The sequence below is a fragment of the Macaca mulatta genome, chromosome 5 (genome assembly GCF_049350105.2).
Source record: "Macaca mulatta isolate MMU2019108-1 chromosome 5, T2T-MMU8v2.0, whole genome shotgun sequence".
Taxonomy (NCBI): Eukaryota; Metazoa; Chordata; class Mammalia; order Primates; family Cercopithecidae; genus Macaca; species Macaca mulatta.
The window spans coordinates 194432036-194504124 of NC_133410.1; the positions used below are offsets into that span (position 1 = coordinate 194432036).

General features: G+C 43.6%; 1 protein-coding gene and 1 pseudogene across 2 annotated transcripts in view; one reads left to right on the forward strand and one right to left on the reverse strand.

Annotated features, from left to right (window-relative positions):
- Positions 1–25901: 25901 nt before the first annotated feature.
- LOC114678634 (U4 spliceosomal RNA) lies at positions 25902–26032 on the reverse strand (annotated as a pseudogene).
- Positions 26033–59462: 33430 nt separating this feature from the next.
- The window catches only part of TLR3 (toll like receptor 3), a 25277-nt gene continuing 12650 nt past the window's right edge, over positions 59463–72089 (forward strand). Inside the window, exons 1-2 of one of the 2 annotated variants that reach the window (XM_028847940.2) lie at positions 59499–59597; positions 66413–66635. The gene's annotated coding sequence lies outside the window, so the exon portion shown is untranslated. Of the gene's footprint in view, positions 59598–66412; positions 66636–72089 lie in introns of both variants that reach the window. The other variant, XM_015139554.3, reaches the window with a different exon arrangement.

The following is a 72089-nucleotide window of genomic DNA, read 5'->3' on the forward strand; positions in this document are numbered from 1 at the left end:
CAGTCTCTGGGCCTGCCCAGGAGAGCTAGAAGCGACCAGGGTGCTTTTGGGAACTGTACTGCCTTTGAGAGAGAGCACCGCTGTAAACAACACTGCTGTCTCATTAGCACAAATGCGAATCTGGCTTTGTGCGAGATTTTCCACTCAGTCCTTGGTTATTGTCCTTTGGTGGAGAGATCTGGCAAATGAGATTTCAATGACCTCATTCCTCTAAAACACCGGCTTAGGCCAGAAATTGAATTCTGCAAAATGGAAATGGCTTGAGGGCAAAGCAAAGTATGGAGCCTGGACCAGTCAGGGAGGCTGCTAGAGGGAACAGATACAATGTGGCTCTCAGGATTGGATTCAGGTTCCTTTTTTGAAGATCAATTAACAGGCGGTGTCACTGCGGGTAGAGGGGTTAGAAAAATAATTTACCAAATACAGCAGTATTAGATTTGGTGGGCTGTGAACCAAATTAACTTAACTCTTATGAAAATCAAATTTCCTATGAAGTGGTCGTTTATATGTGGCACAGATTACATACAAAATACAAAAGACTTGATTCATATTCTAATTGAATTTTCCATAATACCTGAAGGTAAAACAAACTTCAAAAACATCACTAATATACTGACTTAATTAAAAAGCAAGATTGTATCCTGAAAATATCCTAAAATAACAGTGCCTCAATTGTAATTGGATTCACCCTGTCATATCTCCTCTATAATGAGATCAGAATTGTCAAACATAAAAGGTCAATTTGAATACTTTACTGCTGTTAAAGACAGACACAGACACACACACACTCATGTGAAAAGATAGCAAATGAGTTTAAAGCATGTATAGATCTATGGAAAAAGTAACAATATCTGTGGTAAATTTATATGTAACATATATCATCATACAGAAAGATGAATTTCCTTCTCGCAAAAAATAAACAAAATTGTGGTGCTTGATTCTCTTTGGTGTGACTAAAGGGACATAGACTAAGGAGCCAGCTACACTTAGGTTCGTATCTCAGGCCTGTAAATGTCAATATGGCCTTAGGCAAATTTCTTAATCTTCTTGAGTCTCAATTTACTCATCTGTGCAATGGGCTTGGTGATAACTGACATAAGAAGTACTTGACATTCAGCAGGTATTCCCTAACAGTCATTCCTGACCTTTCTAACCTTAATATGATTGTTGCAGGTGGTGGAGTACATTTTGGCATCTACTACCTGTTTTGCTAGCAGGGTAGAACTTGGTAAGTCAATATTTATTAGTATCCTATAATATTTCTAATAATCATATTTTTTTGCAATTTCAAGTTTTACGGAATATACATTTACATTTTAATTTTGTCACTTTCTACTGCATGTTCACAGATTGAGTCATTGTGAACTACTGAATTTTCCATAGTTTTGCAAATGATTTTAAAAAATACTATTCACAAACATTTTTTGCCTGTCTACTAAATTTTCAACACTTTCAACTAGTTTTATTCAGTGTTCAAGTCATAAACTTCTTAGTTGTTCGGCAAAGATAGATAGGTGAGATACATGAACATGGTATTGTAACCAAGCAGAATGATACACTCTTTGTAAAAATACTTTTTATTTTTTAAATTGACACACAATAATTATGTATATGTATGGGTACATAGTGATGTTTCAGTACATACAATCTACAACGATCAGATCGGGGTAATTAACATATTCATCACTTCATTATTTCTTTGTGTTGGGAACATTCAATAACCCCCTCCTACCTATCTGAAAATACACAATAAATTTTTGCTAACTATAGTCAACCCACAGTGATACAGAAAACTAAAACTAATTTCCTCCTATGTAGCTGTAACTTTGTAACTTTTAACCAATCTCTCCCTATCAATAACTACTATTCTGTTTTCTACTTCATGAGATCAACTTTTCTAGCTTCCACACATGACAACATGTAGTGTTTATCTTTCTGTTTCTGGCTTGTTTCATTCAGCATAATGATCTCCAGTTCCATCCGTGTTTCTGTGAATGACAGAATTTCATTCTATTGATGCCTGAACAGTATTTCATTGTGTGTGTGGCTGTGTGTGTGCGTGTGTGTGTGTATACACGCACACCATATTTTCTCTGTCCATTCATCTGTTGATGAACACCCAGGTTGATTCTATATCTGGACCATTGTGAACAGTGCTGCGATAAACACAGGGATGCAGGAATCTCTTAGTATACTGATTGCTGCCAGATGCGGTGGCTCATACCTGGAATCCCAGCACTTTGGGAGGCTAAGGTGGGTGGATCACTTGAGGTCAGGCATTTGAGACTAACCTGACCAACATGGTGAAACCCCGTCTCTACCAAAATTACAAAAATTAGCCCGGCATGGTGGTGCATGCCTGTAATCCCAGCTATGCAGGAAGCTGTGATAGGAAAATCCTTTGAACCTAGGAGGCAGAGGTTGCAGTGAGTCGAGATCACATTGCTGCACTCACACTCCAGCCTGGGCAGCAAGAGTGAAACTCCGTCTCAAAAAAAAAAAAATGTGTATATATGTATACATATATATACACACACACACACTGATTTCCTTTCCTCTGGATATATTTTCAGCAATGGGATTGCTAGATCATTGGTAGGTCAATCTGTAGTTGTTTGGGGAAACTTTAAATAGATCTTCATAGTGGCTGTACTAGTTTACATTCCCACCAACAGTATGTAAGAGTCCCCTTTAACCCTCGGCAGCCTTTGTTGTTTTTTGTCTTTTTGAAAATTGCCATTCTAAGTGGAGTGAGATGATATCTCACTGTGGTTTTGATTTGCGTTTCCCTGATGATGAATGATGTTGTGGATTTTTTCATGTACTTATTGGCCATTGTATGTCTTCTTTAAATAAATGTCACAAGCCCAGGAAGTGAAGATTGCAGTGAGCCAAAATCATGCCACTGCATTGCAACCTGGACAACAGAGACAGACCCTGTGTCAAAAAAGGAAAAGAGAGAGAAATGCCTATTCATATCCTTGTCCACTTTTTAATGAGATTATTTGTGTTTTTTTTTTAAACTGTGGAGTTGTTTGAGCTCCTTGTATAGTTGGAATATTAGTCCCTTATCAGATGAATAGTTTGCAAATATTTTCTTCCATCAAGCAGGTTGTCTCTTCACTCTGTTGATTGTTTTCTTTGATATGCAGAAGCTTTTGAGTTTAATATAGTCCTGTTTGTCTATTTTCATTTTTGTTGCCTGTGCTTTGGAGGTCTTAGCCATAAAATTTTTGTCTAAACCAATGTCGTGCAATGTTTCCTCTATACTTTCTTCTAGTAGTTTTACAGTTTCGGGTCAACCATTTTAGCTTTTAATTCATTTTGAGTTGATATTTTGTATATAATGAGATATATGGGTCTAGCTTCTTTCTTCCATGTGTGGATATCCAGTTTTCCCAACATTATTTATTAAGGAGACTGTCCTTTCCCAAATGTATGTTCTTGACACTTTTGTCAAACATCAGTTGGCTGTAAATACCTGAACTTATTGCTGGATCCTCTGTTTTATTCTGCTGATCTATGTGTCTGTTTTTATACCAGCACCGTGCTGTTTTAGTTACTACAGCTTTGTAGTATATTTTGAAATCTGGTAGTGTGATGCCTCTAGCTGTGTTCTTTTTGCTTAGAATTGCATTGGCTCTTAGGGATCCTTTGTGGTTCTATATGAATATTAGGATTGTTTTTTCTCTTTTTGTGAAGAATATTATTGGTAGGGATTTCATTCAATCTGTAGATTGCTTTGGGTATAGTCATTTTAATAATATTCATTCTTTCAGTTCATGAACATGGGCTGTCTTTCCATTTTTTATGTCCTCTTCAATTTCTTTCATTAGTATTTTATAGTTTTCCTTACAGAGATCTTTCACTTCCTTGGTTGAATTTATTCCCAAGTATTTTATTATGTAGGTAGCTATTGTAAATGGGATTACTTTCTTGATTTCCTTTTCAGCTAATTCGTCATTGGTGTACAGAAACACTGCCCATTTTTGATGTGTTGATTTTGTGTCCTGCAACTTTACTGAATTTGTTTATGAGTTCTAAGAGTTTTATGGTGGAGTTTAGGTTTTTCCAAATGTAAAATCATGTTGTCTGCAGAAAGGGACAATTTGACTTCCTCCATTCTAATTTAGATGATGTTATTTCTTTTACTTGCCTAATAGCTCTGACTGGGACTTCCAGTATTATGTTGAATAAGTATGGTGAGAGTGGGCATTCTTGTCTTATTCCAGTTTAGTATGTTGTTAACTGAGGTTTTGTCATATACAGTCTTTATTGTGTTGGGATATGTTTCTTCTATACCTAATTTTTGAAGAATTTTTATCCTGAAAGGTCGTTGAATTTTATCAAATCCTTATTCTGTGTCTATTGAGATGATCGTGTGGTACTGTCCTTCACTCTGTTGATGTCATGTATCGTAACACACTCGTATTTAGTAAGAATGAGATCATGACTCTACCTGATTTTAGGAGCCACATTCTCTGAACTGACAGCATAACTGTTTAGAAGATGAAAAATAAGAATTCAGACAAACTGATCACTCATAAACATGAGATTTTATGTTCCAAATTTTTTTCTGTTTTGTTAATATTGGAGGAGTTTTCAGGTTTCAGAATCTTGGCCATTCACATTTCATGTTATCAGAATAAACAAACTCCACAGAAACTTTAGGGCTGAATCATATTTCACATAATGTCAGCAACCCAATCAACATCTGAATGCATGTTTTAATGTCTAAGTTCTCTTGCAATGGCTTCTATTTAAAATTTACAAAGCTGTTTTATTTCTACTGACGTATAAAACTCTAGGCTCTGTTTCTTCCTTCATGCCCACAAAAATCTTAGATTTCTTTTTCTTTATTCTCTAGGTTCTAGGTCAGTTAATGCTTTCAGACATCCAATTCAATATCCTGACTTTTTTGCGTAATCATTCATATCATGATAATATTGGCTTTGCCCTATAAAATCTGCCTTATATATAACTCTGTATAAAACAAAATCATATACAAAGATTTATGAAACATTTTAGATTTTTCATTAAGTTTAAAGTAGCAAACTAGTATGATTAACTGTGGATAAAGCCAGACTAAATCCAATCACCCTAAACAGACTAACTTCTCAATGATTGAAAAAAAAAGATTCAGTTTGTATTGAGAAGGTCTGTTTCTTTTGTTGCCCCTATTCCATCACTTCCTTTGATAACAGCGTCTTGATTTTCTTCAGCAAGCCATAGCATTCCTCTTCACTTCCAGACCATGCAGTTTTGGGGGTGCTGATGCCAGCTCAGGCTCTGGTTAATCCTGGTCTGGACCATTGGCATATCCCAGACCTCTGGCTTCGGTGATTAGTTTAAGGATGGTCACATGACCCAAGGTGTTCAGAGGAGAGTTTACCACAGGATGTTAGTTGAACCTTTGAGAAAACAATGAGCTTCCTTTCCGACAGGGCTGCTAAACTGCTATAAGGTGAGCTTGGGGAAGTGAAAAACTTCTTGCCACCATGTCAGGAACGTGTCCTAGAGTGCAGTTCACATCTTGAAAACCAGAGCTGAGGCATGAAGACGAGGTCCGCACAACAGCATTTGATTTGGGTATCTGGGACTTCTCAAATAATGTGAGGCAACATGCTCCTTTTTTAGTTGACTGGTTTGTTATAGCAAGTTTTAATGGGATTTCTGTCCCTTGCAACCAGAATAACCGTGATCAACATCACAGTCTGTTAAGAGATCTGAAGGAAACTACATCCCTCAGAGTCCTTAAGCATAGATCAAATAACAACATAAAGAAAATTAGAGTAATTTAAATTGCTGCTTTGTGCTTTGATCTATCTGAAATGTCCTTGACCCAGCCTGCTAAGATAATGTTGTCAGTTATCCTGACATTCATCTTTGATGAAATAAAGATGCCTTTCTTCAGAACCTCACTTTAGCCCAGAAGTAAGATGACCAGCTTCAAGGACACTTAAATTGGCATTACATTTAAGGTGCTTGTAACTCACGTGACTGTATCCCAGGGCTTGGAGTCTGACATGCGTGAGTTTCCTCCTCCAGCCATACCGGGCTACACCCCTTTGCCTGCATGTGGTGAACCCTTCCCACTTACTGACCTTCACACACATGGTTCCGTCCACCAAGAATGCTCTTTGCTCTTCTTTGGATCTTACTAACTTCTACTTATTCTTCACATTTCAGTTCCAAAAAACGTTGCTGACCTCTGGATTTGATTAGGTCCTCTGTTACCAATCGAATGCCTAGTATGTCTTCTTAGTACTGTGCCTATTCATAATTAATTTGTAATTATTCATTTACTGTTTGTCTTCTCTAAGGAAGCTGCATTCCTCAGAGTCCATGAGGAGTTTGCTTACCACTGCCTTCCAGCACCGAGTCCTATTCCTGAATACAGAAAATACTCAGTAATAACTTCCCTGTAACATACACAGCCTAGGGTCACCGTCTTTATTGCAAAGACTTATTCCACTCTGAAGCCCTGACTTAGCCCAGCCTATTGCTGCTCCAGTACACGTGTTGGACAGGGAGCTGGACACCTTCTTTTCACTCCTTTCCAATTGATCTTTCCTTGCTTCTGGGATCTCTCCAAAGTCTCTTTTCCCAAGACATTCACTGTTCACTTAATGCACTGTAAATGATAGCTATATATTTGAAGGTGTATACCTATATAACACATTACTGAGTAGATATAGTGCTTTATTGTAATGAAATATATATTTTCTATTTATTTATTTGTTTATTTTTTGAGACAGAATTTCACTCTTGTCACCCAGGCTGGAGTGCAGTGGCAAGATCTCGGCTCACTGCAACCTCCACCTCCTCTGGGGTTCCAGTGATTTTCCTGCCTCAACCTCCTGAGTAGATGAGACTATAAGCACCTACCACCATGCCTGGCTAATTTTTGTATTTTTAATAGAGATAGGGTTTCACTGTGTTGGCCAGGTGGTCTCGAACTCTTGACTTCAGGCAATCCACTTGCCTCAGCCTCCCAAAGTGCTGGGATTATAGGCATGAGCCACTGCACCTGGCCGAATTTCATATTTTCTTATGCATAACAATGATCTCTATTAGAATCCTGGTTTGGGGGCATCAAATGATGTTTAGGTGCCCTTAGTACTTTAGTAGATTGTAGAGTGCCCTGACCTAGGAACAGCACTTTCTTCCTTCCAAGGGTAGTGCAGCCATGGCATCAGGGTGAGAGAGGCTAGACCTGCCTGGCCCCAGAGGACCAGACCAGCTGCTCATGGAATCCAGGGTGGACAGTGTGGTCTGATCCATCCAGGCTCGTAGAATCCAGGGTGGACAGTGTGGTCTGATCCATCCAGGCTCGTAGAATCCAGGGTGGACAGTGTGGTCTGATCCATCCGGGCTCGTAGAATCCAGGGTGGACAGTGTGGTCTGATCCATCCGGGCTCGTAGAATCCAGGGTGGACAGTGTGGTCTGATCCATCCGGGCTCGTAGAATCCAGGGTGGACAGTGTGGTCTGATCCATCCGGGCTCGTAGAATCCAGGGTGGACAGTGTGGTCTGATCCATCCGGGCTCGTAGAATCCAGGGTGGACAGTGTGGTCTGATCCATCCGGGCTCGTAGAATCCAGGGTGGACAGTGTGGTCTGATCCATCCGGGCTCGTAGAATCCAGGGTGGACAGTGTGGTCTGATCCATCCGGGCTCGTAGAATCCAGGGTGGACAGTGTGGTCTGATCCATCCGGGCTCGTAGAATCCAGGGTGGACAGTGTGGTCTGATCCATCCGGGCTCGTAGAATCCAGGGTGGACAGTGTGGTCTGATCCATCCAGGCTCCATGAAGGTCATCAAGGGAGAAGGTTCCCCACTGCACCTTCCACCACGAACCTGAGAACGGCCTCTCCACTGATATTTCAACTTCAAAACATAAAAAATGGATATATTTTATACTCTACAGTCTATGAATAAGGTAAAATTTCTCCTGATCCTTCCCCAAATATTTAGCCATTGCTTTTGAAATGCTAAAATGATGCCATAATAAAGAAATATAAGAATAGACCGGGCACAGTGGCTCATGCCTGTAATCCCAGCACTTTGGGAGGCCGAGGTGGGCAGATCACCTGAGGTCGGGGGTTCGAGACCAGCCTGGCCAATGTGGTGAAACCCCCGTCTCTACTAAAATGCAAAAATTAGCTGGGCGTGGTGGCGGGTTCCTGTAATCCCAGCTACTCGAGAGACTGAGGTAGGAGGATTGCTTGAAACCAGGAGGCAGGAGTTGCAGTGAGCCGAGATCACACCACTGCACTCCAGTCTGGAGGACAAAGCAAGACTCTATCTCAAAAAAAAAAAAAAAAGATATGTGTATATATATATATATATATATATATATATGAATAAAACTTAGAAAACTTTGAACCATCCAGATTGCAATCTCATTTTACCCATATAACTTTTGTAATCCCTGCTGTCTCTTCAATTTTCCAGTCTTTCAATTGTGGAAACCCATATTGAGTTTTTATGTATAATAGCTAATTGCAAGTCTAAGTGTCTATACTAAATAATAAAGATAAAGGGTGGTTTTCCTACCTCCTCCATAGGCGAGCCCACAGACTATCCTGACAATGTATTATGTCTAAATCATGCCAGTGCTTATCCATATACTTTGTCTATTCCCTCCCCTCCCTTCCCCGATCCATTACGATGCAGTCTGTCGCCTGCGGGACACTGATGACATAAGAACCTCCTTCTGAGCTTCTCTTGCAGAGTGCTCATCATAAATGGCCATCGCTTTGGGGATGACTTTCCCATTTAACTCTTCTCAAAATACTCTGAGTTTCTTCTAATGATTTTACAGCATCAATATTTAGAAATAAAAAATTTCAAGAATGACTTCTGGAATTTTCTTCCTTTTGTAAGAGCAATTTAAAAAGATGCCATTTCAAGTCCATATTAGACATTCTCCGGCTTCCAATACGACACCTGAGTTTGTGTGTGTGATCTAGAATGACAGCTGACATGTCACTGCACTGATTTTTGACGTTTGTGAATGCAGAAATCCTCACAGACTCAGACAGTGTATCTTGGGTGGTAGCGGTATGATCTGTAACATTCACCTACGCATGTTTTTAGCACTTTTTAAAAAATATAAATAAAGTGAATAACAAGGGAGGTACATTATGATTTTTAAAAATCTAGTGGGAGCATAATCAGAGTGAAATTAATCAGAGTGAAATTAATCAGAGTGAAACTTCAGGAAGAGAGGCTAATTTCATAGCTTCTCCCACTCTGTCTGCCAGAATTGCACCAATGGTCACCAGGGGCCTATCTAGTCCTGACAAATCATGTTAGCAACACTTGGAGGGACTTTAACTCATTGCCTTGTGGAGCCAATAGAGATATTTGTGAAAATGGTCAAACTACACTTTGGAATAGGGGCTATCTCCAATTTATTGTACAATTTACCTCAATATGCCATAAACAGCAAGCAAGGCTAACACTGTGAAATTTTTATTTAAATTTTCAATTTCTCCATATTGAGGAACAATCTTTAGTCAAGCATAATTAATTATTTTTTGAGACAGACTCACCTAGGCTGGAGTGCAGTGGCGCAGTCTCTGCTCACTGCAGCCTCCACCTCCCAGGTTCAAGTGATCCTCCTGCCTCAGCCTCCCAAGTAGCTGGGGCTACAGGCATTTTTGTGTGTGTGTGTTTTTGTTTTTTTTTTTTTTTTCGAGATGGAGTCTCACTCTGTCACCAGGTTGGAGTGCAATGGTGTGATCTTGGCTCACTGCAACCTCTGCCTCCCAGGTTCAAGCCATTCTCCTGCCTCAGCCTCCTGAGTAGCTAGGACTACAGGCATGTGCCATCACGCCCAGCTAATTTTTGTATTTTTAATAGAGATGGGGTTTCACCATGTTGGCCAGGCTGGTCTACAACTCCAGGGCTTACGTGATCCTCCCACCTCAGCCTCCACGGGTGTGAGCCACTGCACCCACTATGTCGAGTTTAGTTAAAGGATTAATCTCCATTCTGGTTTGGTCAGGATTCCTCATTGTTTTCTTTCACCCAAATTCTGCTTCTCATCTAGTTTGTATTCTAAGTTTTGTGCCATATCAGTGTACCATGGAACATATCTTTATTGATGTCATTTACAGAGAATTCCTTTTCTCTACATCAGCAATACCTTAAACCGACTTTAAGTACCAGGGCTGCCGGGGACAGCATCTCCCTGTGTCTTCAGCCTCGCAGCTCACTCTGTGTCCTCAGCATCCCTCTCGTTGTTCTCCTTGCACTTGCTTGGCATTGCCTACCTCTGCAATAACTGTGCTCCACTCAGAACAGATATCACAAGCTTCCATCTGTGTTTCGATTACCATGTTATTCTCATCTTCCAATAAGAACACTCTGAACTTTATTTTTTTTCTTTACTGTTTTCACCACTACCTACTAGGTTTAAAAGTATTCTCCACTCTATGTGGAAGATAATGTTTATACCCACGACCTTGAAAGAACTTCTCCCCAATCAGCTGACTAATTATAATTTACCTAATGCATTAATGTGGCACGTGTAACCTGTGACACACAAGTAGAATCAAGGCAGTAGAACTTTAAGAAGTTAAGAGATCTGCAAACTTGCTCCCAGGCTTTTGCAATCAGAAACGCAGGGTTTGCTGGAGCTCCACAAAGGATTTTGACAGAGCCTGAGGTGAGAACCATGAAAATAAGTTCTGTTATGGAGGAATGTGGTAAATGTCCCACAAGGCTTAGCTTCATCGTGCGCCCCAGAGCTGGCCTGAGCTGTCGGGTGGGTACCTAGTTCAACAGCAGCCCAGGCCTGCGGTCGCAGCCCTGCATGCACCCTGCATTACCTGAGCGCTTTCAAACAGTGCTGGGCACAGCCCTACCCTAAACCAAGTGTACACACTACGGTTCTTGGCCTTCACCATGCATCAGAATGGTCTGCGGAGGGTTTAAAAACAACAGGTGTGTGCGACCCACTGCTTGGAAACTCTGTTTCACATGGGTCACGGGCGAGGTCCAGGTGTTCATATGTTTTGGAAACTGGGTGGGTGATTTCAATGAGCAGCCATCATTAAGTAACACCGGTGTGTGTCCATGTGCGCACACACACGCACAGGCAGTATAAACACGTATGTTAACATGGGCTCCCGGCTGAGCGTTAAACATGGACCTGTGTGAATGGCTTACTGTTGAGGCCCCCGGAGATCTGTTCATGTAAAGGAGCCCAGTGTGAGGGAAGAAGGACTCAGGCAGCTGAAGCCGCTGTGAACAAAGCCTTCGTCATAGGGGTGGGAGGCGTCGTGCACCTGAGTACAGCAAGGCGCCCGCCTTTCAGCTCTGTCCCCACCCCACATCCACAGACTTGGTCCTGGGAGACGGACAGCTTTAAAGAAAAAAGAAAAAAAAAAACCAGCGACTTGAGATTGCACTAGCCGACAGAAAGGAACACAGAACGACAAAAGCGACATGCTCCTCACTTCTCCACAGAATGACCTTTTATCTGCTTTTGCAGGATGAGGCCGTCAGTGCCTTGCAGCGAGTCTGGGGTGGGAAGAAAGGGTCACGGCTGCTGGCACGTGGTAGAATTAGCGAAAGGTGCCAGGTGGAGGTCTGCAGGTATCTGACTGGACAATGAGACCCACTGCTCCCCTCATCCCTTTCTCTGTCACACACACACACCTAGTGACCTTCAAAAGTGTCTTGGGGCGTTGGGGGCGCTCGTAGTGTGGTGGTTGTACGGCTTACAGCCAGGCTTCATATGCTATCGTCCTGCCCGTTAGAGCAGCCAGCAGGTATAGAATGGATTTTGGAGGAGGGAGTCACCACTGGGCCTCCAAGGAAGCCACGTGCAGACATCTACAACCTTCGATCTCCTGACGAGTTTATTGTTGGCCAAAACCAGGCTTTGACTGAACCAGGATGAATGCGGGTGTTGGGAATAGAATATATATATACATATAAAACCGGTTGGGAGCCACGTGCACCAGTGTGTTGATCTTGGCTTGATTCAGTCAGAAACTGGCGAAGGAATATGAGAGGAGTCCTCTGGAAAGAAAAGAACAGACCCTGTGCTTTCATGAAAGTGAAGATCTGGCTGAACCAGTTCCACAAGGTTATTGTATACATAGCCTGGGTTTAAAAGGCTGTGCCCACTTTGAAGAATGTCATTGTTAGACTTTGCTGAAATTTCTAACTGCCTACCTGGATAAAGAAAATCAAATCTTTTAAATCAAAAAAAAAAAAAAAAAGTGTCTTGGGAGAATTTGGTAGGGTGCTCCTGTCCTGCGCCGGTGACAGCACTGTTATCACTGTTAGTGTGACTGTTTCCCAGGCTTGTAAGGTGACCAGGAGGAACACACACACACACACACACACACACACACACACACGGCCACCGTCCCATGGGAAAGTGAGGACAGGTTCACACTCTGGGGACATGGGAAGCAAAATATCAAAGTGGAAGCTGTCCCCCAAGCCGAAGACGCTGGACACCCAGTTCACCCGTCCCTTCTGCAACCACAAGAAGTCTAATGATGGGAAAATGGAACCAGCCCACACACCAACACTGGAGGCACATCTTGCACTGTGTGTACACACACACAACCAAGCTACAAGTTACATGAATTTGTTTCTGGTGTTGACCAAAATCCCCCGTCTCTAGGAACTGGCGAACACAGTATCCAGGATGATATTTCTGACCTATATATTTTTTCTTCATGTTTCTCTTTTTAAAAATTCTTTGTCTCTTCCAATGAGTCTATAATGGGCTAGCCACTTTCTTGATAAAGGGCATTTATTACAGCTATAGAAAAATCTGGTTTCTCTGTCTACAGATAGAAAGTCACATCTCAAGCAGTGAATGTCTCCTTATAAATTTCCCTCTAGCCGGTTTTGTGTGATGCTGAAACTGAAGATCTATCACCTTCCAGAACATCTACAGGATGAATGCCTCCCCTGGTGGCTAGTCAGCCAGAATTGTCTCCTCCCCAGGTGAACTGTGGCCAGGCACAGAAATTTGTCAATGGCCCTAAGCTGTGGTGAGAAGAAAGTCACTGTTGAACGCTTTCTGAGAATTTCCCTCTCGCTTTGCCGAAGATGATGACTTGTGACTTCCTACGTTTCGCAGTTGGGAACCCTGGTTTTCCTGTTCAGGTTTTGCTGTTGAACTCTCCAGGCTATAAATGCAGAGGAAGCAGTCAGAGTTAAATGCGCACCTCCTGTGGGATGTTTTAGAAAGAATTCAATTCCATAGGAAGGTCTGCAGTCTTATCATTTAAATCCTCAAGTCTGTAAATTAACAAATTTGGGATTCAACACTCCAGGTATATGCTGTGGTGGGGAACTTGTTTTCCAAGTCCTCTGAGAAAGACATGCCAAATGCTCACGTTTTGTAGCATGAGATTTTCTTTATTAAGGGAAAGCAACTTAAACACTTTCAGAAAATAATCTCGAACAACAAAGAAAACTGATTGAGCTTGTGTTTCCCTGCTGTCTTCTACAATTGCTTGCCCTGCTAAAAGGGACAGACAGTGCTTTTATCAGAGTTTGTGAAAAGGATGCACAATCTATTCAAGTTTAAAGGCCCACTATTATTTTAATGACCCACAAAGTTCGTATGGATTCCACACAGATTAACCAACACCTTCCTCACTATTTCACTCCAATGTCACATGTGAATACTCATGTGAATCCAACCAACTGATAAAATGTAAGAACTTGATGTTCTTTAACTTTTGTTTTGCTTTCCTCAGATTCCTTCTTTGAGAATCTAGGGACATAGAATATGCTAGTTTGGATGGCTGTGGATTCGATTAATTTAAAGATTTCAAATAAGAAAAGAAGATCTAATTAAATATTTTATTTACTTCTTACACACACACACACCCCTTTTACTCAATTTTTTATTGTAGCCAAAGACTGAAGGAACAGATGAAATGATATGTAGAACCCTCCTAACATTGAGCGCTGCTGATTTTATGAAAAGTATCATTGATCACTGATCACAATCAGATGTACAATTCTACCCTAATTGGAAATAAAGAACAGAGCACTCAGTCAATAAAAACTTGAGAGCACATTGTTTAAACTCATAAAACACCTAAAATTGCTATTGAAGAATAATTGCTCTTCAATTACTAATAAAAGTCTTGATATTCAAACAAAAAGAGATTTCTTTGAAAAAACCTTTTTTTTCTTTTTTCTTTTTTCTTTTTTTTTTTTGGAGATGGAGTTTCCTGTTGCCCAGGCTGGAGTGCAGTGAGGCGATCTCGGCTCACTGCAACCTCCGCCTCCTGGATTCGAGTGATTCTCCTGCCTCAGCCTCCCGAGTAGCTGGGATTACAGGTGCTCACCACCAAGCCTGGCTAATTTTTTTGTATTTTTAGTAGAGACAGGGTTTCACCATGTTGGCCAGGTTGGTCTCAAACTCCTGACCTCAGGTGATCCACCCACCTTGGCCTCCCAAAGTGCTGGGATTACAGGCACGAGCACCCGGCCTGAAAAAGTTTTAAACCCACTATTTCCCAGAAATATAATTTGGTCAGCACATGTGTCCTATTACTTGAAGTTTGATCCATCACAGTAGGGATGACAATTATTAATGTTACATCGAATTTATGAGAGTATCAGAAAAAGCAATGCTTGGAAGCCAGTTGTTTTGTGAGTTTGTGTGTCTTTCTGTCTCTGCATGCGATCTCACCGCCCATGTTCAATGAATGTCCCCCTTTCTCCTCCTTAGATTCTCCCTGCTTACCCTGGGCACAGAATGGCCAAGGCGGGAACTGTTGACTCAGTCTCGGACCCATCTCCTCCTCTCTGTCCTCTCAGATCACACATATTCCTGTTTCAATCACTGATCGGTAACAGCACTGTTAATTCCACTGTAGAATTCTTCTTTCTCACAGTTACTCACTCAGTCCGCAGCATTTATTGAGTATCTACTGCATCCTGGGCACTTCTCCACTCCAGTGTTATAGCAGTGAATCAAATGACAGCTATCCCTGCCCCCAGGCACTTGTATTCCAGAGAGAGGAGACAACGAATACAAAACTAAAAATATAAGACGACGTGCCATACGTTGGAAAGTGATACGTACTCTGGAGGTGAATAAAACATGAAGACAGAAATATGACTACAGTGAGATAATTTTACCCTCAAAATCTAGGGATGTTTGTAAAAGACAGGGGATAAGAAATAAAGAAATGGCAAAATGTCACATTCACAGCAAGACCTTTCCTGGTTCAATTCGTTTATTTTTGTATTTAAGTTTTAATTTTTTTTTGGGGGGGGGGGATGGAGCCTTGCTCTGTCCCCCAGGCTGGAGTGCCATGGCACGATCTCGGCTCACTGCAACCTCCACCTCCCGGGTTCAAGCGATTCTCCTACCTCAGCCTCTTGAGTAGCTGGGATTACAGGCCTGCACCACCATGCCCTGCTAATTTTGTATTTTAGTAGAAACAGGGTTTCACCATGTTGGCTCGGCTGGTCTTAAACTCCTGACCTCATGATCTGCCTGTCTCAGTCTCCCAAAGTGCTGGGATTACAGGTGTGAGTCACCGCACCTGGCCTAAATTTTAATTTTGTTTTAATTTAATTTTTTTTTTTTTTTGAGATGCAGTCTTGTTCTGTTGCCCAGGCTGGAGTGCAGTGGTGCAATCCCAGCTCACTGCAACGTCCTCCTCCTAGGTTCTAGTGATTCTTGTGCCTCAGCCTCCCAAGTACCTGGGATTACAGGCGTGCACCACCACCCTAAGGGGCCACTGCTGAAGACAGAAATACGAAGACAGAAATATGACTACAGTGAGATAATTTTACCCTCAAAATCTAGGGACGTTTGTAAAAGAGAGGGGATAAGGGGATAAATGTAACAAAAGACACGTTAACAAGAGAAAAGCACACAAATTTGTTTAATCAAAGTTTTACAAAACATGGGAGCCTTTGTAAATGAAGACCTAAAGACCCAAGGGAAAACTGCCCATTTCTATGCTTAGATTTGATGAAGAATGGTAGCCCTGTGGAGCCGTGACTGGACACAGAGGGAGCGACGGAACAGTGACAGATGGAGGGTCCCAGCTGGATCCGTCTGTCTGGGTTCCTCTTGGCCTCCCTGTGTGGCGTTCCTTCTTCCTGGGGGTAGGGCAGGGCGCCTTCTGGAATGAGGGTCTTATAACCTACTTTCAGGCAAGTAGAGCCAGAGAACTCCTTTATGGCCAGCTCTTACCCAGAAAGGCAGGGAAAGTTCGAGCAGTGATTCTAGTTTTTAATGGCTGGCTTTGGGGAAAGAGGTTCTATCTTCTGTGATCTACTTTAAAGAAGAGGACTTCTGGCCTCTGTGACTGACTTCTTGGGGGAACGAGAGGCAAGAGACAGGAGGGCTGGAGAAGATCAGAGACTTGGTTCTGAGGCTGCTTCTGAGGCTTTCCAATGCCCTTTAGTTCAAAGTACTCAGCAGGTCAAGGCCATACTTGGGGCATCCTTTTCGGAGCCATGACTTACGACTTAAAGCAAGATGAACTCTTTTGCTATTATGTAGCAGAATCAGAATGAAACCTAGACTGCAGAATTCAGAGTCCATGTGCTCCATTGTTATGCTATCCCAGTCTATGCAGTTGAGTGGATGAAATCACGTGGCACCATTGTGCTTACGCCATAGGAAGCAATCCACACATGACAGATACCGCTATTATAACTCAGCATCCTCCATTCTGTCATCATGTGGTCTTCATCTCTTGCAGTCTCATTTTGCTCGTCTGCAGAATTTGCATGAGTATTGAGAAGATGTCTGAGGATGCCAGGTGCTAGAACTGCAGAGAGAAGGGGTGTTGGCTGTGTTGGTTATTTGGGTGTCTCAGGCCATCATTCAGTCCCCCTGAACTCTTCCCTCAAGCTGAGCCCTGAGAAGGGGAGCAGAGGGGCGCGAACAGGTCGGGTTGCAGGCCCGCCCTATGACCTCCACATCTCTCTTCTTCTTTCCTCTTCTCCGAATTTTAGAAAGCGCATCCTCTCAAATCTTTTTTGTTGTGAATGTAGTTGCTTGTTCGTATGGCAGTCCCGTAGCTACAGAGGCCCTTAAATGCCAAGAATTAACTTCTTTTCTTCGCTACTATTTTAAAGCACAGGTTTTGTTATAATTTTGATAGGGCAAGACCAATAGATAGGAGATGACTACCATTGAAAAAAAAGTCTCATGCTCACAGATGCCAAGAGGAGCGAGCGCCACACCGTGTGGCCACACGGGAAGCACCTGGTCAGGCAGGAGGCAGAGTGAGCAGGGGGAGAATGCGGGGGAGAGGATTCCACGGGAAGAAGTGGGTAAGGCAGGGTGAGCAGCCTCAGGGTGGAGAGTTTGAGCAATTTCAGCAGACTCTAGGCACAGGGCCTGTCCCTAACTGTCTGGTACCTGGTTTGGGGTGATCAAGGCAGGGGAAATCATGCTCCTGAATTTGAGATCCCCAATAGAGGAGGTGGTTAGGGGCGTGGGCTTTGGATTGGTTCATTTGCATTTGAAAGGCTCTCACTGGAGGCGGGGATCCTTCACTATCTCTAGGAATTGGGTAACTAGAGACACTAGTAGGCTAACAGACTGCCAGTCCCTCCAGGCTCAGCCAGAACCCAATGTCAAACCATAAACATACAGAAAATAAAATGACATGGTTAGAGACATGCATTCTGCAGTGTCGAATAACACTTGGGCAATACAAAATTCGTATCTAGTCTCCCAGTTGGGAAAAAAAAAAAAAGGAAATATCAAGAACAGTTACTATTGCAAAGTGTTATCCCAGTAAACACCCTCTATCTCTCTGTGTTTTGTAACATGAAGCTTTACTATCACGACATCACATGCTATCCACGGGGTTTTGTTGCTGTTACAGAGGTTCCCTTAATATGCTGTTCTGCATTTGTAGAAGTATCTTTGGTCTGGAAGCCTGACACCACTGAAAGAGAACTGCAGTGCAAACGGTTTTGAAATCCTCCACCGATTATCCTAGAAGCCCTACTAGTTCCAGGGTCTTCCGTGACTCCAATTCCAAAGGACTTCATATCAAAACATTCTTTGCTTATTTTGCTAACCCCCCAAAATTGTATTTATCCCTTCTCTGGAGATTTTAACAGCTGGTGAGCTACCCTAGGCTCTGGGGTACCCTCTATAAATGATCCTTGACCTTCCACTTTCCCGAACTGATGAAAACATAGTTGTGTTAGCCCGAATAAATATTTCCTAACTGCCTACTTCGGGGAAAATGCTGTGTGAAGTGCTTGATGGATTTATTTATTCAACACCTGTTTATGAAGTGTTGATTATGTGCTAGACACTTTTGTAGACATTGAGGATACAGTAGTGAACTAAATAGACAAAAGCTCCCTCATGGAGCTTATTTTGTGGTGGGGTAGGTGGGTGCTGGCAATAAACAAGGTGAAAATATGTGGCATGTCAGGTGGTGATAAAAGCCAGGGGGTAAAATGATGCCAAGATGGGGGAGAGGAGGCCTGCCGAAAGATAGTAAGAAAAGGTCTTTGTGAAGGTGACATTTTAGCAAAGACTTGAAGGATGTCTCTGAGAGAGGATTGTTGGAGATGGGAAACAAGAGGGATTGCACTAGAAACACAAGCAGTAGCAGCTGAAACCCGGGTTACTCAAAACGGAGTTTATGGAGAGTGTGTGTAACAACAATAAGATTAAAAAAAAGGAGAGATATAAGATTGGTGCCTTCACCTCAAGAACTTCATGGTCTCATTAGAGAGGTTTCTTAACAACCAACCACTAGAAATGAGACCGAGCAGGGACCCCTCTTAGGGGCCTGCAGGTCCCTCAAGCATGAAAGAAAAATCTTGAGTTCCTTCAAGGGGAATTCCAGGCACTCAGCTAGCCCTGAAGAGTAAATGAGCAACCTGACCAGCAAGAAGGTAATAGCAGCTTAAAACAATCACCAAGGGAGTTGAAGTCAGGGGGTGTTTGGTTCCCTGTGGAAGCTAAAGACAACATGTTAACACATATCCGTGAGCTGTTTTTCAGAAACCTAGACCCCCACCCAGTGGATCTGCTGGCACAGAGACCTCCGATAATGGGGAACTGAGGACTAAACTTCAACCACTGTTCTTTGTTCTAAATGTCTTCCTGAGGGGCCTGGAGGGAGTCCTACCCACAGCATTCTATTCTCCTGACCCCCAATTTGTAGACAAAGCTTCGCCTCCTTACCCGATGGCAAATCCGAACATCTTTGAATCCACCTGTGACCTGTGGAACCCTGCTTCATGACACCCCACTTTTTTAGGCCAAACTAATATATAGCCTCAATGTATTAACTGGCTTCTTTGCCTATAACCTCTGTTTCTCCAGATTTAAAAACTGCTACCTGTAAGCCATCGAGAGGTCAGGTCTCAAGTGTGAGTGCCCAATTCTCCTTGTTGGCATCCTGCAAATAAATACCTTCCTTTCTCCTGCTGCCAACCACGGTGTGGATGTTTGACCTCACCCCACTGGGAGAGCAGACACCAGTTCAGTTCAGTAACAGTAATAGGTCATTAAAGATGGATTCTGTCTATGGTTCAACCAAGCAAGTGAAGTCTGTGTTAAAATACTCAATAGTATCTCTCTTAGCTCTTGCCAGAATGAACATGAAGTCAATGACAGGTTGGTAACCCATAAAATTAAGGCATATTTCCACACTCGTCGTCACCACTCTCACCTAACACTTCATCAGCATCTACTGTGCACGGTTTACTCTACTGAGTGTAGGAAGAGGCACAGCCGTGAACGTGAGCTTCCTGAGTGCGGACGTCCTGCGCTCTCACTCTTAAGGAAGGCTTCACGTAGGCCATGCTGGCACCCAGAGTGCCTGAGACGACTGCTAGGGAGGAGACTGTGACTGAAGGAGAATGAGCCAGGGCTTCTCACAGACATGGAGCTGTAAAGAGAGACGAGGGAGGGAGTTTGGCCTTGATGTGCTGTCCTTACCCTGGGCCGATGGCGGTGGAGGCAGGGCGAGGGTGTACGAGAGGCGACCCTACTTTACTGAAGGCCTCGGGAGCTCAGCAGCATAGGCTTCCTGGGATTCAGCTCCTGGGCCCTGCCCTCTTCTGCAATACGGACAGCAGCCGGGTAAGGAGGCTTTGAGAGAAGAGACTCGTAGAAGGGCAGGTGTCCAGAGCGGAACAGGGAGGGCACTGGTGAGACGTCCCAAAGCTTCCAGGCATAGCTGCACAGAGCATAGGGCTGCCTAGGGAGCCTGTGTCTGCAACAGAAGCCAGCACCTGCGGGACAGGCGGCGGCTGTGAGGGGGATGTCGGAGGCCCTCAGCCTGCTGAGCTCTGGAGCCAGCATCACGTGAATACGTGTTAGCACGTGGCCCAGGACTGTGTGATTCGTAGTAAATCTTCACAGAATTGAAATCTATCTAGTGTCTCTAGAAATTGATCTGAAACATAAGGTAGCAGAAGGTACTTGTCAGAGGGAGACAGATGCTTAGTTCGGAGGAGGGAGAAACAGGGAACCCAGAGGAGGGGAAGGCGTCACCGGTGAGACTGGGCGTGTGGCCGTGAGCAGCCCTGTCTTCTTGCAGAGGTTTCACAGATCAGTAGTTACTGTCTTCATTTGGACTATAGAGAGCACACATTACATAGGTCACAAAGCCTATCACTCCTCACAGTAGAAAACTTTTACAGACTTTTTATCTCTAGAAACACTAGATTGTTTGGCAGTCACCAGAAACATCTTTCCACCCACACACGCCCACGGAAGCATGTTGAACACAGTGAAGTACGTTACACTCGGGATTGTGCCGTGTATCTTCTTATATAGCAGTTTTTATATAATAGTTCATTATGGGAGCAGAGATTTTTTTTCTCTCTCCCCTCCCTTTGTACATTTCAGAATAGCGAACAGCACGATCAAAGCAATCATCTCCTGTTTTCCTTTCTCTAGAGATTAAATAAATCAGGCTGAAAAAACTCTGAGCCTATGATAACAATGACTCATCCATAGCGTATCACTTAGGAAGAGGCTTCAAGGGTGAAAAGACATAATGAAACCCCGACAGACTGCGTCTTTCCCCTCACACTACCCAGTGCAGAGGCCAAAGCTCTGTGAGTGCACAGGGCTGGGGAACGAGATGCCATCTGGAACCGGAGATGCAAAGCCACATCCCATCCCTGATCGGTATGGCCCAGGCCCAGCCTGGGAAGGTGTGGGGTGTACTGACTGCGGGGTCCCATCATTTCTCCTAGACCGGGTTCTCCGCAAGCTGTGCAGAGAACAATACTGTCCTCTAGCGGTCAGAGGTCACAACTGGAAATCAAGGAGCTTGTTTTTATTTCACCTCCTGACATGGTCAGGGATTTCCAGAGCAATACACCACTCCCAAAGCAAAGGGAATGGATTGACACAGTTTACAAAATCCAGGCCAGAATCATCTTGGCTTTGCCTCCCTTGTCTGGGTAATGACAGCTGCAGGGTTTGATCTGGTCTTTGGGGCAGTGAAGAATGTATTTAATCTATCCATAGCTCGGCTTTGCCAAGGGAGAATTCAGGATTTTTCTATCTTTATTAAATATGCATGTAATTTGTCATCAGCTAAATAAGCAAACAATATCTCCTTGTCCACCTCATAGACTTATAATGAGGATCAAATAAAAGCATAAAAACCATGTGTAAGTATAAAACTGAATAAATGGGTTATTATTGAGGAAAATGCACATTTATCTGTTATTTAAAACACTTCTTAAACTCACTTCTATGCTTTAGGATTTTTACCTAGATATACAACATCACAATTTATATATATGCAATGAAAATATAATTTATATCCTATGTAATTGTGTCCTTTCTAGCCCTACTGATAAGTCTCATTATGAAGAAATGCTTTATTTGTGACTTTAAACTCTGGACAATTTGTGTCTTCAACCTCTTATGATTCGCCCGCAGGGATTCTCTTCAAGGATGGTGAAACCCACATTTCCAGAGCAGCCACACAGGACAGCCGCCTCTGGACAGCCATTACCATAAGCATGCGTGTTTGCTACAGAGATGGACGATGGGGAGCGTGGGCACTACGCTGGTGAAGGCAATGTTTCCTACCAGATACCAGCACCAACTTGCTTAAAATTGCTTTCAAGCTATTAAAATACTGAGAAGGGGATGATCATAAATACTTAGATGGCTGAATTTTTCACTATATTAGGATAAAAAATTCGGTGGTAATACTTGGATTCAAAGTATATAACAGTGTAGTGATTTTTTTTCACCCTTGCAAGAAAAATATTCTCAATGAAATATCAGTTTCAGAAACAAAACAAAAGAAAATGTCTTTTCATACGCTTCAGTAGGGAAATGGGATGCAAAGGAACACTTGCAATAAGGAAAACATTTGCTTAAAGTGATTTTTAAGGAACGTTCTGTTATAATGACCTTCACGATAGTTAAGATCATACCTGGCGGCCAGGCGCGGTGGCTCATGTCTGTAATCCCAGCAATTTGGGAGGCCGAGTTGGGCAGATCAGTTGAGGTCAGGAGTTTGAGACCAACCTGGTTAATATGATGAAACTCCGTCTCTAGTAAAAATACAAAAAAATTTAGTGGGGCGTGGTGGTGGGCGCCTGTAATCCCAGCTACTTGGGAGGCTGAGGCAGGAGAATCGCTTGAACCTGAGAGGCAGAGGGTGCAGTGAGCCGAGATCAGGCCACTGCACTCCAGCCTGGGCGACAGAGCAAGACTCGGTCTCAAAAAATAAAAAATAAATAAAATAAATAGATCATATCCAGCAAATGTTGACAACTATTTTACCTTCATGCTTATTCAGAAGTTCAAAATAACAGCAAAAGACTTAAGTAGGTTGCTAAGGCAACCACAAACTGGCCAGCAGTGTAGTTTGCACACAGCATTGAATTGTACAGGGCAGGGCTGGTACACTGACCCCTGCCCAGGGGGAGAGCCTTAAATATCAAGGCAGGAGGACATCGGTGTGCCAGCAAATTCCACCAAACTGTGGAATTTCCTACAAGATCCATCTTTCCTCCTCTTTTATAGTCTGATCCTCTCTTTGTCAACCTGTTTCGTGAGTTAGTAGGTCACAGAAAGGTAAACCTCAATGGCTGAACGATCTTTCTCTAGTTCTTCAAATCACAAGGTTTGTGCCTTTCACAAACATCTTTTATATACATTCCGACAGCTGCCATTCAGTGTGTAGTGTCACCACGTTTAATACATTAAAGTCAATCCCACCGCACCGTGCGTGTGGACCGCCGTGCGCACTGACCGTGCTCTTCTCGTTCAACATGGCTCTGCTTTGAAAGCCGTGGTCCGTGTGTGTTTGTGTGGATGACGGGCACGGCTTTCTGAAATGATGCTCCAGTGGTGGTGACGGGGACAGTGGGGCTGGACTCTGCTCGCCCTGGCCCACCTGGGCACTCAGCTCCGGTCCTGGCTCCTCCTCCTGTTCTGCCCATCTCGCCAGATTCAGGGCCTGGGTTTGTTCACAGACTGATGCCCACGCTTGGGACTCGACATCCTCTGCTAAAACTCTTCTTTAAATTCAGCGTCCCACAGGCTCATCTTTCACAAAAGGACTAGATTTTGGCTTATGAGCCCATTCTCTTGGGCGTCTGACTCTAGCGAGTCCTTGTTTGGGCTGCACGGTTCCTGCCTTGGCGCCGATGTAGTCGACCGTCCAGGTGAGGCCAAACCAGGAGAGCTTTGGCAGCGGCGAAGCCTCTCCATTCTTTCCAGACCAGTGGTGACATACGCCCCAGTGGTTCCGATAAATAAACTAATATCCAGTCATCCATCCCCTCCGGGGACAACAAATAGGTTAATACAAATACTGAGAGGACAGGTGGGGCCTGGTGGCTTACCCCTGTAATCCCAGCACTTTGGGAGGCTGAGGCAGGTAGATCACTTGAGGTCACGAGTTCGAGACCAGCCTGGCCAACATGGTGAAACCCCATCTCTACTAAAAACACAAAAATTAGCCACAGTGGCAGGTGCCTGTAATCTCAGTGACTCGGGAGGCTGAGGCAGGAGAATTGCTTGAACCTACGAGGCAGAGGTCACAGTGAGCTGCGATCATGTCACTGCACTCCAGCTCCAGCCTGGGGCTGAGTGAGACCCTGTCACCAAAAAACAAACAAAAAATACATAAATAAAATAAAATAAAAATAAACAAATATTGAGAGGACAAATATGAAAGAAAGCAGATTAGATATTGGCATCACGCTTTTTCAAGAATAAAATACTGATTTTATTCAAATGCAGCGGAGTTTCCATGATTAATACTGCCACCACAGAACCCGCTGGCCTTGCAGAATGCTGGGTTCACCTGCAGGACGCAGACACAGAGCTCACTCTGGCTATGACCAGGTCAGCCCATGTGACCTAGAAAGAGAGTTCTGATCCAGGCAAACCCTGCCAGGACATGGAATTCTTATCAGAGAGTGAGGAATAGATGGAACGCTTTTCTGTGAATACCTCTTTACTGTCTCCGTGTAAAAAACTCTTACACAAAATTCAAGAAGCCTCAAATCACTCTGGCTCCTCATGCCCCTGCGTGCTACTTATTCAGATGCAGGTTCCCACCGTGTTTTCCCCACTCCTGGGGCGGCATTCTTGACTCTAGTTTATGAGGCTTGTTTCTGTGCTTTCACTGCCCCAGGACCGTGAGCGAAGGTAAGACAAGGATTGTGCCTCATTCATCTCAGTATCTCAGCTCTTCATAGAGTGATGTGCAAATAGTAGGCCCTTAAAAGATGCGTGGAATTAACAAATAGTTCATTTCCGAAGCTTTTGGCAGCATGGATGCTTTGATCCCTTGCTGGGAGGGAGCTAAACTTCAGACCACGCATGTGGGATCTTGAAACAGAAACAGGGAGTCCTGTTTTCACTTCATATGTAGAGAGCTTTACAAAGATGTCACTCCCACCTTAGCAAGGAGAAAAAGCCGTGTGATCTTCACAGCGCTAACTTTTCTTGAGCACATCAGAAAGCTGAGCTTGTGAGGCAAGCAAGTGAAGTCAGTTCTGAGGAGTGACAGGCCCCTCAGGGAGAATCAGGCAGCACAGATGGTTTCACCCTCCGCAGAGTGTGAGAGGAGGGTGGAGGGAGCAGCCTTAATAGCAGGTTGGAAGAAAACAGCCAGAATAGGCTGGTGCAGTGGCTCACACCTGTAATCCCAGCACTTTGGGAGGCCAAGGCGGGAGAATCATAAGGTCAGGAGTTCAAGACCAGCCTGGCCAACATGGTGAAACCCCATCTCTACTAAAAATACAAAAATTAGCTGGGCATAGTGGCGGACACCTGTAATCCCAGCTATTCAGGAGGCTGAGGCAGAAGAATCGCTTGAACCCAGGAGGCAGAGGTTACAGTGAGCCGAGATCATGCCACTGCACTCCAGCCTGGGGACAGAGTGAGACTCTGTCTCAAAAACGAACAAACAAACAACAACAACAGCCAGGATGTAGCGAATTCTTTAAGTCTGAGTGTGAGCTTGTGCGCTAGATGGTTGAGAAAGCCCCGGGGGAGCCGGAGACACAAGGAGAACCTGCATTCACCTAGTGTTAGCTCTTTCCACCGTCTCCACTGTGTGCTCCTGAGGAAGATTTGGACAGGGCAGGACACTCCAGCTACTGTCCCTGACACAGATTCTGCTTCTCGGGGAGGGGAAGAAGCAAAAGCTGTTCGCCCTTGGGGAAGAGCTGGAAAATACTCAGGTGCAAGATCCTGTGCTGGATGCAAAGCGAAGGCGGTTACCACAGGGAAGGCAGCTGGGAAGCTTTGCAGGTGGGAGGAATAGCTGCTGGGCAAAGTGACCCCATTGATGTGTCTCTGTGGAAAGCTCACTATCACCACCTGCCTCTCAGCTCCTACAAGCCCAGAGCACAGGCAAAGCGCTTCTGCGGAGCTGTCTAGAAAAATCTAGTGCTTCTGTTGCCAGGTGTGTGAAAATATGTCAACTCCTCACAAGGTCCACTGCCTTGCGCTGTTCATTTTCAATTAGCAATGATCGCCCCTCGGATAAACCTCATTGGCTACGATACTGCCACTGCACAGAGCTACACTGTTCATTTTCTCCACCTAAGACTCACAAAGCGGGGAACGGGGGGGGGGGCAGTCAGACCTTAGCTACAAGAGGCTGGGAAGTGTAATTTTCATCCATCTTTCTTTTTTCTTTCCTTCCCTCCCTCCTCTCTCCCTCCCTCCCTCCCTCACTTCCTTCCTTCCTTCTTTTCCTTTCTTCTTTCTTGTCTTTTCTTTCTTCTTTCTTTCTTCTCTGCCTCTGCAGTTCAAACAGGCCTTCTAGCTGTAGTTCAGAAAGTGATTCCATAAATGGGTTGGAACAGGAGTTGAAAAGCCAGTCCATAATTTCTACTGCACCTCCCATCCCACTAAATACCATGACATCAGAGACCCTGTTTATTTCCTTTACTGTGCCACAGCACTTACAACAAAGCAAAATACACATAATGGTGGTTTATCTTTACTTATTTAATGTACTCCTCTGCCCCATTCACTTATAAGTTCCACTCATGCCTCGTATAAACAAAAAATAAAACCCTAAGCCCTCCACCAACTGAATGGACCCCTTCTGAGCCAAGGGGACCTCAGATGATACGGTTTGGATGTGTCCCTCCAGATCTCATGTTTATGTGATCCCCAATGTTGGAGGTGGGGCCTGGTGAGAGGTGTTTGGGTCATGAGGTGGATTCCTCATGAATGGCTTAGTGCCATCCTCATGGTAATGAGTGGGTTCTTGCAGTATCAGTTCATAGGAGAGCTGGTTGTCTAAAATAACCTGGCACCTCTGTGATTGCCAGACAGGTGCTTCTTGCCGGCCGCACAGACAAAATCAATCCACGGAGACCATGGCGTTGCAGTAGAGAAAGAGTTTAGTGACATGAAGCCGACCCACACGGGAGAACTGGAGCTATAGTTGAAGTTGGTCTCTCTGAAGGCTCAGAGGTCAGAGTCCTTACGACAATCTGGTAAGCGGGGGGTTAGGGAATGGGTGCTGCCAACTGGTTGGGGATGAAATCGTAGAGTGTGGAAACAAGCCCCATCCTCTGAGTCAGCTGCTAGGTGGGGCCACAGGGTCAGGTGAGTCAGGAGTCCAGGTGGGGTCTGTCTGAAACACATCTCAAAAAATCCACCTTAGGTTCACAGTAGTGATGTCATCTATAGGAGCAATCGAGAAGGTCTCAAATCTTGTGACCCCTGGCCACGTGACCCCTGAGTAGTAAGGGATTGTAGGAACAACACCTGTCTCTTAGCAGGTTCAGGTCCCTCTCATAATCCTCACCATGAGGTCTTTAATTGGTTCTAGAAAGGTCAGTTTTGGGAAGGGCTGTTATCATCCTTGTCTTAAGGTTAAACTATAAACTAAATTTGTCCCAAGGTTAGCTTGGCCTACACCCAGGAATGACCAAGGACAGCTTGGAGGTCGGAAGCAAGATGGAGTCACCTACATCAGATTTCTGTCACTGTCGTCATCTTTCCAAAAGCAGTTTCACCTCCCCGCTCTTTCTCTTGCTCCCTCTCTTGCCCTGTGATACGCTGGCTCCCCCTGAGTCTTCCACCATGATTGGAAGCTTCCTGAGGCCTCACAAGAAGCAGATACTGGCAACACATTTCCTATACAGCCTACAGAACTGTAAGCTAAAGTAAACTTTTCTTTATAAATTGTCTAGTCTCAGGTATCCCTTTAGAGCAATGCAAAACAAACTAATACACCAGAGAAGCCTGAAAAACTGAATTCCCCACCATGATGAGAAGGGATGTCAGACACACCTCACTATGCCCCCTGCCTTTGGAGTTTAGGCACAATTGACCAACATTAACATGAAGACAGAGATCATAGCGCTAACAAATCAGTCTCCATGGCAATAAGATAACAAATTCCAATCTGACTCTGGTACAGCATCGTATGACAAATAGCACTCTCTGAAGGAAATCAAACGTATTTTAACTTAAAATACCTTTCATTGACATATTTTGAAATGGCCCTGCAAAGCCATCTTTCATGGAGGAAGTTTGTATCTGCAGAGAACCTTCATTCACACAGCCTGGCCTTTCCAGATCTAGGAGAGATTAACTAAGAGTCCGACACCTGGCCTGGCACAGTGGCTCACGCCTGTAATCCCAGCACTTTGGGAGGCTAAGGCAGGTAGATCACAAGGTCAGGAGATTGAGACTATCCTGGCCAACATGGTGAAACCCCGCCTCTACTAAAAATACAAAAAATTAGCTGGGCATGGTGGCGGGTGCCTGTAGTCCCAGCTACTCAGGAGGCTGAGGCAGGGGAATGGCATGAATCTGGGAGGCGGAGCTTGCAGTGAGCCGAGATCACACCACTGAGCTCCAGCCTGGGCAACAGAGCAAGACTCCGTCTCAAAAAAAAGAGTCTGACACCTGTTAAGTTCTGAAAAGAGACATTCAGCATCTATTCTCTCTGAAGGTTGCTACCTGGAGGCTTCATCTACATAACAAGGACCTTGGCTTCCACAACTCCCCTTATCTGAACTCAAGCATTTCTTTCTACCAACTTCAAGCCTTTAGACAAAGTTTAACTGTTTCAACCAGTTGCCAATCAGAAAATCTTTGAATCTACCTATGACTCATAAGCCCCCCACTTCTCACCTTTGAGATATCCCACCTTTCCAGGCAGAACCAATGTACACTGTACACGTATTGATTTATGTCTTTGCCTGTAACTTCTTTCTTCCTAAAATCTATAAAACCAGCCATAACCCGATCTCCTCAGACAGGCTCTGTCAGGACCCCTTGAGACTGTTCCTTGAGTCATGGCCACTCATATTGGTGCAGAATAAACCTCTTCAGCTGTTTTACAGACTTTGGTTTTGCCAGTAACACTCACGCTTTGTGCTTCATCCACCTTGTCCTTGGGGCATCCTCACTCTAAACCACAGTGTTTAGTATATGCTTGGCACTTGATACATATTGCTGAATAAATATGATCAGGCCCTTTAAGAACTGGGTAAGAACAAAACAAAAGCAAGACTGCCTGACTGCCCTTTCTATGGAAAATAAATACTTAGATGTACAGACATATTTATACTCAACTTCCCAAAAGGAAATGTGGGGAGGGATGAGATGATGTCTGCTCCAGTGAACTTGCTTGGAAACAGCAATTTTGATCATGGAACTATTAAAATGTGTGTGACCCTCCAAAAAAAAATAAAGAGGAGGGGAAATAGTTCCAATGTTCCAAACCCCCTCTGCAGGTCTGAAACCTATGTCACTGGCAGGTCACCCTCCTGGGAGTGCCCGCCTGCAGCAAGCCCGTGTTTGGCGGTGCCTGGATGCCTGCAGCGTTGCTCCTGCGTCTCCATTAGCGCTGGCACACACTCCCGCAGCCCGCGCCAGCTGCTCTTCAAACAGATTCACTGGCAACAGAAAAGGAAGAAAAAAAAATCCAAGGTCTTAGGGTACATTTTTTTCATTCTCTTTCTACAGCTAAAAGGAAGCTGGAAGCTTGAGAAGATTCACAGTAGCTGAATAATAGCCAGAAAGGGAGATTAGCAAGAAACATTGTGAGAGCTGGGAGATTTTTCTTGGTTTTAGCACGAGAAGAATGTAGTGCTGTGTGTGTTCCACTTGCTCGTTCTGTTGGTGTCTCCCCTCCCTTGGCTCCAGAGCCCCTGAGCGCCCTCCCTCTTCCTTTGCCAGGAAGGGATTGACACGGGGTCAGTCATGAAGACGCTGTCTCCCAGCCCCCGCCCAAAGGTCACAGCAGGAGGCTGGTGCAGGCTGCATCTCAGGCTGCCAGTGGGGAACAAAGACAAGGCCGCTCAGCTCTTTTCTGGCGACACAGGGAGAACAGTAAATCCCCTGGTGCCGCAGAGAGACCTGGACCTGGCGTGGAGACGTGCTCCTTCCAAGTGACTAATGGTCAGATTTTCGTATTTCATAAGGCACGCCAGCAACGAACAAGCAAGCAAATGGACAGCAAATTAAGAAAATTACTCTAATTTATGGGTAACAATCAGCTTTCATTTTCCTTCTTTCCATGGAACTTCTCCCTAATGACCTCCCCTCCTACAGCTGTGTCATTTGGATAAACTCACATCTCAGACATTTTTTAATGAAATATGAGGCTATTCATGAAGGAGGAAGGGGAGGAAGAAGAGAGCTCCTTGTGCTCCTCTCCTTCATAGTGTGGATGGTTCATAACGAGCACAGTGTCTTTTGAAATGTACTTTAAGGTGTATTTCTATTTCCCGTACATCTTCATGCTCTGGGCGTCCCAGTCACTGAAGCTGTGGGTTTCAGCGCTCCAAGAGTAAAAGGGTTCAGGAAATGCGACCGCAAAATATACTGATTGCTTCAAATGGAGGGCACTGGAGGAGCAGCAAATGCAGCCAAGGGCTTTCTCTGAACCTCCCTATCTGTCTAAAAACCCAACTCTCCAATAGAAGGTCAATTGTCATGCATCTCCTCCCTGGGAATCTCATCAACCCGGGAGGATTATCCAGGAGAGACTTGGGGTCCACAGGACATCCAGGCAGACTCAGTCACAGGCATCACCCAATCACCTTCCGCCAGGTCATTCACTTGCCCCAAGCTTCCTGCCCCTCCCCTGTTTCCCTGGGGAGAGGGTGTGTGGGCTTCCAGACCTCACTGGGTTTTGAGATGTCACTTTTCTTCCCTGGGGAGAGGGTATGTGGGCTTCTAGATCTTTCTGGGTTTGGGCACTCACTTTTCTTCCCTGGGCTGCCCCTGTGCATATAATACATGCGTTTGCCTTTTCTCCCACTCATCTGCCTACTGTCTGCTTATTTCGTAGACTCAGTTCTCAAACCTTCAGAGGGCAGGGGCTATGTCTTCCCTCCCCTGCAAGGGAAAAGTGACTTCCTGCTCTTCTGGTTTACAGTTATATGCTTGGACAATCAAACCTGATTTTTGTTGCTGTCTGCAGCAAGACAGCAAGACCATAAGCTAGACTTTGGAGAGAGGAAGAGAGCAAGCAAAAGTGAAAGAATAGGTGTGAGCAAAAGTGAGGAAGAGAGGGAGAGAGAAGAGAGAATGTTATGGATCTCTTAAACATACGCGGAACCCAGCCTAGACGTCTGTGATCACACGATTGGTCCAGGAGGGGAGGTGGGTTGCCTTTGTACCCGGAGGGCATGGCCAGGAGACACCCGCAGCTGAGAGCAGGAGGAGGATGCAATGGATGGGAGGGGAGCAAACTGCTGTTCTGTTCCCTTTGTGCTGAGAGGCAGTGGAAAGAGGGGAGAGAGGCAATGTGGGCAACCAAGCATTGAGGAAACTGACCGTTTACTGAAGAAGAGATTTTAAATTAATAAATTGGATTGAACAACATCTCGATTCACAGTCCTGCCCCATTCCTAATGCTGGCAAGTTCAGGCTCAGGAGTGAGATGTGATCACTAGTAGAGAAACTGAGAAGTCACATGTATTTAACCCACGAGACTGTGATGTGAGTGAGTTTGCTACCCAGCCACGGTTAAACTTAGCCAGCGTCTGCATGTCTATTTTATTGATGGGATAGCACTGTAGGAGACAAAAGGAGATTGTGAAATGACACTGAGATCATAGTGATAATCTTATCATCAACAAAAAGAGTCAAACACTATAAAATGTTTGAAGAGAGTTATTCTGAGCCAAATATGAGTGGCCACGGCCCCAGGAACAGTCTCACTAGGTCCTAAGGACATGCGCCTAAGATGGTCGGGCTGCAGCTCGGTTTTGTGCATTTTAGGGAGACATGAGACATCAATCAGTACACGTAAGGTTCACGTTGGTTCAGTCCAGAAAGGCAGAACAACTCACGTTGGCAGGGGAAGAAGAAGTGGATTAGAAGATTTTCTGATTGGCAATTGGTTGAAAGATGTCAGTTATTATCTAAAGAGCCGGAACCAGTAGAAAGGAGTGTCTGGGTTAAGACAAGCGGTTGTGGAGACCAAGCTTCTTCTTATCCCGATGAGACCTCCAGGTGGCAGGCTCCAGAGAGAACAGATTGTAAGTGTTTGTTATCAGACTTAAAAAGGTGCCAGACTCTTAGTTAATTCTCTCCTGGATCAGGGAAAAGATGTGGAAAGGGAAAGGGGTTCTCTATAGAACATAGATTTTCTCCACAAGAGATGGCTTTACAGGACCATTCCAAAATATGTCAAAGAAATTTATTTTGGGGAGAAATACTTCCATTTCTTTCAGGGCCTACTCTCTGTCATGTTGGTATCTTATTGCTAGAAAGTGTGTGTTTTGTCGGCCTTAAGGTTTCTGTTTTAATGTTAATGCTGGTCAGCTGGACTGGATGCCAAAGGGAGGAGGGTATAACGAAGCATATCTAAACACCCCTTCCCATCAGGGCCTCGTTTATCGGGTTAACGTTGGAATGCCCTTGGCCAAGAGGAGGGGTCCATTCAGTTGGATGAAGGGCTTAGAATTTTATTTTTGGTTTACAATGTCCTTTCTCAAAAGGAGCCTTTTTGTTTGTTCTTCATGCCATTGTTGCAAGGCTCTGAGGCAGTTAAAAAAAAAAAAAAAAAAAAAAAGATATTGGGCACATCAATGGTTCCCTGGCCTCCCAAGGAGGAGCAGAGCATTTTATCAATCATGGTAAAGATTATAATCAATCCCGTCAAGTTCAGGTCAGTTCAGTATCTTGACTATTTTTCAGCAGTGATCTGAAATGGCTTCACCTGGGAAGAAGAGCCGGCAGCTTCTGGTTTCTCTCGTCAGAACTCCCAGCGTTCTATTAGCTGTTAGAAGAATCTTCATTTTCTCATGACTGACTTCTGTGCTGTGACTTGCAGACTACTCTAGACTAAAAGGTACTTAAGGAAATAAGAACAGGAAATTAAAAAATGTGATCAACACGCTCTGAGGGAAACTGGGCCAACTATCTAAAAACAAAGGCTCTTCCTCTCTCTCTCTCTCTCTTTTTTTGAGACAGAGTCTCACTCCATCACCCAGGCTGGAGTGCAGTGGTGTGATCTCAGCTCACTGCAACCTCCACCCACCGGGTTCAAGTGATTGTCCTGTCTCAGCCTCCCAAGTAGCTATGACTACAGGTGCCCGCCACCATGCCCAGCTAATTTTTTGTATTTTCAGTAGAGATGGGGTTTCACTGTGTTGGCCAGGCTGGTCTCAAACTCGCAACCTTAGGTGATCCACCAGCCTCGGCCTCCCAAAGTGCTAGGATTACAGGTGTGAGCCACCATGCCTGGCCCAGCTTTTGCACTCTCTAAAGAACATGAACAAGTGGTGAAAAAAGCAGAGGAAATTGCTTTCACTTGAACAGACAAAGAAAATAAAAACACTTGTCATTTTTAAAAAACAAATGTTATTTCATTTGTGAAAAGAGCATCTATATATGTAGATTGCTACATACATACAAAGGTTATTATTTACTCAAGGTACAGATCATGCCTGATGCATGCACTAATTCCCAGTCCCTCAGGGTACAGATCACACCAGATACACTCACTGATTACCAGTCCCTCAGAATACAGATCAAGCCTGAGGCACGCATGGATTCCCAATCCCCTTGCTGTATCTTCCCTCCCTCCCCAGCCCTCGAGTAGGGAAAGATTTCCTAAGACATACGAGGATACTTTGAAAAAAAATTTCTAATTACTTTTTCTAATTAGCACCTAAACATCCATCCATTTGTGTTATTACAATTAAAATTAAATTTTTATAAAACATTTTGGAGGGTTAAAAAAAAGTCTGTTATTTTTACATACAGCAAATTTTTGATAAGTAATTCATAAGTATACAATTACCTATCAAGGGCTCATTCTTATTTTCAAATATAGAGTCTTTATGCTTTTGTATGTATTCAATAGCTATTGCATTGGGTCAGGTACATGATAGGAAAATGTGCTACTGACCTTTAATATAAGAAACAAGGAACAGGTCGAGCAATGTGCCCCGCTCTGCAGACCATCAGTTATCAACTGGTAAAGGCTGGGAATTGACAAGGTGGGCTCGAGCAGCAGCATCAACTCTCAGTATTTTATAAGCATCTGAGACCATTGACCATGGATTGTCCTCCGAAGAATTAAAGCTAACTTGTGGCCAGGCATAGTGGCTCACGCCTGTAATCCCAGCATTTTGGGAGGCTGAGGGGGGCAGATCACTCAAGGTCAGGAGTTCGTGACCAGCCTGGCCAACATGGTGAAACCCCACTAAAAATACAAAAATTAGCCAGGTGTGGTGGCACCCCTGTAGTTCCAGCTACTTGGGAAGTTGATGCAGGAGAATTGCTTGAACCCGGAAGACAGAGGTTTCAGTGAGCCGAGATTGCACCATTGCACTCCAGCTTGGGTAACAGAGTAAGACTCCGTCTCAAAAAAGAAAAAAAAAAAAAAAAGCTAACTTGTTTCTGATACTCCATTACCAATTCACCTTGGTTGTCATAAACTTACTACTCAGATTCAAATCTCATTTGTGAGCTGACACAGTTTGGATATTGTCCCCTCCAAATCTCAAATCTCAGGTTGAATTGTAATCTCCAGGGTTGGAGGTGGGGTCTGGTGGGAGGTGTTTGGGTCATGGGGGTGGATCTCTCATGACTGGGTGCTGTCCTTGTGACAGTGAGTTCCAGAGAGATTGGTTAAGTATGTGGCACCTCCTCCCCACTCTCTCTCTTGCTCCTGCTCTGGCTTTGTGACCCACCCGCTCCCTTTTTGTCTTCCACCATGAGTAAAAGCTCCCTGAGGCGGCTCGGAAGACAAGCAGATGACAGCACCATGCTTCTTGTACAGTCTGCAGAACCATGAGCCAATTCAACCTCTTTTCTTGTAAATTACCCAGTCTCAGGTATTTTTTTATAGCAAGGCAAGAACAACCTAACACCAGAGCTGAGGTGAATCCAAATCTGCCACTTCGATCAATATCTCAGTCATTCTACTGTGGTGAGCAGGAATGTAATGCAGATAAGCCAGAGACTGAAGTGGCAAGCAAAACACAAAACTCTAGCAACTGTGATGACACAGCAGGGAAGCAAGCAGAGAACAGCAGCAAGGAGTGCAGGACGGAATGGAGCGGGAGGAGCTGGAATGAGGACCCTAAATTCAGTTGCTGGGAAGGACAGTGAAATGATGAAGAAAAGTACATATTGCGGGGCAGGGTGGGGAAGAGGACAGGAAAGGAAATGTTGAAGGTAGGCAGATGAGGTCAGAGACGCTGGTCATTCATTCACTTCTAACCTATTCACTGACCAAATGAGTGCTTATTTAGAATAAAGTGTGGAAGGTTGCTGTGGGACGTGAAATACAGGGAACAGAAGGGAAAAGAATGTCAAGGGTGAGTGGTGACTATCTGGGCCAGTGGCACGGGGGTAAGAATTTATCAAGATAGTTGTAGGTAAAGAGAGGCAGGTTTAATGAAGAAAGTATAAAAATATGTTGCAAGAAGGCAACAGGTAGGCCAGCAGAAGAGGAGCTGACTGCCAGGAAAGGAAGTCTGGCTGGGCTGGGGATTTTTTGAAATGTGCTTCTCCTGGGTGCTGAAGAGGGCTGCGAACAGTACTGATAACACCAGGGTTGCAGGGAGCTCACTTGGCCGTGCCTCGTGAGAAGTTGGGTAGAGGACGACTGAGTTATATTCACAGGAGGACTAGTCCTGGACCATGAAGAAAGGCAAAGCTTATATAGCTTATCTGCGTTCTCTTTTTGCTTTCCCTTGGTCCTACCAGCCTGACTCCTTTTCCCTAATTAGGACCCCAAAAAGAACAAAGGGATAAACTGGTTCTAAGAATTATAAGCTCTTTAGACTGGGAAAGTAATTCTAGAGATAACCTGACTCAATTTGTTAATCGCACACACTAGGGAGCTGATGCACAGGTGTGCCCCTCTAGGGAGGATGTAGCTAGCAGAGATGGAGCTGTTGGGAGCAGGCGCAATACTGCAGGGCAGGTGGGAATGACAGATGGGAGCAGCACCTGGAATCCAGACCCGTGGGCACTCTGCTGAGCTTCCCAGCCAGGGGATGGGAAGGACCAGGGCGGAGGTGACTGCAAGCCCAGTACAGTTTTCTAGAACCTGGAAGATAGGCAGCCCAAAGGTCGATGGAAGGCACACACCTACGCTATTCCCTGTTGTTTCCACAGACGAAGGAAAATCGACTCTGCGGATCCTTTACCTACACCTGTTCCAGCAGCAGAAAAATCCCTGACTTCTCTACCCCTCCAAGAGAGCCCAAATCTCACGGCGTGCTGAAGGAACAAATGAGAGGACAGCGAGGAGGACGGGAAAGAGCAAAGAGAAAACTCAAGTGTCTAATTCTTTGCATCTCTGATTAACTCATGTAATCACCTAATTATAGAACGAAATTCTGCTTTGCCAGTAAGTTCGAATTGCGGGACTTAATGGGAAAAGGTGATCTCTTTGCGCCATCTAGTGTTGTGTCTCGAAATGACACACTGCTTGACGTCTCAGCCCCGAGGAGCCGCAGGCAGCCTTAGGTAACCAGAAATTGAGTGAGGAGCACAGCAAGATTAGCCTGTCCTGTTACATAACCGTGAGAAGTGCTTCAAAGCAGAAGATTATGCATTCCTAGCACCAAATGAATCTTCTCAATAGTAAGATAATCCCTAAATCTAGGGCAAGGCAGCAATTATGATCCTATTATTGTCTGGAAGTTCAGGTATAGAACCGCACTCTAGCAGGGTGCAGTGGCTCACACCTGTAATCCCAGAACTTTGAAAGGCTGAGATGGGAGGATCCCTTGAGCCCAGGAGTTCAAGACCACCCTATGCATAGTGAGACCATATCTCTATAAAAATAAAAAAATAAAAATAATGAGCCAGGTGTGGTGGTGCATCCCAGCTACTCAGGGAGGCTGAGCCAGGAGCATCGCTTGAGCCCAGGAGGTCGAGGCTGCAGTGAGCCATGCTCACACCATTGCACTCCAGGCTGGGCAACAGAGAAAGACCCTGTTTCAAAAACAAAAACAAAAAACTCGACTCTTAGTACAATGAGAACTAACATGGCTAAGAATGTAACCTTCTAGAGGTTAACTTTAACAGCAACATGAGACCATCGACAGTTACATCATGGACTTAGAAGCTGATGTACAATTCTCAGAGGGAGGAAGGAAAGGAGAGAGAGAAGGAAGGATATTAAATCATGGAATTGTATCTGGCGAAAATAAATGAATCATTAAGTAAAATACACTGTCACAGGGCTATTTGATCATAAGAAGCATATTGATCAAATGTATTAAATAGGAAAGTATAATTATCACTGAAAGTTACTAATTATAATGATCACTCAGTATTTACTATATGCTAGAAGTAGATGCACATTTTTCTATTTAATCATCACAATAGTCTTGTAAGGTAGATGCGACCATTATTCAGATATGAAACCTGGGGCTTAAGGAGCTTAGTAACCTTACGCAAAGTCACACATAGTCACTAAGAGGCAGAACTATGGTGTGAACCTCAATCTTTCTGATTACAAAACACTGCTTTTCATTGCTGTGTAATGCTGCCTCTTTCTGTCAGAAATGCTTTAAATTTGTGACCAACTGTAAACCTAAAAGCCACAGGCCCTCTTTTGGTTTGTACCCTTTAATCTATTTCCTAACATTTTCATTAGAAGAGCGTCATCTATCCACAAGTAACCATTTAATGTTGCAAAAAGTACAACCTGGCTGAAATGGCCATTTAAAACTTGGAACACACTGGAATCCTGGGGCAAAGGAAGAGAAGTGTGGCTTCATACAGCATTTCCAGATGCCAGGACGCAGAGGCCTCCACCTGAGGACCAAGCACCGCCGGCACAGGGACGGCGCGAAAGCAGCTCCCTGCCAGCCAGTCTTCCCTGCAGAAACCTCGGCTCCATGACTTGGTTAAGCAACAGCCAAACAGCAGCCTCAGCACCAGCGGGAGAGGTGCCGAGCCCTCTCCTTCCTTAGCTATTGAGCTGGTTCTCAAGAAGCTGTGGTTCCTGCTAGTACATGTCAAGAGCTTCCCAAAACATAAACCAGACGTTGGGGGAAATGTTCTCTTGAGTTGTGTTTGGCTTTTGCACGAGCACTCTTTAAACTCAAGTTGCTGCAGGGCTGCCGCCGAGAAGAATGCTGCTGTTCTGTGCAAACGTCAAGCCATTGATCACGTTGGGGGTCGTCCAGCTCTTCAGTCTGAGACAAACACCCTTTTAAAATCAAAAACAAACACCCTTTTAAAATAAATGGGCATGAAGGGGGTGGCCAACGTGGCATTTGTCAGCTCTCCAACACATCCCAGAATAGTTTGATTTAGGGCTAGCGTGTGTTTTATTGCCACAGTAGTTAAGCTTGCTACCAGAACTCTAATGTAGGGAAATGTTAATTATGTTAGTCTACTTCTTTTGGAATTTATAGCTGAAGTTATTATCAATTTACTAATGAATTAGTAAATTCAAGTCAGCACAAAAACAAAAGTTTATGCCCTTAATGCTCCAGAGTTCATATGGGGGGAGTTGGGGGATGCAGGTGGATATAATTTGCATGTCCAAAAGCTAAAAGTGCAACAGGAGAGGCAGGGCAGTGGCCAGCTTCCCGGGAGCGTTCCTTTCGGCATAGTGGTGCTTCACTGTGCCGCCAGCTGAGGTCAAGCTGTTTTCGGGTTTTGTTTTTTTTTTTTTTTTGAGACAGAGTCTCGTTCTGTTGCCCAGGCTGGAGTGCAGTGGCACAATCTCATCTCACTGCAACCCCTGCCTCCCAGGTTCAAGCAATTTTCCTGCCTCAGCCTCCTGAGTAGCTAGGACTACAGGCGCCCACCGTCATGCCCAGCTAATTTTTGTATTTTTAGTACAGACAGGGTTTCACCATGTTAGCCAGGATGGTCTCGAACTCCTGACTTTGTGATCCGCCCGCCTTGGCCTCCCAAAGTGCTGGCATTACAGAAGTGAGCCACCACACCAGGCCTAATTTTTGTATTTTTAAAGTAGAGACTGGGTTTTACCACATTGCCCAGGATGATCTCAATCTCTTAACCTCGTGATCTGCCCTCCTCAGCCTCCCAAAGTGCTGGGATTACAGGTATGAGCCACCGCCCTCGGCCCAAGATGGCTTCTTGAAGTGCCCCTGACGGGATGGCTGTTCGAGAGACCAGAGACACCAAGTCCCTCTCAGGGCAGAGCACGAGCTGCAGACACCACGTAAGCCAGCCAGAGAGAAAAAAGAAAGTAACCCAATTTTTAAAAGGAGGAAAGGATTTGAAGATATTTCACAAAGAAAGATATACCAATGATCACATGGAAATATGCTCAATATTAGTCATCAAGGAAATGTAAATTAAAACCACATCACGATTGATCAGAATGGCTAAAACTCTAAAGACCGACAATAGCAAGCGTGGGCAAAGATGTAGAGCGATTGGAAGGCTCCTCCATTTTTGATGGGAGTAAGAAAGTACATGATTACTTAGCAAAAGGCCTGGCATTCTCTTATAAAACTAAAGACGTTCCTACCAGCAATTCCAATCCTAGCTGTTTACCTAAGAAAATGAAAACCTATGTTACAAAAAGACTTTCCCAGGAATGTTCACAACAACTTTACTTATAATTCACAAAACCTAGAAATAAGACAGGTGGTCATTGACAGGAGAATGAATAACTATAGAATTATACTACAGAATACTACACAGCAATAGAAAGAAACTGCTGATACAAACGGTAGCATGGATGACTCTCAAAAACGTTATGCTGAGTGGAGCCGGGCACAGTGGCTCATGCCTGTAATCCCAGCACTATGGGAGGCCGAGGCGGGCGGATCACGAGGTCAGGAGTTCAAGACCAGCTTGGCCAACATGGTGAAACCCCGTCTCTACTAAAAATACAAAAATTAGCTGGGCGTGGTGGCAGGCACCTGTAATCCCAGCTACTCGGGGGGCTGAGACAGGAGAATCGCTGGAACCCAGGAGGCAGAGGTTGCCATGAGCCGAGATTACACCATTGCACTCCGGCCTGGGCAACAAAGGGAGACTGTCTAAAAAAAGAAAAATTATGCTGAGTGAAAGAAGCCACGTAATATATTATTCTATCTATTGGAAATTCTAGAAATAGGCAAAAACTAATCTGTTGTAAAAAGGATATCAGAACAGTAGTTGCTTCTGGGAGAAGGTGTCTGGCAAATACTGGCAGGGAATGAGTGAGAGAGAACTTCCTGGGACCAAAGCAAGAACGTTTCTATTATCTTTTTTTTTTTTTCCGCGACAGTGTCTCACTCTGTTGTCCACGCTGGAATGCAGTGGTGTGGTCACAGTTCACTGCAGCCTCAACCTCCTGGGCTCAAGTGATCCTCCTGCCTCGGTCTCCCAAGTCACTGGGACCACAAGCACACACAACCACACCCAGCTAATTTTTATATTTTTTTGTAGAGACGGGGTTTTGCCATGTTGCCCAGGCTGCATTCTGTATCTTAATGATGTGTTTGCTTATCCACATTGATCAAATGAAAACTTAAGATTTACGCATTTTCATTGCAGGTAAATATTATCTCAAAAACACTTTAAACGAATATCAAACTCTAGTTAACAATGTGCCTTGTGAAGACTAGGAGTGAAGTATATTGATATCTGAAATTTACTTTCAAATGCATCAAACAACAAGATGGATTAAGAGAAGGATGGATAGATGGATGATTATGTGGTAAAGCAAATACAGCAAAAAGTTAATTGTACACTTAATCTTAACCAAACGGCCGAGAAGCAATAAACGTTAATTGTAGAAGCTAAGTAGTGGTATGTGGGTGTTCCCTATACAATTTTTTCAACTCTTCTATATGCTTGGACTGTTGGAAAATGGTGAATACAAAGAATCTCAGTGAATGTTCTGAAAGAAAATCAATTTGTTTGTAATTGGATATGTAACTTAGAATGTCATTAATAGCATTTGAAGGACCAAACTCAAAAGTTTAAAATAGAGGTGAGGTCTTTTAAAAGGGATCATGAAGTTGATTGCTGCATTTATTCTGAGAAGCGGGTTATTTTTTCAATATTTCACTGAAAACCATAAACATTACGCACATCTATGATGGTACCTGCCACCTGTGAAATATACGTATATGCACATACACATGCACACAGAATTCATACTAACATTCCCAAAGTTCAGAACGGCATATTTTAATAACTCTTCCATGTACATCTGTATGTTATTTCTTCCACAAGATGCTAATTTTCAAGGATGCCGAAGATGATAGAATTTAGAATATTCAATAATTATTTATTTTCTTTGTCCCGCATTATGTACAGTATGCTGAATGGGAATGTTTGGCTGTACATGCATATGAATGTCTACCCCATGCCATGTCAGAGGTAGACACTACTTTACTACTTCCACGTTTGGTAAACTCATGGTAAAGATAGCAAAAGCGGCCGGGGGCAGTGGCTCACGCCTATAATCCCAGCACTTTGGGAGGCCGAAGCAGGTGGATCACGACGTTGGGAGTTCAAGACCAGCCTGGCCAATATGGCGAAACCCCATCTCTACTAAAAATACAAAAATTAGCCAGGTGTGGTGTCGCATGCCTGTAGTCCCAGCTACTGGAGAGGCTGAGGCAGGAGTATTGCTTGAACCTGGGAGGCGGAGGTTGCAGTGAGCCGAGATCATGCCACTGCACTCCAGCCTGGGCAACAGAGCAAGACTGTCTCAAAAAAAAAAAAAAAAAAAAAGAAAAGATGGCAAAAGCATTGAAAAGTCTACTCTTCCTTTAGGAGACAGAGGCTAAGAACAGCTCCTTCCCTACCACTCTTAGGTCCTACTACATGGAAATAAGGGACAATATGCCATCTGTCTTCTCGACTGCTGCCATCACCCTGTCTCGATCTCATTGGCCTGAGGCTTTCCATACAAACAGAGATAACAGCGTTGTCACCACTGACTTAAAGACCTGGGTTTGTATGGCTAAAAGGTATGATCGCAATAATAATGTATTATCAATGCAAACATATTCCTCACTTTCTGCAACCAAAAGATGGTGCAGCCCGGGAGGAGTGCCCTCTATTAGGCGCTGGTGTCTTGGGAGTTATCAGTCCATTAGCCAACAGATTCTGGAGAAGCCAGACGCGGGGGTGGTGGAGGAGGTGGGAATGCAGTATCAGAAAAGTCCCACCCACTGGGTGTCCTCTCCTCCTCCTCCTGTCTTCCCTGCAGCCTGCTTCCCAGAGTGGCAGAAGATGACGAGGTATGACTGCAAATTGCTCTCCAGTGTCTGAGGAATATTCCCGCAGTCTATTTAAATACATTTGCATGCAATGATTACACTTATTTTTGCCTTTCAACCCATAACTTTTATTTCAAAAATATTAACAAATCATAATTATCATCAGAGCTTACTTGTCAGTTGTAAATGATCCCAGGTGTATGTCTTGTGGTAGAATTTCAAACCACCGGTGTCCCCAAATATGGGCAAGTGAATTGTATGACCAGAGTTAAGTTGTCAATTAGTTTTTTAAGGCTCACAATATGTATTTCCAATGAAACGATGCCAAAACAGTAGTTACATTAAAAATGCACATGGAGGACAGGCACGATGGCTCACACTTGTAACCCCAGCACTTTGGGAGGCTGAGGCAGGCAGATCACCTGAGGTCGGGAGTTTGAGACCAGCCTGACCAACATGGAGAAACCCCGTCTCTACAAAAAATACAAAATTAGCCGGGCGTGGTGGCACATGCCTGTAATCCCAGCTACTCGGGAGGCTGAGGCAGGAGAACCACTCGAACCCGGGAGGCGGAGGTTGCGGTGAGCCGAGATTGCGCCACTGCACTCCAGCCTGGGCAACAAGAGTGACTCTCCGTCTCAAAACAACGACAACAACAACAACAAAGTGTGGAATGAACAATTGTAGCTTATGACCAGTAAGGCAAATATACAGCTTTCTAATGCACCATTGAGAAGCATTCTGAGACCACAACGTTCACTTTAGAATATTGTTTTCCAGCATTGTATGAAGGTTGAAGAAAACCTGTCCTCTGTATCTTGAAAGAGAATAAGAATTTGGGGGAAAGAAGCCATTTCAACTCAGTAGCTGCTGACTGGTCTGAACTAGTTGAGGGAGTGTCAGGAGAGCGGAGATGCTGGAAGCACAGGCACATCCATCAGGGGCTTTTTTATACCTGTTGGAAATGGATACACTTCCCAGAATTCATTCATTTACTGCATTTCACTACAAATAAAGCCGTTCTTTAAAACAAAAGCTAGCCGGGCGCGGTGGCTCAAGCCTGTAATCCCAGCACTTTGGGAGGCCGAGACGGGTTGATCACGAGGTCAGGAGATCGAGACCATCCTGGCTAACCCGGTGAAACCCCGTCTCTACTAAAAAATACAAAAAACTAGCCGGGCGAGGTGGCGGCGCCTGTAGTCCCAGCTACTGGGGAGGCTGAGGCAGGAGAATGGCGGGAACCCGGGGGGCGGAGCTTGCAGTGAGCTGAGATCCGGCCACTGCACTCCAGCCTGGGCGACAGAGCGAGACTCCGTCTCAAAAAAACAAAACAAAACAAAACAAAAAAGCTAGTGGCTAAAATACTGCGAGGAAAAAGAGTTTTTATGTAAATGTCACTATCCTAGGCATCTTTGATCTCTTCCTTGCTGTAAGAATGATAAGAATAAAGTGTCTCCGGCTCCTTTTGTGCATTTCCTTCCCAGACCTGAACTTATCCACTTCTCTTAGAAACCTGGTTTCTTTTGCTGGGAAATGGTATATAAAAATCACAATCTGGGACTAAGAATAATCATTCCTTCTGTCTCTAGACAGAATTTATACTAGTATTTCTTTTTTTTTCTTCCAGACGGAGTCTCGCTCTCTAGTTGCCCAGGCTGGAGTACCGTGGTGGGATCTCGGCTCGTTGCAACCTCTACCTCCCGGGTTCAAGCGATTCTCTTGCCTTCCTTTCCCAGAGTAGCTGGGATTACAGGCGCCTGCCAGGACCAGCTAATTTTTGTATTTTTAGTAGAGATGTGTTTCACCATGTTGACCAGGCTGGTCTCGAACTCCTGACTCCAGGTGATCCATTCGCCTCGGCCTCCCAAAGTCCTGGGATTACAGGTGTGAGCCACCTCACCCAGCCTATACTAGTATTTCTTTTTTCTTTCTTTTTTTTTTTTTTTTTTTTTTTTTTGGAGACAGTCCCACTCTGTTGCCCAGTCTGGAGTGCAGTGGTGCGATCTCGGCTCATTGCAACCTCTGCCTCCCTGGTTCAAGCAATTTTCCTGCCTCAGCCTCCTGAGTAGCTGAGACTACAGGCATGTGCCACCACATCCGGCTAATTTTTGTATTTTTAGTGGAGACGGGGTTTCACCCTGTTGGCCAGGATGCTCTCGATCTCTTAACTTTGTGATCTGCCTGCCTTGGCCTCCCAGTGTGTTGGGATTACAGGTGTGAGCCACCGCGCCCAGTCTATACTAGTACTTCTGATCCAAATTCAGAACTACATAGTTTTACCTAATGCTTCTGTATTAAATCTGTATTTTCTTTCTTCCATAGGAAGATGCTGGTTTACAAGAATACAAGGGATGATAGAATTGGAATATCCACTAATTACTTATTTGCTTTACCCCACATTCTTTGCAGTAGACACAGTCTTAAAATAAAAATACTAATACAGGCACACTTTTATTGTGCTTCATTTTACTGTACTTTGCAGATATTGCACTTTTTACAGATTGAAGGTTTGTGGCAATTCTGTGTCAAGCAAATCTGCCGGCACCATTCCTTTTTAACAGCTCTTGCTCACTTCATATCTCTGTATCACATTTTGCTAATTCTCATCATATTTCAAACTTTTTATTATTTCATTATTATATATTATTGTTTATTAAATCTGTTATATGTCACAATATTTACTATACATTATTTTATGTTGTATTATTATTACATCTGTTATGGTGATCTATGATTAGTGATCTTTGATGTTACTATTGAAATTGTTTTGGGGTGCCACAAACCACACTGAAATAAGGTGGAAAACCTGATTGATAAATGTTGTGTGTGTTCTGACACAAAACACAACAAACCTGGCCGGGCACAGTGGCTCATGCCTGTTATCCCAGCACTTTGGGAGTCTGAGGCAGGTGGATCACTTGAGCCCGGGAGTTTGAAACCAGCCTGGGCGACATTGTGAAATCTACAAAAAAACAAAAACAAAAACAAAAACAACTAGTTAGGCCGGTGGCATGTGCCCGTAGTCCAGGCTACTCAAGAGGCTGAGGTGGGAGAATCTTCAGCCTGAGAGGTCAAGGCTGCAGTGAGATGAGATCACACAACTGCACTCTAGTCTGGGTGGTAGAGCAAGCGCTTATCTTAAACTAAACTAAACTAAACTCAAATAAAATAAAATAAAATAAAGCCGGGGTGATGGGGTTACAGGGTGACATTCTGTCTCATAAAAAAAAATACAACAATCCAGACAAAAACAGTAGCTTATATGACAAAAGCTAACTTTTTTAATATTCAAAAACTTCTTACAAATAAAAAATATACACATAAAAATAGTAGAAAAACAAGACAAATGACAGGAGCAGGCACTTCAGTGAAAAGAAAATACAAATGAACAAAAATAACATTAAAAATTAAAGTTATATAATAAAAATTAAAAATATAAAAATGTTCAGCTGCAATGATTTAAAATCAACAAACAGTAAGATATTCTTTTCCATTTATCAAACTCTCAAAGTTTAACTATCATTGAGAATATATGAAAACAGCTATCCTCAAGAACTATTCGGTGGAGTAACATACATTACGAATGAAATTTGTTAATCTGTGTAACATTTTCCATGAAAATCCAACAATAAGTATCATAACATTAAAAGCATATGCTTATTTTAAAAAGCATACATTTTTTAAGTCTCTTAAAACCTTGATACGAAGTCCACGTCAATGGTCTCTCTTTGGCCAACCTCCCTTTTGAATGTGTTGGTGGCGTGTCCTGGGATGTGCAGCCACCTGGGTGTCACGGTGTCTGAGTGCCACCAGATGGGGATTTTACAGACAAAATCAGGTGCGTTTCCCAGCCTGTGCCTGTGGATACTCCTTGAGAAACACTACATTGCTCATGGAATGCAGCTCTTGACGTGCTGACAGCTATTGTACATTTGTTTGTACTCAGAGGTACTGCCTGTCTGGTTTGTCTTTTTTGTTTGTTGTTTGTTTGTTTGTTTTGAGACGGAGTCTCGCTCTGTCGCCCAGGCTGGAGTGAGCGGCGCCATCTTGGCTCCCTGCAAGCTCCGCCCCCCGGGTTCCCGTCATTCTCCTGCCTCAGCCTCCCGAGGAGCTGGGACCACAGGCGCTGCCACCTCGCCCGGCTAGTTTTTGTATTTTTAGAAGAGACGGGGTTTCACCGTGTTAGCCAGGATGGTCTCGATTTCCTGACCTCGTGATCCGCCCGCCTCGGCCTCCCAAAGTGCGGGGATTACAGGCGTGGGCCACCGCGCCCGGCCCCTTTTAACCATTTGTAAGTGCACAATTCAGTGGCATTAATCGCATTCGTATTGTGGCACCATCAGTCTCCAGATGGTGCAACGCTCGGTATCTTCAGAACTGTTTTCTTCCCCTAAACTGAACTCTGTGCCCAATAAACAGTAGCTCCCTGCTACCTTCTGCTTCCGAGTCCCCAGTAACCATTATTCTACTTTTTGTCTCTATAAATTTGACTATTCTAATCAAATGGAATCATACAATATCTATCCTTTTGAGTGTGGCTTATTGCATTCAGCATGTTTTCAAGTCTCATCCGTGTTGTAGTGAATGAAATATCAGAATTGTATTCCCTTTTCAGGCTGAATAATATTCCACCGTAGGTATATACCACATTCTGCTTATGCATCTGCCCATCCATGGCCATGTCTCCCCCTTTCTGTATGGCCAGTAATGCTGCTATGAACATTGGTGTGCACGTACCTGTTCAAGTCTGTGCTGTTGAATCTCGTGGGCATACTCCTAGAAGTGGAATTGTAGGATTACATAGTCATTCTATGTTTAATTTTTTGAGGACCCAACATATTATTTTTCACAGTGTCGTCTCCATTTTACATTCCTGTCAGCAACACACAAGGGTTTCAGTCGATCCACATCCTTACCAACACTTACTTTGTTTTATTGTTGTTATTATTGTTGCTTTGGGATTTTCTTTTTTTTTTTTTTTTTTTACAAGTCAAGCTCCCAGGACCAACAATGCCCTCAAATTCTACAAGCAGCTCAGCCTTGTTACAATACGACAGGGTCACAAAAACATGACTCACATTAACACAAATGGGTATCCACTTGGGAAGGACAGTCTAGTTCCACAAATGAGACACCACCCTAGCTCGCCCCTAAGGATGATACTGCTCTCTACGTCGAAGACAAGTGCAACCCAGATGCTGAAACTACTGCCTCAGTGATGCCCGCAGGCTGCCTTTCTTAAGGCTCTGACAAATTGGACACAGTCATTTATTGCTTCTCTTCCTTTGATATTAGAGAATCTATTACACTTCCTGAGCTTGCCATTTGCCTACTCCTTGATCCTGCTATGCACCTTACTCTCTGCCAAAGCATACACCTGTACACTCCCACGTCTAAAGGCAAATCATATCATGGTCACCACTATTTGTGCTATTCTAAATATTAATGAAAATGTTTGCTTCCCTCAGGGGGACCTTCCTCATATCAGTTCACTCGCTGACCCACAGAGGAGAGAACGTCCCACTGTTCATCTCCTTCTGCCATCTATCCACCTCCAGATATCCACCTCCAGCCATCCACCTCCAGATATCCACCTCCAGCCATACACACCCAGCTGTCCACCCCCAGCCATCCACCTCCACCTATCCACCTCCAGCCACCCACCTCCAGACACCCACCTCCAGTCATTCACCTCCAGCCATCCACCTCCAGCCATCCACCTCCAGCCATCCACCTCCAGATATCCACCTCCAGCCATACACACCCAGCTATCCACCCCCAGCCATCCACCTCCACCTATCCACCTCCAGCCATCCACCTCCAGATATCCACCTCCAGCCATCCACCCCCAGCTATCCACCTCTAGCCATCCACCTCCAGCTATCCACCTCCAGATATCCACCTCCAGCCATACACCCCCAGTCATCCACCTCCAGTTATCCATCTCCAGATATTCACCTCCAGTCACTCACCCCCAGCCATCTACCTCCAGCCATCCACCTCTAGATATCCATCTACACATATCCACCCCCAGCCATCCACCTCCAGATATCCCCCTACAGCATTCCACCTTCAGGTATCCACCTCCAGCCATCCACCTCCACATATCCACCTCCAGCCATTCACCTTCAGCTGTCCACCCCCAGCCATCCACTTCCAGCCATCCACTTCCAGCTATCCACCTCCAGCTATCCACCTCCAGATATACACCTCTAGCTATTCACCTCCAGCCATCCACTTTCAGACATCCACCTCCAGGTATCCACCTCCAGCAATCCACTTCCATCCATTCACCTCCAGCCATCAACCCCCAGCTATCCATCTCCAGCCATCCACCTCCAGTTATCCACCTCTAGATATCCACCTCCAGTCATCCACCTCCAGCCATTAACCTCCAGATATCCACCTCCAGCCATCCACCCGCAGCTATCCACCTCCAGTCATCCACCTCCTGCCATCCACCTCCTGATATCCACCCCCAGCCATCCACTTCCAGCCATCCACCTCCAGCTATCCACCTCCAGCCATCCACCTCCAGATATCCACCTCCTGCCATCCACCTCCAGATATCCACCTCCTGCCATCCACCTCTAGCCATCAACCTCCAGATAGCCACCTCCTGCCAACCACCTCCAGATATCCACCTCCAGGCATCCACCCCCCAGCCATCCACCTCTAGCCATCCACCCCCAGCCATCCACCCTCCAGCCATCCACTCCCAGCCATCCACCTTCCAGTCATCCACCCCCAGTCATCCATCCTCCAGCCATCCACCTCCAGCCATCCACCTCCAGCCATCCACCTTCCAGCCATCCACCTTCCAGTCATCCACCCCCAGCCATCCACCACCAGCCATCCACCTTCCAGCCATCCACCCCCAGCCATCCACCACCAGCCATCCACCTTCCAGCCATCCACCTCCAGCCATCCACCTCCAGCCATCCACCTCCAGCCATCCACCCCCAGTCATCCATCCTCCAGCCATCCATCCTCCAGCCATCCATCCTCCAGCCATCCACCTCCAGCCATCCATCCTCCAGCCATCCACCTCCAGCCATCCACCTCCAGCCATCCATCCTCCAGTCATCCACCTGCAGCCATCCACCTCCAGCCATCCATCCTCCAGCCATCCATCCTCCAGCCATCCACCTCCAGCCATCCATCCTCCAGCCATCCATCCTCCAGTCATCCACCTGCAGATATTCACCTCCAGCCATCCACCTCCAGCTATCCAATTCCAGCCATCCACCTCCAGCCATCCATCCTCCAGCCATCCACCTCCAGCCATCCACCCTCCAGTCATTCACCTCCAGCTATCCAATTCCAGCCATCCACCTCCAGCCATCCAAACCCAGATATCCACCTCCCGCCATCCAAACCCAGATATCCACCTCCAGCCATCCAAACCCAGATATCCACCTCCCGCCATCCACGTCCAGGTATCCACCTCAATCTATCCACCGCCACCTCCTGCCCTGAGTCTTTGACCATGACCACCACAGCTACTCATTTCATTTGGTTACAAATGCCATTATTCTTTACATATCTCTTACTAAGTGATTAATATTCTCCCCTAACATAACTGCTAGACCTGCTATCTTGACCCAAGAAATACACTGAGGTATTACGGTCATGAAAGTATAACTCCTATTTTGAACATATGTTACAACTCCGTGAAGATATTGTTAGAGACCCTGGGCATTTCAGGTCTGCAATCTTGACAATTATGAATAGGGAACTTGGTTATGAACCATCCTTCAGAAACTCCTTATACTTTTCCTTGTTTGTCTGTTTTTGACTCTTATAATAAATTGTTTTCTATGCTGTTTAAGACAACTTATGCCCTACTCTCTGGAAATCTCCTGTACTATTTGAGCTACTCAAGTACCTCCCCCAACACACCCACCAAAAACAACAACAAAAAACAAAACAAAACAAAAAACAACTAAACTTAAAACTGAGAACAGTGCATCAGGGAATCAATTGTAATATAGCTTTTTAAAAATCTGTCCTGACCCAGTAGTGAGAAGCTGATGAGAGGCTGGTCATCTCCTCTCATCGAGGAGGTGATTAAGTCCACAACTGAACCACTTCCCTTATAGGGCTGTCACACTACAGGCCACTACACACCCACGCGAATCACCTTAGGGCCAGTTACCATAGCAGGAGGGACAGCCCCTATCTCCCAGAGCCCTCTGAAAGTATTCAAATAGCCAACCCACAGGAAACCCACAGAATCTAGCCCACTCCACCCAGCTTGCCATACGTAAGCTGCTTCCCACAGCTCCAGGTTGCTGTTACCCTGGCCTAGGCTCAATTCCCTGCATGGCCCTGCCTAGAAGCCTTCTCTATTTGGAACCGTAAGTAACAAATAATTCTGCTTTTCACCTATCTGGGAGTCGTTGTATTTTACTCTGTCATCAAAACAATCTTTAAATCATATAAAAGAGTTGAGTATTTCTATCACAAAAGGGTTTTTAACAGGAGCAAATGCTTTTTCTGCATCAAATGAGATGATCATGTGTTCTTGTTTTTATTTATTATTTATTATTATTTTTTTTTTTGAGGCAGAGTCTTGCTTTGTTGCCGAGGCAGGAGTGCAGTGGCATGATCTCAGCTCACTGAAACCTTCACCTCCCTGGTTCAAGCGAGTCTCCTGCCTCGGCCTCCCCAGTAGCTGGGACTACAGGCGCCCACCACCACATCAGGCTAATTTTTGTATTTTTTAGCAGAAACGGGGTTTTACCATGTTGGTCAGGCTGGTCTCAAACATCTTACCACCCAAGTCGGCCTCTCAATGTACTGGGATTACAGGTGTGAGCCACCGTGTGGGACCAATCATGTGACTTTCTTTTCCATTCTGTTAATGTGGAATATTACATTGATTAACCTTTGTATGTTGAACCATCAATGCATTCCAGGAATAAATCCCACTTGGTCATGATGCATAATCTGTTAAATATGCTGCTAGCATTTTGCTAAAGATACTTATATCAGTATTTATAAGGGATCCTGGCCTGCAATTTTCTTTTCTTGTAGTGACTTTGGCTTTGGTAGTAGGGTGATGCTGGCCTCATCAAATAAATTAGAAGTGTTCCTTTGTCTCCCGGTTTTCGGAAAAGTTTGAGAAAGATTGGTGCTAATTTTTTAAACGTGTGGTAGAATTCGTTAGTAAGCCATCTAGGTCAGAGATCTTGCTGTTGTTTGGAATGTTTTGGTTACTGATTCAAACTTCTTACTAGTAATAGGTCCATTCAGATTTTCTACAGCTTTGTGATTCAGTCTTGGTAGGTTGTATGTTTCTGAGGATTTGGCCATTGCACCTATATTATCCAATTTGTTGGTATACAGTTTTTTACTGTAGTCTTATAATACATTTTAAAAAACTAAAATCAATTTTAATGCCTCTTTTTCATTTCCGGTTAGAATTATTTGTATATATTATCAGCAATTTCTTTGTGGTTATCATGGGAATTGCATGCAACATTTTAAAGTTATACCAATATAATTTGAATTGATACCAATTTAACTTTAATTGCACACAAGTGGACTTTTAAATATCTCCACCTCCTGTGACTTTATGCTATTTATGTCCAGATTACATCTTTATACATCATGTACTCAACTAACATAGATTTATAGTTATTTTTATGCATTTATCTTTTAAATTCTCTAGAAAAGAAAAAAGTGAAGTTACAAACCAAAATTATAATAAAGCATTTTTTTTAACCATATGCTTAGGCTTACTAAAGATCTTTATGTCTTTATATGGCTTTGAGTTACTGTCTAGAATCATTTTATTTTAATCTAAAGGATTCCTAGTCTTTAGCATGTCTTGTAGGGCAGATCTAGTGATAATGAACTCCCTCCACTTTTCTTTATCTAGGAATGTCTTCATTTCTCCTTCATTGTTGAAAGACAGTTTCACCAGATATAGAATTCTTGATTGACAGATTTTTTTTTCTTTTAGCACTTTAAATATATCGCCTCACTGCATTCTGGCCTCAAAGGTTTTTACTAACAAATCCACCAATAATTTTACTAAGGATCTTTTGTATGTCACAAGTAACTTCTCTCTTGCTGCTTTCAAGATTATATATGTCTTAGACTTTTATTTTGATTATCATGTGCCTCAGTGTGAGTCTCTTTATGTTCATCTTACCTAAAGTTCATTGAGCTTCTTGGATTTTTAGACTCATGTACTTCATCACATTTGTAAAATTTGGGACCATGTTTCTTCACATAACCTCCTTGCCCCTTTCTGTCTCTCTTCTTTTTCTGAACTCCCATAATGCATATAGTGGCCTACTTGCCAGTGTTTCATAAGGCCATGAGGCTCTATTCCCTTTTGTTTATTTTTTTTTTCTTTCCTGTTTTGCTCCTCAGACTCAATAATTTTAATTGTATTGCCTTTAAATTTACTGATTCTTTCTTCTGCTTGCTGAAATCTGCAGTTGAAATCCCTCTAGTAAATTTTTCAATTCAGTTGTATTTTTCAGCTTCATATTTTATATGTATAATTTTAACTTCTCTGCTTTTTTTTTTTTTTTTTTTTGAGACAGAGTTTTGCTCTGTCACCCCAGGCTGGAGTGCAGTGGTGCAATCTCAGCTCACTGCAACCTCCCCCTCCTGGGTTCAAGCAATTCTCCTGCCTCAGCCTCCCAAGTAGCTGGGATTAGCAGCATGCGCCACCACGCCCAGCTAATTTTTGTGTTTTTAGTAGAGACAGAGTTTCACCATTTTGGCCAGGATGGTATCAAAGTCCTGACCTTAAGTGATCTGCCCGCCTTGGCCTCCCAAAGTGCTGGGATTATAGGCGTGAGCCACCACTCTGGTCTCTGCTGACGTTCTTATTTTGTCTGTTTATTGTTGTCCTCATTTTCTTTGGTTCTTTGTGTTTTTCTTTAGATCTTTGAGCATATTCAAGACAGCTATTTTAAAGTCTTTGTCTTGTAGGTCCAATGTACATGCTCTCTAGGGATATTACCTGGAGATTTACATTTTCCTTTGATTAGACCAGGTTTTACTACTTCTTTGTATACCCTATGATTTTTTGTTGGCACTTCAATACTCGAATAAACAACCATCTCTCTCAGCTTTTGCAGGAAGGCAAAAAGAGATAAGCAGAAGCTGGGCTGCTGCCTCCTGTAGAACGAGACCATGCTGAGGCAAGGATGGAGTGGGGCAGCGGTAAAGAAAAATACCATACAATTTCCTACCTTTTTGAGGTGAACTTTTTATTAGGTATTTACGTCGTTGCTGTAAACCATTTTTTCCCACAGCTACTCTAAGATTAGTTCAGCAACTTTCTGGTCATTTTTGATGGTTCCATGGGGAAACGAGGAATTGAAGCTTCCTAGTCTGCCATTTTGCTGATGTCAATCCTTTGAGGAAGTTTTGACTAGTTAAGACTATCACTTTGAAAAACCAAAAGCTAACAATATATCAAGCAAAATCAGCAACACACTTGGACCAAAGCTAATTTTGGTAACATCCACAAAACCTCTTATAAATCCATAACAAAAATTAAAAAATCAAGTAAATGACATAAACAGGTAATTTAAAGAAAAAGCAATGCTACTCTTTTTGATGACTTTAAAGTGTACTCTCACCTCTTAAACAGTCCTATTTCTAGATAAAGAATAAGACTAGGCATTCTATACATGCTGTAAACTCTATAGTAGAGGATTTTTTTTTTGAAGTTTGTTAGATTTACCTATTTTATCTACAAATATTTATGATAGTAAGGCTTCCCTCTCCCCACTTCTTTCCACTTTTGCTTGCTACTTTTTAGGCACCAGCTCTCATATTCTTATTATAAGACCATCCCATGATACAGATAGAGGTTACTCTTAGGTGAAAAGCAGGAGTCATGTTCAAATGACTGAACGGAGGGACCGGCTGAAGCCCTGGCAGAAGAACATAAATTGTGAAGATTTCATGGACATTTATCCCTTCCCCAATCAATACTCTTGTGATTTCCTATGGCTTTCTTTACTTTAATCTCTTAATCCCATCATCTCCGTAAGCTGAGGATGAATGTTGCCTCAGGATCCTGTGATGATTGTGTTAACTGCACAAATTGTTTGTAGAGCATGTGTATTTGAACAATATAAAATCTGGCACCTTAAGAGCAGGGTAACAGTGATTTTCAGGGAACAAGGGAGATAACCTTAAAAGTCTGACTGTCTGTGGGCCGGGTGGAACAGAGCCATATTTCTCTTATTTCTGAAAATGGGTAAGATAAATATCACTGAATTTTTTCCCCAGTAAGGAATATGAATAAGTAACAGCCCTGGGAAAAGAACGCATTCCCAGAGGAGGCCTCTGAAATGGCCGCTCTGGGGGTGTCTGCCTTATGCAGATGTAAATAGATGAAAATAGGGATGAAACATGCCCTAGTCTCCTGCAGTGCCCCCAGGCCCCCAGGCTTGCTAGGATTAGGAAATTCCAGCCTGGCAAATTCTGGTCAGACCACAAAAATAATAATAAAGAGATTAAAGGGAAATTTCTGGAGGTGATGGACAGGCTTATGGTAAGGATTGTGGTGATGGTTTCACGGAAGTATACTTGTCTCCAAGCTCCTCAAGTTGTATATATTAAATATGTACAGCTTTTTGTATATTAACCATACGCTGATAGAGTGGTTTAAAATGAAGGAATAAAACAGTGCATATCTCATGAAATTTAAAAAAGTATCACTTTTCAACTACCTTGTTAAATTACAAACAATGCAATAAAATAAATAAACAAAAGTTTAGGTTAGGCCCAGTGCGGTAGCTCACACCTGTAATCCCAGCACTTTGGGAGGCCGAGGCAAGTGGATCACGAGGTCAGGAGATTGAGACCATCCTGGCTAACATGGTGAGGCCCCATCTCTACTAAAAATACAACAATTAGCCAGGCATGGTGGCGGCGCCTGTAGTCCCAGCTACTCAGAAGGCTGAGGCATGAGAATTGCTTGAACCTGGGAGGCAGAGGTTGCAGTGAGCTGAGATCGCGCCACTGCACTCCAGCCTGGACGACGGAGCGAGACTCCACCTTAAAAAAAAAAAAAAAAAGTTTAGGTTAAACCAGAAGCTCTGTGTGGCAAACATTGGTTTCTTTTTCAGAGGGGAAGTTCAAGTTCAATACCACTCAGCAGACATGAGTGAGAGTAGGGAGAGGGACATTTGTTATTTTCTCTCTTGTTAAAGTTGTTGCTGGGGTCTTTGTTTGAGCCGAGTTCAAACCAGCCAAAGCTCAGTGAGCAGAAATGGAAGTGACACTGGTAAAAGGAACTGTATCTTCACTTTAGAGAAAGGGTTCAAAAAGAAAAGAAATGCTCCCTAGAGTTTCAGCCAATACAGCTCAGAACCATGTCTTTTTGGAATGGTGACTGTGAAGGGACCAGTTGAACGCAGTTCACAATGACTGTCTGTCTGGTGCTCTCAGGGAATTTAACCATTGTTTTAGGTTCATAATATATTAATCACATTACATACCCAGGAGAAGTTTGAATGATTTAAAGGTCTAGCCTCACTTTGGCTTCCTGCCAACCCAGAGAACATTGGTTGGTCCAATCTCCTTGTTCCTATTGTTAAAAAGTAAACTGATATTAATGTTACAATGTATGTTATTTGGTTGATGAATACCCTAAAGACCCTGACTCCATCACTATGCAATCTATGCATGGAACAAAACGGCCCTTCTACTCCCATAAATCTATACAAATAAAAAAGTAAACCGAGACACAATACAATTTTACAGTGGTTCTGAACCAGCCATGATTCATGAACCAGAAGTGGTTGAGGAGCTCCACGGAGGGAACACAAGAGAAGGCTTTTTCAGGACAGAGACAGAAGTAGAGTAAAGACAGCGCTTGAATGTTTGCAGTTATACAGCTACCTTATTTGGTCTATCTCACTGGAAAGTCCTTAGTTATATAAGTTTGTTGGCTGCTTCTGATTGGTTGCGCTTATGTTTTTCTTTAATATAGGCATTTACAAGATAGAGTGCTCAAGTTATCATGTTTGCATCTGTCGCTTATGTTTGCACACCAAGCCAGGTCGCGGTTGTTCATGAGTTTGCTGGTTTGGTATGTTCCTGGATTCCTCGGGCCTGGTCTCCATTTTAATGTACTTTAACGCCATGAATAAAGGTTCACTTCTGAGACTCTAAGAGCCAGTTTAAATTAAACCTATGCGTGATATTGCCTCAAATACCCAACAGCTCACTGACAGTTGGATATTCATTGCTGGCACAAAGGTTAAGTATTACTGAGCAATTAGTTCTCTCTATATTTGGCCCTCGCAGAGCCTGGCAAAGTGTAATTATTGTGTTGTTCAGTACTAATCCGCCTTTTCACATAGATGCATTGAGAGGAGAGTCTTCTGTTGGCCCCACAATTTCAATTCTCTATATTTGTGGTTAGAAGCTGCGGTGATGCAATTCTTATGTCTAAATTCATCCATTCGGGAGATTGTAAAGACGATCCCATAAAGCCTCAGTATTGTAGGTGCTGATAATGATGATAATTAAAATGATAAACTTTCCCTTATAAATCTTATAATGAATTGACTAGACTGCCTACAGACTATACACTATCTTTGCCTATAGTTAAAATGGTTGTAATTGGCCGGGCATGGTGGCTCACTCCTGTAATCCCAGCACTTTGGGAGGCGGAGGTGGGTGAATCATGATGTCAGGAGATAGAGACCATCCTGGCTAACACAGTGAAACCCCGTCTCTACTAAAAATACAAAAAAGTAGCCAGGCATCATGGCACGTGCCTGTAATCCCAGCTACTCGGGAGGCTGAGGCAGGAGAATTATTTGAAACCAGGAGGTGGAGGTTGCAGTGAGTCGAGATCACAACACTGGACTCCAGCCAGGGTGACAGAGCGAGACTGTCTCAGGAAAAAATAAATAAATAAAAACGGTTGTTTTATTAAGAAATGTTATCAAGAGCGAGCAGAGAAGAACAGTGGCTGTGTAGTTCAGCGTGTGAGTGGTAAGTTGCTAATTATATCTGGCTTGTCACTCCAGTCTCTGTAACTTGCTGTGTTTTGTCAAGTCATTCTCCCAGAAATTTTGTGTATATTATCTTACTAAATTCTCATTAAAATGGTCCCTCAAATGGAAGGAGGGAACTTAGAGTTTTTAGAATGTGAATAAATCTAAGGGACTTTGGCTTCTAGAATTCCGTAGATGTCAGTTCTGCTGGGAATATACAGCTTCCCTTTATTCTGAGATTGGGTGATCTGTAATGCTATGAAATATCAGTGTTTACTAAATTTGTTATTTTACATTTATGGGCATATGTTATTTTTATTTAATTCTCTTTCTCTCTCTTTTTGAGACAGGGTCTCACTCTGTTACCCAGGCTGGAGTGTGGTGGGACGCTCATGACTCAATGCAAAACTTGAATTTACCTGGGCTAAAGTGATCCTCCCACCTCAGTCTCCCAAGTAGCTGAGACTACAGGCATGCACTACTACACCCAGCTAATTTTTGTAATTTTTGTAGAGATGGAGTTTTGCCATGTTGCCCAGGCCGGTCTTGAACTCCTAGGCTCAAGCGATCTCCCAAAGTGCTGGGATTACAGACATGATCCACTGCCCGTAGCCTTAATTCTTTTAAAAAGAGGAAAATGAGGTTTTTCACTACAGCTCCAACCACCATCATAGCTAAATAAGTTAATGCATGTAGTTAAGAAATGTACAGTGGAGAGAAAACAGTCTGTGTGGTATTTAGAAACTAGCAAGAATTAAGGACCAATAATATCTGAATATGAACAGATATTAAGCCAAAACTACTGCATTAGGAGACCATCAGTACAATTTACTTATTGAAAGCCATTCACTAGTCAACCAGTATTGTGGGAAATTTAATCTGTATAAGGAGTCATAAGGCGTAAGCGATAGGTATGAAGGATTGTTGAGACGATGTGTTTTATTTCGCTAATAATGCATACGACACCATTCCAATTTTTTTTAACTTAAAACAACAACTGTCATTTATTTGCTTGCTTCTCAAGCCTTGGGAATCGTGTTTGGCAATGAGACCTTGCTGCATGATTGCTAATATCCCATTGGCCGAAGCTAGTCAAATGGCCAAGCCCAGAGTCAGCATGGGAGAAGATCACACAAGGGTTTGAATTCTGGGGAGGAGTCTCTTCCATTGAAGGCCGAAGGAACAGTCTACCTCAGGGGGTAGCTGGGGAGCTATAATACACAGAATAAACCTCACCCTGTCCTCAAGGCGCCCACAGAGAAGAAACCTTTTGAATATTAGTGAAGTTTCCTGGACATCCCCATGGAGAGATGTGAGGGACAGTCACTTACTCAGGACATCTGTTTGCTTGTGGTATTATGTTTCAGATGTCACAAATGAAAGTCAGAGACATGTAGCCATGAGCCCAGTAACTACAAAGCGGTCTAGCTAAAGCTGGAGCCCCCGGGAGGGTACTCTGCCCCGTGATGCACGCTTGTTTCTTGCCATCAGTTCTGCAATCAGTTCAAGCTAATGTCATGTCCCAGCCGTCCAGTTGTTTTATGACTTGTGTGATAGACGCGTATGGTGGTTTGTGGCATGTCCTTAGGCAAGCCACTCACCTCTCTAGGTTTCGTTTTCCTGATTTCTCAAACAAGGGAGCGAGGTTAGGTGGTCTACAGTTCCTTCAACTGTGATATTTCACTGTGTAACAACATAGTTATAATATATCCTAGTACATCTGTAATGAAAAAAAGTGAGTTCATTTCTTAACAAGCGCATTCACTTAACTAGTTGGAGTCATTAAAGCGAATTAAGAACGAAATGCCTAGTTAATCTGAACTTTACTGGGCATACTGATTTGTTCCCTAACGCGTTTGACCATTGAAAAGTGGATCAGCAGGAATGGGACTGCCTCTCGGCTCTGCCATGATCGGCTCTTCCTTTGCTGTGAAACTCAGTTTCTTCCTGGGACAAGAGGTTAACTTCTGCAGTGTTATTTTACAGCGTTGCAAAGAGATAAAAGCCAGACAGAAGAAGTGAAAGTACTTTAGCTTTGATTAGGAATTTTTTTTTCTGTCCCTGTGACCATACACTACCCAATTCTGACAGCTTTGCATGAGTCTAGCAGAAAATCGAGGGATTCACTGTTATTCGTTAACTTGTAGAGGTCCAGACCCATCCACATCAAATGGTGAGGTCCCCACTTTCGACTTCAGCTGTTGCTAAATCTGTGACCCTTTTAATGAAATCCAAGGATCTCAGCTTTAAAAAAGTTAAAATAAAATAAAAACAAGATGTTTCTCGAAGCAGTTTGAAACACCTCTCTGAGGTGTCGGAGATTGTTTTTGTTTTCCCCCTTTGCCTTTCCTGGAATGCACCAAACATAAAAGCATTTTTTTCAAGCTTTACTTTCACTTTCGAGAGTGCCGCCTATTTGCCACACATTTCCCTGATGAAATGTCTGGATTTGGACTAAAGAAAAAAGGAATGGCCAGCAGTCATCCAAGTAAGTGAAGGTGTTCATTTCACGTTCTTACTGGGCAGGGTCTCTCTTGCTGAGTAGAATTCGTTAGTAGAATGTGTATGGTTTTAACCTTCTTTGGTCTTTCTTGGATCTGGTGCTTGAAATCTAGTCAGAATCATTCAGGAAGGAAAGTGGAAGAACCGGGAGATGACATGGGCTTGGGAGAAGGGTATAACTCAGAATACAAGTAAAAGCACCAGTATCTGGTTAATTTGATCATATATTTATGCAGTATTTAATTTTTTTCCTCTGTAGCATTCTGTACCTGGAAAAAACACATTAGGGAAGCTATGGAAATCATTTTGCAACACCTTTTTAACAAATCACACTTTACCTTAAAGAAACAAAACTCCAAGATGTTAAAAGAGCGTGTCCCCTTTTGTTAGTTTTATTGGCAGGAGGGGAGACAGCAGCTGGCATTGTGTGACAGTGTCTTGCATAGGAGAGAACATTCAGGTGTGCCTAGGAGTAAGTAAATGGCTTTCTTTCACCTCACGAAGGATAATGGAAGAAACGGGGAAGTGGAAAGATGTTCAGGTGTGCAGGAAGATCAGAAACTGGCATTGGCAATTGTGGGCACTTGGGCAAAAATGGAGTTGGCTTCAGCAAGTTGGCTCCCAGGTTTACCGATGATTATGTGCTGGTATGTGTCTGCACAGGGGCGTGCCTATGTATTAACCTAATACAAAGGTTGCAAAGTTTACAAATCAAACTATGAATAGTGGTTAACTCCAGGTAGTCTGGCTCCAGACCCCATGTCCTAACCATTAGGCAACATTGTCTCTCACTTGGACGAAGAATGTGAATTCCATGTGCCCTTACAAAATATTTCCAAGGCCAAATATTCTAAGGCCAAGTGAGACTCTTTTTCATTGCTTCTTCATTTTCTTTATTTCTGTTAGATCTCATTCAACAGCAACTTTTTCTTCACTCTCATTTCATCCTTTAACTGCATTTTTGCTTGTTTTACCGAAGCATGTCCTGGAATAACGTTTTCATACAGATCATATGGCTATGAACTTACTGCATTTTTGCATATCTCAAAATACTCGTACCTTTTTCTTTAGTTATTCAGGTGGATGTGAAATTTTTTTTTATTTTATTTCATTTCATTTCATTTATTGATTTAGAGACATGGTCTCGCTGTGTTGCCCAGGCTAAAGTACAGTGGCATGATTGTGGCTCACTGCAGCCTTGACCTCCCTGGCTCAAGCAATTCTCACACCTCAGTGTCCCGAGTAGCTGGGACCACAGGTGCGAACCACTATGCCCAGCTAATTTTTAAAAACTTTTTGGTGGAGATGAGGTTTCCCTATGTTGCCCAGGCTGGTCCCAAACTCCTGGGCTCAAGGGATCCTCCAGCCTCAGCTTCCTAAAGTGATGGGATTCCAGGCATGAGCCACAGGTAATTTTTTTGGCCTGGCCAAAGGTAATTTTCTTGTTTTTTAGAGAGAGGATCTTGCTCTGTTGCCCAGGCTGGAGTGCAGTGGTGTGATCATGATTCATTGCAGCCTTAACCTCCGGGGCTCAAGCGATCCTCCTGCCTCAGCCTCCAAAGTAGCTGGAACTACAGGCTTGTGCCACCACACTTGGCTAATTTCTAATTTTGTGTGTGTGTGTGTGTGTGTGTGTGTGTGTAGATATGGGGTCTCACTATGTTGCCCAGGCTAGTCTTGAACTCCTGGTCTCAAGTATCCTTCCGCCTACCCCTTCTGAAGTGCTGGGATTTCAGGGATGAGCCACTATACCCCTTGCCTGGATATGAAATTTTAAATTCAAAATAATTTTCTCTAAATGTTTGGAAAGCTTATCTCTATTGTTTTCCAGTGGTTCATTATTGGGAGAACCTGCTCCTGATGTTTAACCTGGGTTCTTTTCTATTTCCCAAGTGTCTCGGCTGGGTTGAGAAATAAAGGGAAAGAGCACAAGAGAGAGAAATTTAAAGCTGGGTGTCCAGGGGAGACATCCCATGTCGGCAGGATCCGTGATGCTCCCTGAGCCGTAAAACCAGCAAGCTTTTATTAGCGATTTTCAAAAGGGGAGGGAGTGCATGAATAGGGTGTGGGTCACAGAGATCACATGCTTCACAAGGTAATAAAATATCACAAAGCAAATGGAGGCAGGGCGAGATCACAGGACCACAGGATGGGGCAAAATTAAAATTGCTAATGAAAATTCGGGCACACATTGTCGTCGATAACATCTTATCAGGAAACAGGGTTTGAGAGCAGATAACCTGTCTGACCACAATTTATTAGGCGGGAATTTTCCTCATCCTAATCAGCCTGGGAGCGCTACAGGAGACTGGGGCTTGTTTCATCCCTTCGGCTTCGACCATAAAAGACAGCACACGCTTCCAAAGGGGCCGTCTATAGGCCTACCTTCAGAGTGCATTCTCTTTCTCAGGGATGTTCCTTGCTGAGAAAAAGAATTCAGCGATATTTCTCCTATTTGCTTATGAAAGAGGAGAAATATAGCTCTGTTCCGCCCAGCTCACCTGCGGCGAGTTCAAAGTTACCTCTCTTGTTCCCTGAACATCGCTGTTATCCTGTTCTATTTTTTTTTTAAGATGCCCAGATTTCATATTGTTCAAACACATGTGTTCTACAAACAATTTGTGCAGTTGATACAATCACAGGGTCCTGAGGCGACATTCATCCTCCTCAGCTTATGAAAAAGATGATGCAATTAAGAGATTAAAGTAAAGACAGGCATAGGAAAACACAAGGGTATTGACTGGGGAAGTGATAAGTGTCCATGAAATCTTCACAATTTATGTTCAGAGATTACAGTAAAGACAGGTATAGGAAATTATAAAAGTATTAATTTGGGGAACTAATAAATGTCCATGAAATCTTCACAATTTATGTTCTTCCGCTGTGGCTTCAGCCGGTCCCTCCGTTCGGGGTCCCTGACTTCCCACAACATCTCTCCCTTTCTTTTTACATAAATGTGCCTTGGTGATGAAGGCTTGTTCGTTCTCTCGATTTTGACGCAGGATTCTTTGACTGGCCCGGCACACTGAAAACAAGCCGATTAAACAGAGAAACATAATTCCAAACTTCACCACAGTAGAGCCCCCAGTAGACTTGATCCAAGTCATGGGGTTCAATCCGTAAAGATTTTTCACCACCTGATCTAAGGCCTCAGCTCCCGGCACAATGGATAAGTGAGCTTGAGAGGCTTCAAAAATTTGTTTCTTTAATTTAGTTATGTCCAATGATAAATTATCTTCCCTTCCCAGAAGGTGTCCCTGGACCATTTCCCATGAATGATCAGTCTCATTATAGGAATATGGGGTGATACAGAAATCAGAAGTATTCCAGTCGCACTGCATTTGCAAGTGATGTTCGAGACTCACTACCCGATCTCCAAGCCAAATAACAGACGGTCTTAAATCATTAATTTGATTAGCCAATTTTTGATCAATGCCTTGTTGAGAATTCCACATTTGGGTGGAATTGGCTTGCTAATTATTAACAAAATAAGCTGTTTGAATAGATTGATGTAACGCCATTCCGGCAGTGGTGGCCAGTGCAGTGACTGTAATGATCACAGTGATTATAGTGAAAACAAATCTCTTAGATCTTTTTAGAATTTGCTGTAACACTTCATTAATTAAATGCATCGAGGGAGAGGATTCCCAAGGTCTGGGCAAAGTTACCGGAATCCAGATTCCTTCTCGAGCTCGAACCAACATTACACTTTTCCTGGAGTCAAAATGGGAGTTAATACAAGTGTACAAATGACAATTAATGCATTGGACAGTTTGATTGTTTGTCCAAATTTTTATATTTCCCACTAACAGCATGTAAGGAGGCTTAACACAACTCTGTATGGGAATAGTCAGGCTGGAGGTAAGTAAAGCAGAATGTCTGGATCTACGTTGATACTGAGAGATGGGGGCAGTAGTGGGTACAACAGACAGAATAGTTTCCCCTTCCCATACTCACAGTCCAGACATAGCAATAGCCAATTTCCAAAGTTCTGGGTGTTCTGGGCTCAGAATGGGGAGTATCATACGAGGCCTTGGCGCGGCGGGGAGGATAATGCCTTTATCTTCCCATTTTACGGGAAAGAATGAGCTGAACCTCCTATGCAAAGTAGAAGGATGATTCTCATTCTCCCAATAAGAAATAAAATAAGTAGCCTCCAGGCATTCCCTTCCACCAGAGGAGCAATGGTTTTTTAAACAGCCCTTTGGTGCCCAGTCTATTACTAAACCATATGAGTCATTTTTAAATATTACTGCATGTGAGTTACCACAGTCTTCCCAAATTAAAGTTTTAGATGGGCCCTCAAAATTTTTAGGGCATGGTTTTCCTGCAGGTTTGTATTGCAAGTATGGAGCATCTCCCATTACTCCCGCTTTCATTTGTTTTAAAGGAGAAAGGGAGCGGCCAGAGACCAAATGTCCCGGTTCCTCTGTAACTGATCTCTCCGGAAGATAAGCAGCCCACACTTGAGTTTCTAGATGAATACAACCAGGTGCGTGTCCGAGGCACAGAGGTGGTTATTTGTAACCCCTGGTAACATTAAAAGCAGTGCCTTCTTCTCCTGGTTGAGCGGGGCAACGGTCATCTGTAGCTCCAGGCATCCACACACTGTCGTTAGTGCAGATTTCCGCAGGAGCGTCCATCCAGGTGAGAGGTCGAGTAAGTGGAGGAAAAGGCACATAAGCCCAATAAGAATGATTATGTGTAGCAGGTAAATCAGTGTGAGAGGAAACTGGAGAGACAGAAAGTATAAAGAGGAGAATCATTAAATAAAACCCATTATAAGCGAGATTGAGTGCTGAAGGAGGAAGAGAAAAACAGAGGGATGTTATTTTTAGGCTAATAGAAATGGAGAGATTTTTAGGTTTGTAAGGAGAAAAAGAAAGGTAATTAGAAGTGGGATTAGTTAGATGAGTCTCCATTGCCATCAGAGAGGATTGAATTAGACCCATTGTGATTTGGCATGACAGCTTCTAAGAAGTTGGCACAGATCTCACCACGTCTGAGGGCAATCTCTGACACAGACGTCTTTTCTCTGTGGGTTTTGTTTGATGATCTGGTGAAACCCAAGCACATCCTCTTTCCCATGTTAAGTAGAATTAAAGACAATATTTATAGATTTTGGGAAATCCTGTAAGGCAGTAATCACAGCAATTAACTCTGCCTTTTGAGCAGAAATATAAGAAGTAGGAATAAGCTTGTCTGTAGGACCTACATAGCTAGCATTACCATTGCTGGAGCCATCGGTGAACACTGCAACAGCCTCAGGAATGGGCTGATCTTTGGTTAGTCGAAGGACCAACCAAGATGTCATTTTTATAAAATCAAACAGTTCGTTTTTTGGATAATGATTGTTAATAACACCAATAAAATCAGCCAAGTGAATTTGCCACAGTGCTGAATGTTGAAAGGCAGCCTGAACTTTGAGCCGATTTAAAGGAACTACAATTAAATTCGGATCAAATACAGAAATTTGAAGTATTGTACACCAAGCCTGGCCAATTATTACGGCAGTTTGGTCCAGATAGACAGACAAAGTTTTTGACACAGAATGAGGAAGAAAACATCACTCCACTAAATCATTATTTCGAACTGTTAGTCCAGTAGGGGAGTGTAATGAAGCGAAAACCAGAAGCTGAAACGGCTGTCCTCTAGATAACTGGGCGGTCTGGATTCTTTCCTCTGCGGATTCCAGTTCTAGTGAAGCCTCAGGGGTCAAAGTCCTGGGACTGTGGAAATGGGACTTTCCCCGCAGAGTAGAAAACAAGTTCAACAGTGCATAGGTTGGAATGCCTAAAGTAGGTCTTAAATAATTAATGTTACCCAAAAGTTTTTGGAAGTCATTTAAAGTTTTTAAGGAATTTCTCCTAATTTGAATTTTTTTGAGGTTGGATGCATTGTTTATTTGACCATCATTTCTAAATATTGAACAGGAGTGGTCTGTTGAATTTTATCCTGGGCGGTGTGTAATCCAGCCTCAGTAACACGGCGGCTCAAAATTTGATAACAGTCAATTAATTCTTTATCAGTGGGGGCACCAATTAAAATATCATCAATATAATGAAGAATATAGGCCTGGGGAAATTGGGCTCGAACCGGTGACAGCACCCGTCCAACATAAAGCTGGCAGATTGTCGGGCTATTCAGGATTCCTTGAGGAAGTACTTTCCATTGATAACGAGCTGCAGGCTCCTTATTATTGATAGATGATACAGTAAAAGCAATTTTTTCACAATCCGATTCATGTAAAGCAATATGAAAAAACCAATCTTTAAGATCAGTGACTATAAGAGGCCAATGTTTAGGTATTGAAGCAGGGGCAGGCATGCCGGGCTGGACGGACCCCATAGGTTTCATTACAGCGTTAATGGCCCTTAAGTCGGTTACCATCTGCCACATGCCTGATTTCTTTTTTAGTGGAAACACAGGAGAATTCCAGGGGGAAAGAGAGGGTTCCACATTTTTAAGCTGTAACTGTTCAGAAACCAATTGAGTTAAAGTCTACAGTTTTTCAAAGCCTGATTGGGCATAAGTATCAGAGAAACGATCGGAGCCTGTGAGCTGAGCCTGAGTAACTAGAATGCCATTAGTTAATATAGCTGAGCCTGCAGACAGGCCTCCTCTGACCACCAAGTACGAAATTGTAAATGCTGAGATGGGGTCAGAACAGCTTTTGTCAAAATGTCCCAGTCTAAAGGAAGCAAAGCGACCTCTGTACAAAAAGTTTGCAATACCATTTTAACCTAAGGAGAAGTAGGACCGTACTGAGTACACGCATCCTTAAATTTTTTTTTTTTTAAGTAAAATTGAGCGGCGCATATCGACGCAGACCAGAATGAGAGTGTGAGAAAGGGGAATTGAAGGAGTAGAAGAAGCAGAAGTATACCGGTGATTGCTGGCGTCCATGTGCGAAGAACCATACAAAGAAGCAGGCTGAGGGGATGGCAACGTGACCAGTTGAGGAACTGAAACGACAGGAGGGTGAGGGGCTGAAGTGGATAGGAGAAGGCCTGAGGAATTACAGGTAAATTGTAGTTTGGTCCCGGAGCCATTAGGTGACACCTAGAGACAAATGCTGCAAAGGTTTGAAGAGGGACGAATTAGCATATCTATGGTCCTGGGCTGAGTGAGTCAAGGCCACGGCCACGGGAGCTGCAAGTACTTGCTCTTCGTGAAAAGAAGTAAGATCATCAAGGGGTAACGTTAAGCCAAAGTCACCAGAGTTAGACGTTGAATTTTCAGCATCCTTAGGTGGAAGAGGAGTAGCTGAATGGAGAGGCTGATCAGATAACGAAGGCCATGTGAGAGAAAAGTTGAGGAGGTATTAGGATGGCACTCACCAAGGCCCAATCATCCCAAGCAGTGACAGGAGCACAATTCCCTGTTGAGACAAAGTCCTGGAATGCTGTAAAAAGATCCAATACTTTTACATATACGGTTCCTTTTTTAGGAAACCAAGGACAGTATTTTTCCACCGCCCTGAATAGAGAGACCATATTTTCCATGGGCACCCAAATCATTCCTTGTTTTAACCAGAGTTTAATATAGAAGAGATAGGTATAATTTTTATACTCCGTGTGTCCCATAGTTAACCAGGATTATACACAGACTATTCACCATTCGTCAGGGAGTCGAACACACGTATCTGTGAACCAAGCCGATGTCGTTTCACTGTACCTGCCAAAAGGAGTCAGGTTCCCACATGCACTTAGGAAAAAAGAAAGACCACGTTAGCGCCAGATATCGGGAGAACCCGCTCCCAATATTTAACGTGGATTCTTTTCTGTTTCCTGAGTGTCTGGGCTGGGTTGAGAAATAAAGGGAAAGAGCACAAGAGAGAGAAATTTAAAGCTGGGTGTCCAGGGGAGACATCACATGTCAGCAGGATCCGTGATATTCCCCAGCAGTAAAACCAGCAAGTTTTTATTAGCGATTTTCAAAAGGGGAGGGAGTGCATGAATAGGGTGTGGGTCACAGAGATCACATACTTCACGAGGTAATAAAATATCATAAAGCAAATGGAGGCAGGGCGAGATCACAGGACCACAGGATGGGGTGAAATTAAAATTGCTAATGAAGTTTCGGGCATGCTTTGTCGTCGATAACATCTTATCAGGAAACAGGGTTTGAGAGCAGATAACCTGTCTGACCAAAATTTATTAGGGAGGAATTTCCTCATCCTAATCAGCGTGGGAGCGCTACAGGAGACCAGGGCTTATTTAATCCCTTCGGCTTCAACCGTAAAAGACCATAAAAGCCCGCTTTGAGAGGGCCGTTCAAAGGCCTACCCTCAGGGCGCATTCTCTTTCTCAGGGATGTTCCTTGCTGAGAAAAAGAATTCAGCGATATTTCTCCTATTTGCTTATGAAAGAGGAGAAATATAGCTCTGTTCCATCCAGCTGCCAGTTCAAAGTTACCTCTCTTGTTCCCTGAACATCGCTGCTATCCTGTTCTTTTATTTTTAAGATGTGCAGATTTCAAATTGTTCAAACACACATGCTCTGCAAACAATTTGTGCAGCTGATACAATCACAGGGTCCTGAGGCGACATTCATCCTCCTCAGTTTACAAAGAAGATGACGGGATTAAGAGATTAAGGTAAAGACAGGCATAGGAAAACACAAGGGTATTGATTGGGGAAGTGATAAGTGTCCATGAAATCTTCACAATTTACGTTCAGAGATTACAGTAAAGACAGGTGTAAGAAACTATAAAAGTATTAATTTGGGGAACTAATAAATGTCCATGAAATCTTTACAATTTATGTTCTTCTGCCGCGGCTTCAGCTGATCCCTCTGTTCGGGGTCCCTGACTTCCCGCAACAGTTCACGTTACTGGTGAGAAGTTTTTTATTAATCAAGATCTCTTTTCTTTGGAAATGAAGGCTTTAGGATTTTTGTGTGCATGGTTGCAATTCTGAAATTTCATAAGATTCTCTCCACGTCTGTTCCTCTTTCACTTCTCCCGCCTAGCATTAGGCGAGCTTTGCCCACTGATGAAATGTCTTCAGATGGGGAAAGTCCTTCAGTCATTCAGGGATATGCTTTGTAATGGATTAGTCCTTCTCAGCAATTCTGACCTCTAGCCGGAGCCCTACCAGAGGGGTACCTCTCGCCTAAGCAAGGAGAATGTATCGTAGGGACTTTACCTGTGAGTTGGTAAGTAGAGGTAGGAAGTTCTGAAGGAACTGGAAGAGAGGTTTGGGAGACTGTGAGAGAGGAGGCAGGTGGGGAACTGGTCCCTGGCGTTCAAGAGGCATCATTGCCAGCCCTGCATTCTTCATGCACCCGGGCAAGTCAGCAACGTGCATCCTTGCTGGCCTGGCTGTGGCATTCCTCATGGCCTGTGGATATAAAGAATGTGCACAGCTCTACAATGATTAGTGCCAGAATTGTAAAAGCCATGAGATGGGAATACTAGTTTATAGAAGCCAGTTTTTTTTTTCTGTTTCTGAGAACTAAATTAGAATACTAGTAAAATCACTATTTTTAAGTATATTAGAATAATTCTAAATACTCACATTAGTTCTGTTTTCCTAGGATTAGTCACCTAAGACAATTTTATTATCTGAAACTTATCTGGAGTAATTTTTGTGTCATGACTTTTAGATCTTGTGGAATATCTGTTTAGATATCATTACCATTACTTCATCTCCATACTTTGTGGGTGTATTTGATTTTTTAAAATACCTGAAATTAGGTTGTTGGTCACACCAGAGAGTATCACATTGGGTACACATCCCACCAAAATAAAGTGTGACAATGTGTGGAGATAAGAGTGGCTTTCCTGAGCTGATTAAATGCCCGTGGAAAACTACCGTATGAGTGCATTCTCACACTGCTCTACAGAAACACCTGAGACCGGTCAGTTACAAAGAAAGAGGTTTAACTGGCTGATGGTTCTGTAAGCTGTACGGGCAGCATGGCAGCCTCTGCTTCTGGGGAAGCCTCAGGGAGCTTTTACCCATCACAGAAGGCAAAGCTGGAGCTGGAACCTTCACATGGCCAGAGCAGGAAGAAGAGGGAAGGAGAAGGCATCACACACTTTATTTATTTATTTATTTATTTATTTATTTATTTATTTATTATTTTGGGGGGAGCGGGAGCGGAGTTTCGCTCTGTTGCCTAGGCCGGAGTGCCATGTGGTGGGATCTCGGCTCACTGCAACCTCTGCCTCTGTAGTTCAAGCGATTCTCCTGCCTCAGCCTTCCCAGTAGCTGGGATTACAGGCGCCCGCCACCATGCCCAGCTAATTTTTGTATTTTAGTAGAGACAGGGTTACACCATGTTGGCCAGGTTGGTCTCGAACTCCTGATCTCAGGTGATCTGCCTGCCTTGGCCTCCCAAAGTGCAGGGGTTACAGGCATGAGCCACTGCACCTGGCCACCACACACTTTTAAATGACTGAATCTCATAAGAATTCACTCACTCATTATCAGGAAAACAGTACCGAGAGGGTGGTGCTAAACCAACTGTGAGAACTCCGCCCCATGAGCCAGTCACCTCCTACCAGCCCCCACCTCCAACACTGGGGATTACAATTCGACATGTGATTTGGGTGGAGACACAGGGCCAAACCATATCAGCTATGTATTCAACATATATTTATTTCTTCAGAGCCAACAAAGTGGCAGGCGTTGTTCTAGGCACAGACAACACCATATGGAATAAGAACTATGTTCTCTACTATTATAGCTTCACATTCTAGTGAGAAGCAATAATTAATAATAAAGAATACACAACATTGGATAATTTCCATCAACCATGGCACAGAAAAAGCAATCTAGAAGAAGAGCAAGATGGGATGGTTTGCACTTTGAACTTCAAGACTTGTTATAAAGCTAAAGTAATCCGAACAATGTGGTATTGGCCTAAGAACTGACAAATATTTCAGTGGAAGAGAGGAGACAGCCCAGAAATAGACCCTCACTTAAAACATTTATTCGGTTTCTAAGGAAGGCACAGAACAGTCCAGTGGGGGAAAGAAAGTCTCTTTAAAAAATGGCCTGACTTGGCCAGGCACGGTGACTCACATCTATAATTCCAGCACTTTGGGAGGCCAAGGCGGGTGGATAACCTGAGGTCGGGAGTTCAAGACCAGCCTGGCCAACATGGTGAAACCCCGTCTCTACTAAAAATACAAAAATTAGCTGGGCATGGTGGCGGGTGCCTGTAGTTCCAGCTACTCGGGAGGTTGAGGCAGGAGAATCACCTGAACCTGGGAGGTGGAGGTTGCAGTGAGCCAAGATCGCGCCACTGCACTCCAGTCTGGGCGACAGAGCGAGACTCCATCTCGAAAGAAAAAGGTCTAACTGACTGGGTATACACACAAAATACCGTGACTCCTACTTCATGCATACACAATAATTAATTTAGGAAAGATCACAGACCTTAACATAAAAGCTAACACCATAAAGCTTTTTAGAGGAGAGTATCTAAGTAGGAGAAGTTTCTTAGAGAAGACACAGAAACAATAAAAATTAAAGAGAAAATGATAAGCTAGACTTCATCATAATTAAGAAGACATTAGTAACAAAATAAATAGGCAACCCACACACTGGGAATAAATATTTACAAAATAGGAATCTGACAAAGGACTGATACTGAGATATGTAAAAAATTCCTACAACAGAATAATAAAAAGGAAACAATCGAATAGATGAGCAAAATATTTGAATATATAAGGGAAGATAAATGAACAATAAGCACATGAAAATTGTTAAATATCATTAGTCCGCAGGGAAATGCAAATTAAAAGCATAATTAGCTATCACTACATACTCACCAGAATGACTAAAAATAAATAAAAATAGGCACCAAATGTTGTCAGGGAAGTCGGTGGTGCGATACTTTCCCAAAAGATCTGGCAGTTTCTCATAAAATCAAACGGCCTCACCAAATGGCCCATCCATTCCAATCCTAGTAATTTACCCCAAAGAAATAGAACACAGTCACGTGTTGCTTAATTATGGGGCTACATTCTGAGAAATGCATTGTGGGAACATCAAAGGGAGTGCTTACACAAAACTAGACAGTACAGCCTGTGGCGCCCAGGCTGCAAAATCAGACAGCCAGCCTGTGACTGCACTGAATACTGGAGGCAGTTGTAACACAATGGGAAGTACTTGTATATCTAAACATAGAAAAGGTAAGTGAAAATGTGGTAGGAAAGATTACAAATGGCACTTCCATAGGGGCACTTAGCACAAATGGAGCTTGCAGGACTGGAAGCGGCTCTGGGTGAGTCTGTGAGTGGGTGGTGAGTGAATGTGAAGGCCTAGGACATGGCTGTGCACCACTGCAGACTTTATGAACACTATACACTTAGGTTATACTAAACCTATTTAAAAATCATACTTTCTTCAATAATAATTAACTTACTATAACTGTTTTACTTTATAAATGTTTTAATTTTTCAAAACTTTTTGACTCTTGTAATAATGCTTGGTTTAAAACAAACACATTGTACACCTATACAA